This window comes from Eimeria tenella, genomic scaffold (genome assembly GCF_000499545.2).
Source record: "Eimeria tenella Houghton genomic scaffold, Eth_scaff19, whole genome shotgun sequence".
NCBI lineage: Eukaryota > Apicomplexa > Conoidasida > Eucoccidiorida > Eimeriidae > Eimeria > Eimeria tenella.
In genome coordinates, this window is record NW_013541739.1 from 117,380 (window position 1) to 183,524 (window position 66,145).

Sequence of the window (66,145 nt, forward strand, 5' to 3'; positions counted from 1 at the left end):
TCACTGTCCCATTTATATCATTTTTTGAAGCCTCAAATGCAGATCTTTGCTGACTGCTGCCGAGTTTTTCTTTTCTTTTCAACTTCGACTTTCCGGAAGCGATGGCTCAAATGACGTCCAAAGATGCGCCTGCGGACGTCTTTAGCCATTTTTTCAAGAGCTTCATTTGTTTCAAACTCTCCCTCCGTTGCATTTCCTTTTTTCTCTGTCTTTCCCCCCTCAAAGAGGCTTAAGCGGGCGGTCTTTCGCCTCGCTCTTCACCAGCTGGCTCAGAGCCGGGAAGCGTGCACAGCAAGCAGCGCCGCTGGCTGTTTCCCGCTGGTGCGCAGACACCACCGACAGCAAAAGTTTGCTGGTTCTGAGCTGCAGCAGCGCTGCAGCTCAGCAGCAGCAAGCGTTTGCTTTGATTCTGCTGCAGCAGACACAAAAGCGGCGCTGCTGAAGCTCATAGAAAAGAGTCAACATGAGGAGACAGCTGAGAAGTGGAAGCCCTGGAATGCAAGCATCCGTGCTGCACTTGCTGCTGTGATTTCGGCCAACACTGCAGCAGCAGCAGCAGCAACGGCGGCAGCAGCAGCGGACGCAACTAGCGTGCCTTCGCGCCACCCGGCAGCAAAGCTGAACGGGCAAACTTGTGAAAAGCAGCAGCAGCAGCAGCAGCCAATTCAACTTCTTGAGCAGCTTGTTGCAGCAGCTTGGGGACTCAGCTCAGCTCGAGTGCCATTTCTGCTGCTGGACAGGCAGCAGTGGCGCTTACGCGCAGCGCATCTGCAGCAGCAGCAGCAGCAGCAGGGATCGCCTATTCTGCTTCCCCTTGTGGTTTCTCCGGAGACATTTGTTTCTGCTCTGCAGTCCACAACGTTGTCTGCTGCTGCTGCTGCTGCTGCTGCCCCTGCTTCTTTTGTTTCACTGCTGCTGCTGAGCTGTCGAGACACCCCGGATACCCCACAGGTGCTGCTGCGGCTGCAGACGGGAACGCCGCGCCAGCTGCTGTTCTTTGTGCAGCGGCTGCAGCAGCAGCAGCAGCAGCAGCAAGGAGATAGCAGCAAAGAAAACGAAGCGCGCATTGCGGTGGCCCTGCTGCACTCAATCGCTGCCGCTGACCTTGCTGCTGCGTCTGCTGGTGCTGCTGCTGCAGCAACTGCTGCTGGTGCTGCTGCTTCTGCTGCAGCAGAGGGAAGCACTGCATCTACAGATACGGCAGAATGCAATGATTTGAGAGATTTGCTGCTGCTGCTGCTGCAGCACTCTGTGGGGCGGCTTGTCGATGCAGCGCAGCAGCTGCCCCCCGAGCTGCTGCTGCATGCAATTGGGGCTTCGATACACCTGAGCAGCAGAAGGCCCCGCATGCTGCTGCAGCATTTTAGTGTGGAGCCGCTGCTGCTGCAGCTGCTGCAGGCAGCAAGCCCAGTGCTGCTGCAGCACCAACGCAACCTAGACGAGCTCTTCGCAGACGACACCAATGACAACAGCACCAGCAGCAGCAGCAGCAGCAGCAGCAGCAGCATGGAGGGCGTAAGGGCCGCAAGGACTGCGGAGTTTCCCTTGAGAGCTGCTGCATTTGTGCTGCCGCTGCTGGGCTGGCTGCAGCGCAGGGGCTCTGCTGCTTTGCATAACTATATTTCTGAAGTTCTTGCTGCTGTTGCAGATTGCGTTGGTGAGGCAGTCCTGGTGCTGAGGTGTACGTACACCCCAGCTGAGCTGCCGCCGCGCTGCTGCTCTCCTTTTGCGCGCTTTCTTGCCACTTCATTTTTAAGTTGTTTATTCTCTTCACTATTTTGTTTTATTTTTATTATTTTGAGTCTATCTTTTTGTTTTTTTCTTTTTTTAGGAGAAAGAATTCAAGAATTAGATGCAGTGGAAGCAGCAAACTTGATTTTTGCTGCTGCTGCTGCTCAGCAGCCTCTTGCGGGTAGGGTTTAAAATTGATTAAAATTGATTTTTGAATTCAAAATAAATATGTTTCTTTTTCTCTTTTTTTGAACATTAAATGGGTGCTTAGGGGGCCGTTTGTTGGCTTTCTTTCCATGTAATTTCTTTTTTATTTTATTCTTTTTCTTTTTCTTCAAAGCTCCTTTTCCCTTTTTCGGTCTTGTGCTGATTTCTGCAAAACTGGCGAGTGAAGTTGCATGCGGGAAGTTTTGAGCAATCTGTTCCTTCATTTCCTCATTTGTTTATTTCTCTTTATATATATACAAATACAAATTCAAATATAAGTATATTTATTTTATTATTATTTTTAAATGTAAATAACTTATTTATCTTTGCTTTGCTGCGCAAGCCTGGCAAGAATATCTGCTGTTCATGGCTGCCCGGCACATCCTGCGGGTGCCGCTGGAGGCGGAGCTGGGGGCTCGCGTTCTGTGTGCGCTTTCTGACGTTGGTTTGGAGGTAATTAATTTAAATTTAGTTTTTAAAATTCATTTTAATTCAATTTAATGAATTAAACAACTCAAGAGCTACAAATTGAGCTATTGTTGCACTATTTCGCTGCACAATCAGTGCTCAGGAGCAGCTGAAACCCACTTTATACGCGTTTTGCATTGCTGTAAATATGTACACTTGTTTAATTATTTATTTAATTATTTATTCATTAATTTATTTATTTATTTATTTGTTATATAATATCCCTGCGTTGCGAAACACGTCAAATGAAGCACACCTCAGCGAAAGACAAATTGAAAAGCAAAATCACAAAAAAAGGAAACAAAAAGAATAAATTAAAAACAAACTTTGCGGGATCTTTTGAGCCTTTAGGATCATTCGTTTTACTTTTCTCTTCTCGAGAAACTGAGACCTGAAATTAATAACTTGCCGCTTGATGTTCTTTGCGCTGTCCTCCGCGCCTGTGCAAAAGTGAGCCATTCAGAGCCTCTTATTATTATCATTATTATTATTATTCATTAATAATAATAATAATAATAATAATAATAATCATAATCATAATGATAGTAGTAATAATAACAATGGCAACAACAACAACAATAATAATAATAATAATAGTAATAATAATTTCGCGCATTTACAAGCTTTGCGTACAAAGGAGGAGTTCAGAAAACCATGAGCGAGCCAAATGAATGAAATGGAAAATCTGAACTTTGCAGTGCGGCATTTCGCGTTCAAACGCAGCTCCATTGTTTTGACAAGTATATAATCTGATTTAATATTTAAATTAACTAAATTTCCTTTTTATTTATTTATTTGATGCCGATTTACAGGTTAGGATCCGAGATATTCAGTTTCTTTCCGGGGCTCTCCACCGCCTGGAAAGCTCAAGGCAGAGCCTGCGGCCAACTTTGGCGGCTCAGGCGCTGGAAGCTGCAGGTGCAGCTTTAGCCACAAATATGCAATTAAGGACTTTAAAATAAGTAATTATGAGTTCACACTGTGAAGAGCAATAAAAAGCAATAAGTTTTCCATCGAAAGACGCCAATTCGGTGTGCAAATAGATGCATGCGCGTGGCCACGAAGGTATTGCAACAAACAGTCGAAGAGTAGAAAGCAGCAGATAAAAGAAATGCAATTGCTGACTTGTGGCTGCTGCAGGCGATCTGGACATGAAGGGAGAGGCCTACGAGGGCCTGTGGCGTTGCTGCTGCAGCGCGCTGCAGCAGCAGCAGCTGCTGCACGCCTCCTTGCTGCCCGCTGCGCTGCTGCTGCTGCAGAGTCCTGCGTTCATTCAACGCCTGCTTTCGGCGTGGACTAGGGCCTTTGTCTCTAAAAGTGGAAAGATAAACAAATATGTTAAATCGCACATCATCAAGTACGAGCAACAGCTGCTACAATGGCTCGGATTCCCTCCCGAAAGAATTAAAAAGCTGAAATTTAAATTCGAAAGTTCTGAAGCAAATTAGTTCGCCCAAAGGGAGGAGGTGCTGGCTGTTTGTCTTTGTTTTGTGTATGGGGAGTCTCGGAGCTACCAAAATTAAACTTGAAATGGTTCTTTTTAAGTCTGTCACATTGGCCACTGTAGGTGCTGGCAGTTGCACTGGACTTGGAGTGAAAATGCGGAAAAATGAATAAAAAGAAAGAAACAAATGAAACAACACGCGAGCAGCAAATACAAATAAACATTTTTCGTGAAGTTGTGCTGCAGGAAACATAGACTAATGCTCACTGCAGACCTCGCGGGTCTCGTGAGCCTCCCCTTGCGTCTTTGCCAAGCCATATATGAATGGGAAGACAATGTGAGCAATTAAGAAAGCAGAAGTGGTTCTAAGCTGTTGATTAAAGGAGTACTTGCTCAAGCATCTGATTAATCTTGCAAACGGTGAAAATGTCAGCTGTTCCGACTGCTTGAATTGCTGCAATTGCATTTATTTGCAGGCCGGAAACAAAGCAAAACCCTCCAGCCCCTCTAGCAGCAGTTTTCATTTGGAGGTGGCGGCGGCCTTGCCAGAACTTGAATTTCAGAAAGAAGCCCGCGCAGGCCCCTTCCTAGTTGACCTTTTGATAGAGATGAATGCGGAAAATGGACAGACAAAAGAAAATATGAATGAAATAAACAAAGAACAAGCATTTCACAACGAAATAAATCACAACAGAAGCGCCAGAAACGCCAATCAGGCGGCAGATGCTAGCAGACCCCCTGGTGTGCCTCAGAAAGATGCACCGAGTGCTTACGACGCAGAACACCCACTACACAATTTTGATTGTGAAGTAAAACGAAAAAAGTCCAGAAAAACAGAAACTGTGCCGCCGCTGCACCAAACGGGCCATGTTCCCAAGCAGCCGTGGGTCTCATCAAGGAGAGCAGAAAGGGAAATTCGCTTTTCTGTAGACTGAGACCTTCAAGTCTCTTAATTCATTCTCTTTTCTCTTGTTCTATTTCCCTCCGCACTCTAGACCTGCTGTGAATACGGGAGACGAGAAAGCTCCAGCGGTTCAAGTTGCATTCGCCAACTTGGCGAACAAAATATGAACAGAATAAATACAGAAAAACACAACGCCCAGACCCACTAAGGCTTGAAGGTGCTTCTATTTCCTAAACAGACGGTCACTCGCCGCCCTGCCAAAAGAACTAGAGGAACCCTTAAGGACTTCTTCGCAGTTCAAATTCTTAAGCTAGTACTGAAAACTTCGGCTACTGCTGCGGCAAGTTCGCTGGCATTTCAACGCCACATCCGCTTTTATCGATTAAACTTGTCATTTGTCCGCATTCACGGCTCCAACAAAGTATTAAAATACGAGACGTCACTAGATAAATGGCAAGGACCGTCCCGCTTTCTGCGCTGCAGTCGGCAGAAGCGAAGGCGCGCTTCCAATGAATTAAATGGGGGCGTCTGTGGCCTCACGGCTACGACTGCAGCCAAATAAACTCAACTAAGGTGTAAATTAATGGAAAGGTAGGCAAACAATCTGCACAGAATGTTCAGAGCTTGTCCTAAGCAGGAAAACTGGCGCCAGCGCAACAAAACCATATTGCTATTCTGCCTGTCTTTTTATCGCTGCTGTTTTGAGTTCATGCTTAGATTTATCTGATATTCTGTACTTTGCAAGTGCTTCCGTTTGCATTGGTTTGCTTCTCCCGCGATTCAGGCGGGACGCCAAACCTGTGCGAGCTAAAATGCGTGGGCTTTCACGAAGTGCACGATTCGTCTCGAGAGCTACTTTAATAAGGGCAAACTATCTTAAAGGGACGATAGCAATGCAGCAATTTAATCAATCCTTAAATTTCTTTCTATTTCCGATTACAAAAGAGGCAACTAGAGCTCTTTGCTGCTTCCCGTTGCTTCTTTTATGCTGATTTCTTGCAATGCGAAAGGTCGCGAGGCTTCTCCCATGCATATTTCTCAGGGCAGCGGCCGAAGTGGCCGTAAGCCGCCAACTCTTTGAAGAGCGGCTCCTGTAAAGACAAGGAACAAAAGGAAAACGACAAAGCTCTTGTGGAAAGTAGCTTACAAAGCAAAATAAAAGACAAATAACAGCACAGCAACATTGTTTCAAGCAGAACGAAGAAAACCCCAGCTTTCAAAATAGAAGCGAGGAAAGATGGGACCTTCTTGAACAGAAACAAGCTAAGAAAGAGATATTCACATTTACTATTCTCTCTACGTAAAGTAATGAGTTGAACTCGGTCAAATATTTCATAAAATGTTTGAAGCTCGGCGAGACTATTCACCTTCAGACGCAGATCGCGCTGGATAACTCCTGGTCTGAAGTCGAAGTTCTCAGCGACAATTCGCAAGAGGCAATCGTCCGTGTAGCCCTCGGCACAAGTGCCATAAGAGTCCACAAAAAGAGAAAGAGGGGCGGCAACGCCAATGGAGTACGAGACCTGAAACATGAACAGGAAGACAAGACGCAACAGTAAGAACTAGACACAGCAACAAGCATGAACAAAAAGCCAAACAATACGGACAGGACACAACAAATTCATGAACACTAAGTGACAGATACCACAGAACAGCGAGGCCAAGCTAATTGTTCGAAGCAAGTGGTCTAGCCGTCATTTGGCACTTTGAAGTTAAAATCGAGAACAGAGCAAAATGTTCAAAGCGACTCAATCATTCTCCATTTAGCGCCTCAAGCCAAATTGAAACAGCGAAGACAGCAAATGGTTAAAAGCAAGTGGAATCTCCTTAATTTGGCACTTCAAGACACTAAACAAAAGGAAACTGGCTCCACGCGCACCTGCACAAGGCACCGTTTGCAGAGCCCGTTGGCCACCAACGACTTCGCAGCCCAGCGCGCCGCATAAGCGGCACTCCTGTCAACTTTAGTGGAATCTTTTCCGCTGAAAGCGCCGCCGCCGTGGGCCCCCCAACCCCCATAAGTGTCTATGATGATCTTGCGGCCAGTGAGGCCCGCGTCGCCGTGGGGGCCCCCAATCACGAAGCGCCCAGAGGGATTCAAGTGGTAAATGGTGTTGTCGTCCAAATACTTTGCTGGCACAACGGGCTTTATCACGTGTTCCATTATATCCCGTCGCAACTGCTCATTCGCCACCTCCGGCGCGTGCTGAGTTGAAATCACTATCGTGTGCACTCGCACAGGCACCGGCACTCCCGAGGTGTTGTCGTATTCAACAGTCACCTGAACAAAAAGAGAGGAATACGCAAAACTAACCTTTTATAATGGAAATAAAACAAAATTTTGGAGAACTCGAAGCTTCTGCGCGTATAACTAGCTTATTATGGTTGAGATAGCGCACAAGTTCGGAAACTTCGGAGCTTCTGCACGCAGAACTAGCTAATTATGACCGAAATGAAACAAAACTTTCGAAAATCTGAAGCTCATTGAAATACAGCACTGGCCACTGGACAGCAAGGCGAAGCAGCCGTGGGCATTTACAAAGAGATGGGACTTAAGATCGAGATTAAGTGCTTTTGAAAGATTCAATTACCTGTGTCTTCCCGTCTGGACGGATGTAAGGCAAGACTCCCGACTTGCGGACATCAGTGAGGCGTTTGCCCAAATTTGTTGCAAGAGAATGACTGAGAGGCATTAGCTCTGGAGTTTCATCACAAGCATAGCCGAACATGTGGCCCTGCAGAACAAAAAGCCAGAAATAAGAGAATCATATGCAAATCTGGCTGCATTGCTCCAATTATCTACACGCCACGCAGCAGTATTAATGCATTTGCACAATATAAAGCACAATAAGCTTCACCAATTGCTGAAATATTCATTATTTTGTTCTGTAATGTGCAGCAGCCCACTTGGTCCCCTGCTCCAATTTCCTCTATGTTTTTGTTCACATATACAGCCTGCGCGATCTCTGGGCTTTGGTCTTCAATTGCAACCACAACTTTCATTGTTTTGTAGTCCAGCCCTTTGGATTCATCATCGTATCCGATGTCCTGCAGCAGCAGCACAAAAGCGGCCACCAGTTGCAGCTAAAAGCGCTGCTTGCTGTTCTTGAATAGTGGGCTGTTCTTGAACCACTGATGCAGCAGAGGCTAGCTAGCGCCGCCCCTGAGACTCTCTTGAGCTGCATTTAATATGAATGAGGGCAGAGTCTTCAGCGTGCACTTACCCTACAGGTTTCCCTGATGATCTTCTCGTAGTCGACATTCGCATTGGTGGTGATTTCGCCGAAGATCATCACCATGCCAGTCTTAGTGCATGTCTCGCATGCCACCTGAGGCGAGGCCGCATTAAAAACCAAATAAATGAGAACTAGAACACGAAGAAGCTCCGAATGGGGGAAAAGGCAGCTCGATCTGCTGCTGCTGAGGCAAGCTTCGTGACCACCCTGCGTGTGTGTCTGTGACCACTGGACACTTCGGGTTTGCCAGCACCGCATTTTTATGCATCTAAGAACTCACTTTGCTGTTTGGGTCCTCTGCAAGGCAAGCATCTAGAATTGCGTCTGAAACTTGATCGCACAGCTTGTCTGGGTGGCCTTCGTTGACACTCTCCGAGGTGAAGAGGAAACGGCCGGGTGTGGTGACGATGGCGGGGTGCGTCATTTTAAATGGATTTGAAAAATAAAGACAAAGTAGTAAATATGCAACAATAATCCACCAAAATTAATCAAGTCCTGAATGAAAGAATGGGCAGAAACACCAACAGGACAACCAGCTGACCGCCACACTCACCGCCAGCGAGCAGCGCAACGCACAGTGAGCCACCGAAACTGCTGCTGTCACGCCAGAACTCAGCGAGCGCTAGCGAAGTAAATTTCCACTTAAATTGATGCATTAGTAAAGATGTGTCGGCCAAATTTAATGTTTGAGGCCAGACAGTACAAATTGGAAGGTATTATTCCCCACGGCACTTGTCCCATACTTCCACTGTCGCCACTTCCACATCAGCCGCTCATTAGCCATCTAGCTGCACTGGAAGTCATGCCCTTTCACGCCTTAATCAGTTTCGATTACATTCGAAACATAAAAACAAGAAGCAATAGGACTTATTGCCGTTGCCGGCCCCAACCGTGCTGCGGGGTTTTCGCACGAGCAGCAGTTGTGTACAAGGCGCAGCACTGGAAACATCAAGCGGACGCCACAATGCAGAATACAGAAACTCGAAACCACAGACTTAACCAAAGAGAAATTCCTCGCAAATGGAAATTATTTCTGCACGGTGTTTTTACCTGAGCCGACTGCGAGCTGAGGGGGAAAGATTCCACGGAAAGCCAAGCAGCCACGTCAACAACTAGAGCAAGTTGAACTTCTGCATCAAGACAGCCTACAAACTGCAGAAGATAAACTCAACGGCTGTGTCGAAGGGTTCAAAGCTTAGCTTTTAAGGTTTCGGAGCGATTGCCCGCGTGGGGCTGACGGCGTGCGGGGCTTGGGGGTCAGTGTGGGTCGCGGGCATTCCTGTGTGCCGCCCTTTGAATAGACAATTATCTTCAGCCATTTTACTTGGTGTTTTCAGTTTGTTAGAGCAAAACTAGATCTGATTTTTTTAAGCGGAAACGGACGGGGGGACGGGAACGCAGGAACTTTCTTATCCCACCCCGCAGTTGCGCTGTTCCTTCGACGTGTCTACAGCGTGGCTTCGTTTCTCTGTGATGGTGTAATGAAGGAAAACCACTTAATTTCTCCTTTCTTTTTTTCAAATGCATCAGTAGTTGGGTGCGACGCTTGTCCGCCCCCTCTTCGGTTGGTAAATGGGAACTTTCACTCTTCGGAGCTTTCCCGAGGCTTCATGGGTCACCTAGTCCTTGCTAGCAACTAGCACGGAACGTCTGTAGCACTACAGGTTTTGGAGCTGCTGAGTTTGTACTGTGTTTGGCAAGTAGAAGATCTTGAAATGTAGAGCTGAGCACCACCAAAATGCCAACCAGCAACAGAAAAACACTGACTAAAAGGAGCCATCAAAAGCATCATCCCAGCAAGGACCCCCCAAATCTACACTAACAAGGAGAAGGTCCAGGCTACACCATTGGCTAAACTGTGGGGATTTGCAAGATTTGCCAAACAGCACCTTAAGCTCGCTTTAGAGCCACGTAGAGGCTCTTTCATTTCAAGTCTGGCTGTGCTGCCGTGCAGAGTCACCAGACCCCCAAAGGATCTTTTCAAAGTTTCTACCGGCCTCAGAAGCTGCCTGGCCAATCAAATGTGCATCATAGATAGAAATTTCACTCTTGCTGCAGATATTAGCTCTTGTATACTGAGTATTATTCGTACTTTCATGGCTTCTGAGCTGGTGGCAGATAAAGCCACATTCTGAAACGTTTGTAACACCGGGCTTGTGTTCAAAAGCCTTTGTAAGATCGTCATGAGTGAGGATGCCTCAGGTTGCATGCTGTGAATGTAGTTAGAAGCTGCATTCTGCAATGCACGCTCGGCAAGTGTAGCCGCGCAGAACATCACCCCTCACCTGTCAACTTACGCAACACCCTAGAAGCCTCCAGCGCTTCTTTTCTGTTTCAACAGTGGCTAAAACATCTCCAAGGCAACAAGTTAGCCACTACAACCCCAGCGTCTTAAGCTTGTGGCTTACACTCTTCCCACTTGCTTCTTTCTGGAGGAGCGCTAATACAACCCTCTTTGGTTTGTAACTTTATAAGGTGCAGTAATTGGCAGTGTCCACAAAAAGTGGATTTAAAAGCCCATTCTGCTGTCATGTTTCTTAGGGGGAACTGTTTGCTTTTAAGTTTCCCTTTGAGGTCTTGACCCCCAGAAGTGCATTTTCCGGAAAAATTAAACTGAAGAAGCGTAAGACACTTCCAGGATGCAAATCTGAATGCAAATGGAGATCTGAATCTAAATACAAATCTAAACTTGGCTTTTTGGCAAGCTAGCTTTCAGACAGGAGGGGCGCCTTTTCCTTGAAACCTTTCACTGCTAGGAGAATGCCAGCAACTGAGGGCAGCAGCGGACAAAATAGTGCTGCAGTTTAGCTTTTAAAACAAAAATAATTTACCATGCAGCATCATTTCTCCTTAAAAGTGTTGAGAAGTTCCTGACGGAGGCAATTTGCTTCCGAAACCACGCATTCACCGTGACAAAGTTCACGACTAGCGGGAAGTTTCAATAAAGAGAAAAGTGAAAAAGAACTCAAGAATGTCAGCTATTAAAGTCAGACAGTAGACGCGGAAAATAAATAAGAGAAGCCACGACCACACTACAGCAACTTCAATTGCACTCAAATCTTGAGCAGCAGAAGGTGCAGCAGCAGCAATTGCTTCCTGTGGGCACCCTAGGGCCCTCTGAGGAGTTAGCCTTGGCAAATACAACTGCCTTTTTCTCCAAAAAGCATTTCCTTGCCTTAAAACTATATTATGCTCTTCCCGAAGTCACCAGTGGCTGGACCTGTGCTGCGTAGCGCTACTAGCTACGAATTCCTCGAGACAGAAACAAAATAAAAACGAAAATTAACTGGTCTAAAGTCGAATTTTAGAGGGTGTCACTGAGAATATAACTAGCCCCCATAGACAGCAGTCCACATAAAGTGCGAATTAGTTCAGATTCAGAATTCTCGCAAGGAAAGAGAAACAGCTCAATGCATATCTTGCCGAAGACAAAATCCACTGAGGATTCATTCGACTCGCAAGCAGGACACCAACGCAGGGTTGGGGTCACTAGGGGGCACCTCCTCTTTCTTTATAACTCGAATTTTGTTTCACTTTCTTCCTCTTTTCTGTTCTCGTCTCTTATCTGATTCTTTTGTTTAATAAATCAAAGCTTTGAGTGCAGCAGCGGCTAGAAATAGTATCAGGACACCAAAGCTTTTAATCTAGCCACACAAATTGCTGCCAAAAGAGCTGCAGGTGAATCGGCAAAAGCCGCAGCACCTCACGGGAGAGGCTTTAAGAGGCCTCAACAGCACAGGATTTTTGAAAACTAATAAAAAAAGAGAAAGCTAAAAACGTGGCAAGTGCAGAAGGACGCGTTGAATTTAAGAAGTGTAGATATCAACTCGGCGAGCTGAGACTGTCACGGCCGCTCGAGCTGCGTTTTCCGCCGCTTTTTACTCACAAAAGAGGTACTAAATAATGTAATAATGCCTCAATTACAAAAAGTGGAGGGATTAAATGCGAAAACAGCCAACTAAAAAGGAAAGGAGGCCAGACAAGTTCGTTCAGCGTAGAGTGCTTGTTAGCATGCACGAGCTGCTGCAGAAACAAAAAAATATTTACAGTCTGGAGCAACTACATTAGCCCATGCGTTTGCAAAGTCCGAAGAGGGGGACTCAAGTGCTTTTGTAGTCCATTTTTGAGCCTTTTCTGCCTCTAAGGAGATGGCTATGCGACGCTGACCCTTTCCAGAGAGCAGGGAAACGCCAGTCAGCCCCCCAAAAATTCAGTGCTTCTATTAAAAAAAGTAAAATAAAACAACGAGTGTTTTCAATCTAGTTGCTCATTAAAATTTGCACATTTCAGTCCTGTTCAGCCTCCCAGTAGTGAGTGCCTCTGTAATCCCGTGCACCATTTCCGGTGGGGCAATGCGTAACGATCCAGCTCTCCCGTTTTTTCCAGCTCAGTGTGAATAAAATGAGGTTAATTTAATTAGAAATTAGACTTTTTTATTTTTATTTTAATGGCAAATTGGCTGCTCATGAGGCTGCTGAGCACAGACTGACACCATTCGGGTCTTCGGAAGGATACCACTCACAGCCGCACCTTACCAGTGGTCTTTTTGATTTGTCTTTGGCAACGTGGATACGGCTTAAGAAACACAGTTTTCTTTGTCTTTTGTTGTGTTTATGTGTCCTGGCTGTGTCACAAATTTACTTTTTTCCCAAGAGGCTCTCCTTTTTCCCTTTTTTTGCTACAGGGGAGCGCAGCCGAGGGAATGGACCGCAGCTGATGCACGAGCGTGCAGGTGGTGTTGAAACACTGCGTGAATTTTCTGCTCCTTAGATCTTCAGTGTTTCTAGTTTTGTGAATTGTTTTTTCGCCTTTCCTCCGCCTCAAAAATAATCCTCAGCACCTATGGTGATGGACTGAGCAAGGCGTTGTCGTTGGCGCGGTGTTTCCTCGTGATTGTTTGCGTCATTCTTGTTGACTTTTGGCATTGAAACAGATTTGTTTATTAATGGGCAATCTTTTTCTGCCCTCTTAGAGGGATTTTAGCCCTCTCGAGCAGCCGCCGTCCCGCCGCACAGTTCAACTTTATTTTCTGACGCACGTAGCAGCCTCTCAACAGGCCCTCTGCCCCTTTACCTTCTCGCAGTTTGCCAATGAGCAGCTCTGGGCAGGCCCGTTCAGGGCTTTCTGGGGCTGCTGGAGTCCGGGGTGCGCAGCAGCAGGCGCAGGAGCAGCAGCAGCGGAAGCCGGAGAAGGAGCAGCAGCAGCAGAAAGCTCAAGAGCAGCAGCAGCAGCTGGCGACGCGCGCAAAGGACTTCGCAGACCCCAAAGATGACTGCAAAGGAGACGCGTCGTGGATGGCTCCCCTTTTTGGGTCCCCAAGTTCGCTGCGTTTGGCGCTGCACGTTTTTGCCGAAAGGTCAGGGGGGGGCCACTCTGTGATGGACTGCCGCCTCTTTGGCCGCAACAAAGTCGAAACTTGCAAGTGGAACGGCTGGGGCTACTGCGACACTTACGTGTCCATGTCGAGCGCCTCAATGATTCGCCTTCACGGCTCCAGGTCAGCAGCGCCACACTGCAGCAGCAGCAGCGGCAGCAGCAGCAGCGGCAGCAGCAGCAAGTGCTGCTGCTGCTGCTGCTGCTCCAGAGCGAACAAAGTGGCGTTTTTGCAGCCATTGTTGCTGCTTCAATGTGCTGCTGCCTCTGCAGATACTCCCTCTGCGGCGTGGACATGGGCCACTGGCACGAATTCATGGAGTCCATTCCAGGCATAGAGTTTGCCTTCAGTTCGCCAGCTCAGGACACCCTCGTGATACCCCCGCAGCGGGTTAACAACGAAGCCTTTATTAAGGAGCTGCAGCAGCTGGTACTTTCCAGAGAGGCTCAGGGATAGAGCAGAAGTGCACTGGCTAGGAGAAGCTCAAGCCGCAGCAGCAACTCCTCCACTTCAGCCTTTTTCACCCTTTACACGTTTAATTTGGAAGGCAATGTTAAAATAATGAGAAGTATTTTGTACAATTTGGAGTAAATGTTCAATTGAAGATAGCTTTGTAGGACTCAGTTGCTACCACTTGCTGCCATTCCGATCCGTCTCCAGACATGAGTTTTCTGTGGACAGATATGCCCGCCGTAGCTGCTAAATAGCCTTTTTGCTGCTTCATTAGATAAGCTTCAGTGATAGTGGCAGCAACAAGTGGCAGCAGCAAGCGGCAGCACAAAGAGGCCGCAGCAAGTGGCAGCAGCAGCGCGTGTACCCGAAAGCTGCTGCTGCAGGCCCCTGAAATTGAAGTGGCGAACTCTGAAAAGGAGCGGCTTTTCCATGGCCACGGACACACCTGCAATGAGATCTTCGAGTTGAGATACGGGACTGTGGCGAGGCTGCCCGACGTGGTGTTGTATCCTAAGGAACACAAGGTGACTTCACTTCTGCTGCTGCTGCTGCTGCTGCTTCTTTGCTTCGGTTTCCCCGAAGCTGCTGCTCTTCTTTGCGCCTCCCTCAGTTCTGCTGCTGCCTCTGCCTTTGTGCCTGCGTCTATTTTTTGCTACTTGTGTCTTCTCTGGACTTTTGTCTCTGTTTCTGCTGCTATTTCCCTTCCTTTCTATGAGCCTTTGTTCCCCTGTGAGTGCCCCCTTTGCCCGTATACTCTTGCTTCTGCTTGTGCTGCATGCGCTGCATGCGCTCCATGCCTTGCATGCATTATTATGGGGCTTTGGACTGCGCAGGACGTGGAGGCCATTGTGGAGTGCGCTTCGCGGCACAATGTTTGCTTGATTCCGTTTGGGGGTGGGACTTCGGTGACTTTGGGGGTGGCAGTGCCTGTGTCTGAAAGCCGCATGGTGGCGACGGTGTCTTTAGCTTTTATGCAACGAATTCTTTTTCTTGACAAAGACGCTTTGCTCATGTGGGTAGAGGCCGGGGCCGTGGGCGCTTCCCTCGAAGAAAGGCTCCGCAGGCACGGGGTCACTCTGGGCCACGAGCCCGACAGCATGGAGTTCAGCACTGTGGGCGGGTGGGTGGCCACCAGGGCCTCAGGTGAGAACCACACAGCTAGCTAGCTAGCTGGCTAGCTAGCCTGCTCCCTGAACAGCTAGCTAGAAGGCTGCTAGCTGTTCTCCCCTACGTATCTGGCGCGTTCAGGAGCCTGGTGACCACAGAAACTCCAACACTCGGTGGAGAATTATGTAGGGATTTGAGTGCACTGAGAAAACATCTCTTGCAACTTTTTTAATTATTTGTTTTTGCTTTAAGGTATGAAGAAGAACCGCTATGGCAACATAGAGGACATGGTGGTGGACGTGGTGGTGGTCACCTCGAAGGGCAGTTTAAACCAGCAGCAATCCGCGCCTCGGGTTTCCTCGGGCCCTTCTCTGCAGCAGCTGATGCTGGGTAGTGAAGGGACTTTAGGCATTATCACGCAGGTGCTGCTGAAGGTCAAGTTGCTGCCCGAGGTGAGAAGAAACAGACCACTGGTCCAAAATGAGCGTTGTCTGGGCTGCTGCGCTGCCTTCTGCTGAACTGGGGGATAGTCCTTGCTGCCGTGCTGAAGAGTTAGGCAGCAACAGAAATAAATAATGGAAATTAGTCACAATGGCCGAAGCGCCTGTATTACGCAGGCGACAGATAGCTTTGTTTGCATTTGAAGGCTCACACACCCATTTCGTTCTTGTACCTATAGTAGGATCCCAGGCCCTTATTTCCAGTCCGTGTGACCAGTGGACCTATCTGCAATAAGTGGAATGTCTTGATTGATTAGTTCATGTTAGTTTGGTGTCGTGTGTTTGTTTTCTCTGGGGGCTGCACAGTGCAAGGCCTACGGGTGTCTCGCCTTCCCTACCTTTACTGCTGGCGTTCATTTTTTACGACATGTCGCTTTGGACAATTTACAGCCAGCCAGTATTCGTCTGATGGACAAGACGCAGACGCAGTGCGGCTCCCTTTTCAGGGTGTCACCCCCAGGTATATTTCGACTAGTTCGTTGTCTCGAAGTGTGTAATGGGCATGATTTGGTGCGTGGTTGCTGCTGCACACACTTAAAGTATTTAGTCACAAACATATTTTCTGCTTCTTTTGATGTAGTTCATGCACAACTTGTTCGTTCTTGCCCTCAACTCTCGAAGATTTGCGTCTCGTTGGGGTCCAGTGTGTTCCTTTGCGTGTAAAACCCAATTAAACACCACACATTTCCCTTTATTCTTGCCTCCGTCATGGCTTTCAACAAAACTGTGTTCTGTTCTCTCAGGGGGCCCCCCGTTGAAGGAGCTGTTGGCCGACCGCCTCAAGAAATTTTACCTGAACAAAATCAAGGGGTGGAAGGAAGAAGACCTGTGCGGCTGCACTCTTGTTTTCGAAGGCACCACAGAGGAAGTAAATACACAACGAAACAACATATATAAAGCTGCTAAACTCTACGGAGCCCTTCCGGCCGGGAGCAGCAACGGGGAGAGAGGATACCAAATGACTTTCTTAATTGCATATTTGAGGTAATCCCACTCCCCTGTCACTTCTAATTAGGACACTCTTCAAAACAGAAGAAAACAACAACTTATGATAATAATCTTACGCCAAATCACATGCCTTTACAGGGTTGCACGGACAACCTCAAAGACAAATGCAGTAATGCTTGCGGGCATATGCGTGGATACATCATCTTTGTTGATTTTGAATGCACAAAGAAAACCTTTTTCTGTCTCAGGGACTTCATCATGGAACATCACTGGATTTTTGAATCTTTCGAGGCCTCCATGGCGTGGCCGGTGGTGTTGGTTTGTTACCAGAGGGTTAAGGACAGAATAAAAAGTGACTGTTCCCGCCTCGGCATTAAATACCCGCCTTTGGTTATGGTGCGACTCACACAAGTTTACGACGGAGGCGCCGTTTTGTATTTTTATTTTGGCTTCAACTGGGCAGGGCTAAGGGAGCCCATAAAGGTGAGAGGGTGCATTCTTTCAAATTGATGTTTTAGAAGCAGATGCGACAATGCATTTGAATGAAGCTAACTAGCTAAACATTAGCTTTTATAATTTGTCAATTTTGTGTTGATTTGTCCTGCACGCGATACGAATGGTCCGTTTGTTGCTGCTGCTGCTGCTGCTTGCCGCTCCTCCTGCAGGTCTTCAGTGAAGTCGAACACAATGCGCGCCAAGTCATTCTAGACTGCAAAGGATCGATTTCTCACCACCATGGTGTCGGGAAGCTCAGGAAAGAGTTCATGGCCAAAGCAGTCGGCAAAACCGGTAAAGACGAAGCTCGAGAGCTGCACTTTGAACAATACAAAAACCTTACAACAGGAACCTTACAACGCGGCCGTATTTGCCGCCTTGCCGCTGCATTGTCCTTGTGTTTTCTGTCTTAATCCGTCTATTTGTTTTATTTTCCGTTTTGTGTCCACTTCTGGCGCTTCTGCAGGGATGGAACTCCTGCGCGCCACCAAGGACGCCGTCGACCCGCAGAACATTTTCGGCAACGGCAATATGATCTAAGGACTTTAGAACCCGAGAAGTTGACTTTTTACTAACGCATAATGCCAAAGCAGATGGATCATTTCAACTTGCAAGTTTAAATGAGGGCCTAAAGGGAGGGCTACTTACTGCTTGCTGACGCAGTTGAGCAGCAGCGGGAAAGGAGCAAAAAGCAGCAGAAAGTCCGCCAAACGACACTGTATTTGAACAAGTGATGCTTCTGCTTTTTCTTTTTTTGTTTGAGCTTTTTTTTGAGGTTAACTCGGAGCCAATTTATGGCGCGTGAGGGCGTTGATATACTTTGCTTCTGAGAGGCCTTGGTGCACGGAACGAGCGGCGTGTGCAATTTCACCACAATGAGCTAGCAATGGAACACTAGAAAGATTAGAACTAACTTGCACATTGGCACGCAAACATCTAACAAAAGTAAATAGAAGTAGACAGATTTAAGCGGAGCTTTAGGCAGCCGATTCTTCCTGAAATCTCCTTGTGCTCGCCCGGGAGTCCACAACGGGCGTGGCTGAACTTCATTTATATCTAGCCTCAAGTTTTCTCCGTTTGTTCCTTCGGCTACAAATGGAAAAGTTAGTCTAAGACATAAAGAGGCACTTTATTATTGCCGCTGCAAAAACTTGCAACATTGCATAGTTTGCCCACGGCGCCCAGAGCGGTCGGCAGCAACGACAAAACCTGGATCCTATGGAGGGAATCGACAAGAGGGTGTAAAAGTGGAGATTTGCAGATAAGCTTTAATAATAAAACAGACAGCGTCACAATATTTTACTTCGCAAAGGGAATATTGCATGCATTCACTGCGCTAGAGGGGCCCCAGTGACAACAGCGGGCTGGAGAACTCTCTGGGCGTAATTCTGCAATGCGGCGACCTGCGCTGCGGGTTTCAACGCTGAGGACAATACAATACGGTGATTGATGCATTTTATTTTCGAACCAAGAGTGTTAATTATCGAGCGGAGCTCAGGTTAGGGCTGTAGTGAAAAATATTGCAAGTTCGCCGGCGCCGAGTGTTGGGCGTGCAGCCGAAACAGCGCGAATTCGCGTTTACCTGTGTGATCCTCTCAGCTTTGAAAGTATGGCGCAGCACTTGGCCCTCTCCAGCGCTGCTGCAGTCCTCGGCTGCGGCATGTACGGCTACCTGCGGGCAGGTTCAGCAGCTTCTCTTGCAGGAGGAGCTGCTCTTTGCTGCGCGTTTGCCGTCTCGGGCCTCGCCATTCAGAAAACTGATCACATTGGCTTTGCCAGCATCGCCGCTGCAGCTTCGGGCGCCGCCTGCACCGCCATAGGCGCGAGGAGGTGGTGTCGGGTGCGCATGCAGCAGCAGCAAGGCGTCAATATTTCCTGGAATCTCTGCAAACAAACTTCCTCACGAAATAAAACAGACAATTGCTCAATTTTGTGCATGTCTTAATGCCCCGAATGTCGTTTTTTCACAAAAAACGAATACAGCTTTGCTTCTGCTGCTGGTGCTTTTTGCAGGCGTCCAGGAAAGTGGCTCCTCTACTTCTGCTGACTATTGGAGTCACGAATGTTGCATATTACTCAATGAAGGCCTGGGAGTTCCGGGAGAATCTTTAAACTTGGAGAATTTATTTGATCTCGCTGCTCTGCAGATCTTTTCCCGCAGCCCTTGCTGCATTCCTGATCTTTTTGAAAATCCTTTTTCTTTGGTTGGCGGCTTAACCGTGTCTATTCTGAAATGTGCATTTCTGAAATGATTCAAAGCAATGGTGAATGCACAGCTCAGTGCCGCCTGCCCATTCACGGGGGCCACTGGACCAATTTTATTTTGATTCAACAGTTCAGTGACACCCTTTGCTTCATTTAATTCAAGTTGTTGCACTTCACTTCGATTTTGCAGAGGAATTTCTATTTTGCTTCGTTGTTGCTACCAAGTTCCCACCCAAACAATCCCCTGCCTTCCACCGGGCCGTCTCGCGAGCCTCTTGCGACCCGTTCCATTTCAGCTCTTCTTTAACCTCTCTGCCGATTTCAAGTTACTTCTAAATGTCATTAGTTGCTGTACAAAAGAATTTTTCGGCTTCTCCCCGACCAGCAAAAGTTTCCAACTCAGATTCAAGAATGCAACTATGAGCAGCGCAGTTCCCAGCCGCAAGGCTTACTGCACAAACAGTAAATAAGAGTATCTAGATTTTGTTTTTGCTTAAAAATGTAAAACACTTCCTAAATTTTGCTTATTTTTGCAAAAAATTGAACTGAGGGATTCTTTCTACATCATCAAACTAAGAAAGCGCAGGTCCGCCGCAAGATGCACTTTTGAATTAGTTTGCAAAAAACTCAGCCCTGAAGAAAACTTGATCCGAAGGCTTCTTGCCTAATGAGAGGGCATTGCAAAAGTCGCTTTCCGTTTGTAAATTGTGTCGCTCCGTGAAAGTAAGCAAACCTGACGAAGCACCCACCGATCTGTGCTGTCTGTACAGTGCTGCTGCAGCTGCTGCTGCAGCTGCTGCTGCAGCCGCTGCTGCAGCCGCTGCTGCAGCCGCTGCTGCAGCCGCTGCTGGAACTGCTACTGCAGCGCTACTGCAGCCGCTGCTGCAGCCGCTGCTGCAACCGCTACTGCAGCGCTGCTGCAGCCGCAGCATCAGCCGCTGCTACAGCCGCTGCTGCAGCCGCTGCATCAGCAGCTGCTGCAGCTGCGGCTGCAGGAAACGCAACTTGAACTCAAATTTCAACTTCTGCTGCCCCCCGCCCCCGGCGGCCGCGGCTGCTGCTGCTGCCTCAGCCAGCCCCCCGCAGCGTGGCTTTCTTTGCACGCAACCAGCTGGTGAAGCTGCCAGCTGTGGGGCCATTAATGTTAAGTGGCAAGTGGGGCCTCTTTGGCTAGAAAGCCGCAGCAGGGCCGCACGGGCGCCGCCGCAGCAGCAGCAGCAGCAGCAGCAGCGCAGCCCGCGCAGCTCTGTAGGTCCCCAGCTGTCCGCAGCGGGAGAAGCAAAAAGCCAACAAGAGGCAGCAGCGCCGGGAGCTTCCTGAAACTAAACAAGAGACTTCAGCTCAAGTTCTTTTGCAACTGGAGAAGAAGGAACTGTGCAAGCCCGAGTGGGCCCCTCAGGAGCAGCATTTGCTGCGCCTTGTTGAGAAAGCGGCGGCAGAGCAGGCGCCACATACGGCTCTGCAAACGAGGCAGCAGCAGCAGCAACAGCAACAGCAGCAGCTGCAGCACAGGCTCTGGGCAGCAGCAGCAGCAGCAGCTACAGCACAGGCTCCGGGCAGCAGCAGCAGCTGCAGCACAGGCCCCGGGTAGCAGCCGCTGCAGCACGGGCTCCGTGCAGCAGCAGCAGCAGCAGCAGCACTCGGGGAGTCTCACCTGGGGGCTCGTCGTACAGCGGGGGCCCCTGGGGCCTCCCCAAAACCTGCACAGTGCGGGAGTCCAGCTCGACAGGGGCAGCGCGGCCCACAGCTATGACTGTGGGGCCCGGGGGCCCCGAGGGGGGCCCCCCGGGGGCCCCCGACCCTGGATTGACGCGTTCGTATTCATCTCCAAGTCCAGAGAGCAGCGGCAGCCTCGAGACTTGCATTGTGTCGTCTGCGCAGCACAAAATGCCGCAGAAACAGCAGCAAAACAAGTGTTCCAGCAGCAGCGCAGCAGCAGGTGCAGGCCAGCAGCAGCCCAGCCGAAGACCAGCAGCAGCCCAGCAGCAGTGCAGCAGCAGCCCAGCAACAGCCCTGCAGCAGCAGCGCAGCAGCAGTGCAGCCGCCGCCCAGCAAAAGCGCAGCAGCAGCGCAGCAGGGATTCGTGAGGAAGCAGGTTGGCCTGGGTTCTCTGCAGCAAACGGGAAGCGTGGAAAGTTGAGCTGCTGCTGCTGCTGCAGCTGCAGACCTATGCGGAGGACGAAAGAGGAAATGCAACTTTTGTGTCGGAGTTTGAAAGCGATGAAGTCCGCGAGGAAGATCGCGAGAATGCCGAGGCCGACGGGACCTGAAATGTAGAAGAAGTTGTGGGTGACTTTGCGTTCAATCCAGTTCAGCGCGTAGAAAAATCTGTAAGTTCCCAAAACTAAAACGTAAGCTGTCAACAACTTGTCGCGGTTTTCGGGATCGCGGTAACAGAAAATGAACTGCGGGAGCATCGCGAAGCCCTGCGGCGCATCACGGGGTGTACGTACACCTCAACTTGCACACGCGACCTGAACGTGAATTTGCAGAAAGCTGCGGAATCTGCAGGAAACTTGAAATTAAAACGCCCAATTTTCGCTTTTTTCACTAAATACCTGCAAATAATGCGAAATAATCCACAAATACTGCAGCAAAACTTCAAAATTCGACCCCGGCTTCGGCTGGTCCAGCAGGAAGTTGAGGGTCCCCAGCAAAACGGACAACACGCACAAGACCGGCAACGAACATGAGTCTTTTCTTCTTTCCCAAGACTGCCGCAGCCAGAAAATCGAAAGCACCAAAACCAAAGAGCTCGCCATGTAGAAGAACTTCAGCGCCTGCCACCGCAGCAGCAGACACAACTCCCAGCAGCAGCCCTGCAGCAGCTGAAGGAATGGATTTTCATTCAAGTCCATTCTCTTTCTTTCAAGTCCATTCTCTCTTAAGCTTTCAAACACTCAACTCTAGCCTCCGCAGCAAACAGCAGCAAACAGCAGCAAAGCAGCAGCGCGGGAAATAAGTAACCAGAGTCTTTATTTGCTGCTCTTTGTGCAGAAAGCTGCAAAGACTTCTCTCTAAGACTTCGGGGGGCTCCATCTCGTTGACTCGCTGCGCAGCGCACGGAGCCACGCAGCAGCAGCAGCAGCAGAAAAAACGCGCAGCAGCAGCAGAAAAAACGCGCAGCAGCAGCAGCAGCAGCAGCAGCACCTTGATCCAGTGGTTGGGGTGGTCGGTGAAGAAGCTGTCGAAGTAGCGGAACCAGTAGACGAGGAGAAAGAGAATTTGGGTTTTGACGCTGAGTCCTTTGAAGCCCCTGTTGGAGATGAGCAGGTCCAGCAGCAGCACGAAGCTGGCGCAGTGGAAGAACTCCCCCAAGGCCACCCAAATGGTCACCAGGGGCTCGTAGAGCTGCTGCAGAATGAAGAGGACGGCCAGCGCAATCAGCGCGAGCCAGCGCAGCGTCACGTGCAGCATTTTGCTGCAGCACGGCCGCAGGCGTGTCTGCTGCAGCCACTCAAGCCAGCAGCTGCAGCGGAGGCCCCAGTGGTCTTGCTGCGGCTCCCTAGCTGGCCCGGCCTTCCATTGCAGCAGAAACGCGCGCAAGTGCCCTCCGAATGCTCGCTGCTGCTGCAGAAGGCCAGCGAAAAGGCCGCTGCTGCAGCAGCAGAGCTCGCCGTCCACGCGGGGCAACACAGACGCTCCAAAGAACTGCAGCAGAGACCCTCCGCTCTCCTCTTGTCTGGTTAAATCTGCAAAAGATTTACTTCAAACCTGAAAAGGAACACCCGCGGCTCCGGGCCACCGCAATCGCCCAGACGGCCAGCAGCCTGCCGGGGCTGGCTGTTGCTGCTGTCGGCAGGCGGCGCAGCTGCAGGCCCGAAAACTCCAACACATCCGCTTAAAAATTCAAAGTTTATTGTTTAAATTTGAAACGAAAGTTGAAAAAACTTGCAACTCTTTCGAAGATGCCGGAACGGCCGGTTCTGCACATCTGCACGACTCGCATACACCCCAGAGCAGCGGCAACCTGCGCGCCGATCTGCTCCCAGCAGCAAACTGTTGCTCCTCTTTTTGTTGCCTTCCAGCTTCTTTGTTATTTTGCTGCAAATCCCTGCAAAAGTGGCTCCAGAGAGCGCTCTTTAGTTCAAGAAGGAACCCGGATCCCGGGACGCTGCGTGCAGCTGCAGCGCGGTGGAGATTCACCACGCTAACATTACCACTTCACTTCCAACTCGACTGCAAAGCCACTGACACAAAACAAATTTTCCAACACAACTTCAAAAGTCACTTCCTTCGCGGCATCCCGCTAAGGGAATCTGCCACCAACCCGGAGCTACTCAGCCCGACAGAGCTGACAACAGAGGCCTAGATGTTGGGGAACAAACAGATTAATTGCAAGAGAATGGCCAAAAAAGCCAAATGGTCCTGTTTTCAGCACTAAACAATGAAACTACGTCTATTTTAGGCCATTAGGACCACTGGAGGTTGCAGTACTTTCGCCGAATTGCGTGAAATAGTGTATGCATCTCCAGTGTACATACAGCATTGAAGACGGGCATTTCCATGTAAATTGCCCTTTATTTGTCTTTTCTTTGGCTTCTTTGTTTGCCACTTCTGAAATTGAAAGACAGTTCAATATTGCAAAATGCAATAATAGTAATAGTAACAACAAAAGCCACCAAGCCACGGCGCTGTGCTGCTAGCCACTTCTAGCTGGCTAGCCACAACGCTGCGCTGGTAGCTAGCTGCCCTGGGCTGGCTAGGCACAGCAATTTGTGGCCCTCTGGCCTTTCATTCTGCATGGCAGTCATTGAATTTAAACGAATGCCCGCAAACACTTCATAATGGCAATTTCGGCCAGAGGCAGCTCATACTGAAATAAACCCTAAACCCTAAACCCTAGACCCTGAGGAGAGAAACATTGCCACCTGTACCTGCGCTGCGCAGGAAGTCCCGCCGCAGGCCACATTTGCTGCTCTGCTGCACCCTTGCTGCAGCTTTGGTGCAGCTTTGCTGCAGCCTTGCTGCAGCTTTGGTGCAGCTTTGCTGCAGCCTTGCTGCAGCTTTGGTGCAGCTTTGCTGCAGCCTTGCTGCAGCTTTGGTGCAGCTTTGCTGCAGCCTTGCTGCAGCTTTGGTGCAGCTTTGCTGCAGCCTTGCTGCAGCTTTGGTGCAGCTTTGCTGCAGCCTTGCTGCAGCTTTGGTGCAGCTTTGCTGCAGCCTTGCTGCAGCTTTGGTGCAGCTTTGCTGCAGCCTTGCTGCAGCTTTGGTGCAGCTTTGCTGCAGCCTTGCTGCAGCTTTGGTGCAGCTTTGCTGCAGCCTTGCTGCAGCTTTGCTGCAGCTTTGCTGCGGCTTCGCTGCAGTTTCGCTGCAGCTTTGCTACAGTTTTGCTACAGCTTTGCTGCAGGAGCTGCTGCGGGAAGCAGCACAGGTGACAGCGCCAATAAGTAAAAGCCCGCAGCTGCTCCACTGGCGGCATATCTTCTGTGGAGGCCACAGAAGTGTCCTTTGGTAACTTCGTCCGCCAACTCTGCTGCTTGCAGCTGCTGCCAGCTGTCAGCCACAGGTGCAGCAGCAGCAGCAGCAGCCACCTGCTGCTAGGCCAAGCCGTGGGGCGCGCTGCGAAAAGCTGCAGCTCGAGTGCTGCAGGATGCTCTGCGCAGGTCTTAACTGGCTGTCAGTACAGCTCACTAAGTTCTTAGCAGCAGCAGCACTCAGCAAAGCTGCTGCTGTTATGTTTTTGTTTTTAAAAAGCCAAATCCAGGGGTGAAGGCCTTAACGCATGCTGCCAGAAGCCTCTCTGCAGCAGCAGCAGCAGCAGCAGCATCTACGAAACGGGGGCGCTGGCCCGGCAGCAGCAAGAGGCCTCGTGCATGGTGGCCTGCAGCAGCACCTGCTGCAGCACTTGCCTCAGCAGCTGCCTTGCTGCTGCTTGCGGTGCATGCACATCGACAATGTTGCAACAGGGGTAATACCTGAGCGACGCCTTCAGCGAGGGAACGCGTACTTCTGTTGTCGCAAGGGCTGCTGCAGTTGCTGCTGCTGCTGCTGCTGCTGGCGCTGCTGCTGCTGCTTCCAGTGGGGCAGCAGCTAAGCAGCAACATGCATGCGGCGCACCCGCTGGCTCAGCAGTAGTGATGCTGACATCTGCAAAGCCCCTTTGTCGCAGCAGCATTTCCACTTCCTGCATATTAGGTTGCCCAAACAGAAGTGTGGGGCAGCAGCACTTCTGAGCAGCAGCAGCAGTAGCATCAACATGACCGCCTGGGGGAGACACAGCAGCAGCATCTCTTGCTGCAGCGGGCAGCAACGTTGCGGTGTTGCCCTTGCAATACAGCAGCGTGCCCTCAGCAACTGGTGCAACAGCAACGCGCTGTTGCTGCAGCTCTTGGCCGCAAACAGACCTAGCAGCAGCAAGAGCAGAAGCAGGCGCAGCAGCAGCAGCAGGAGCAGCAGCAGCAGCTGTTGGGGCTTCATATGCCTGCAGCGGGGGGTCGTCAACTGCCACATGCAGCAGCGAGAAGCGCTGCGACAGCAGCACAGCATCTTCAAAACAAACCCTCTTCTCCAAGCCGAGCACTGCTGTAGGGTCCATAAATTGAAACCGCTGCTGCTGCTGCTGCTGCTGTTGCTGCTGCGGTGGCTGCATGCTAAAGGGGAGCCACCAATTAAAGAAATGCGGCAGCGCCACGCAAGCGGAGGGAGCAGCCCGCAGCAGCAGCTGCAGCACATCCTCAGCAGAGAGTCGAAAGTCCAAAGGGATTGCTGCCACCTGTATTGCCATATCACCTGCTGCTGCTGCTGCAGCTGCTGCTGCTGCTGAGGCCTGCTGTTGCTGCTGTTGCTGCAGCAACGGGCCTACGAAGGACTCATCGTAGAAGAACGGCCACAGCAGCAAACCGCAAGCAGCAACTCCCAGCTGCCGGGCCCGCCCCTCCAGAATAGCAGCAAGAGAGACTGCATTTGAGTCAGTGGTGCTGCTGCTGCTGCTGCTGCCTGTGGCAGCAGCAGTAGCAGTCTCAGCTTGCCGCTGCTGATAGCGCTGCAACAGCACTTGAAGGTCCTTTGAAAGGTGGCTTTTGAGCGCTGCTTGCTGCTGCACAGAAGGGGGCCGCACGATATCACCTGCTGCAGCAAAGGTCGGATCAATCATCAGCAGCAACGTGTTGCTGCTGCGCCGCCACTGCTGCAGCAGGTTGGCAGCAGGACCCACGCGCAGTGCAGCAGAAGCAGCAAGGACTACACAGGGCCTCCTCAGCGGCGGCAGCTGCAGCAGCAACTCAGCAGCAAAGAGTCGGTGCATCTGCTGCAAATCAGCATAGCCAAAGGGTGGATCACAGCAGAGGTCAGCTGCTGCTGCTGCTGCTGCTGCTGCTGCGCCGCCACCCCGATACTGCTGCTGCTGCTGCAGCTGCTGCTGTGGAGGCTGCACCCACTCCACAGCCTCGTCAGCGCACCGCAGCAGCAGCGGCCCATTGAAGCCTACAGTGTACACGCATGCAGCAGCAACTGGCCGCTGCAGGTCCCGCAGCAGCAGCGGCAACAGCTCCAGCTGCTGCATGCCACACGGGTCTGTAGCGAGCAGCACAGTAGTGCCTTCGGCCAGTGCAGCAGAAATAACGCGCAGCAGCAGCTGCAGCCGCTGCTGAATAGGCACCTCCCCTCTTGGTTTGCTGCTGCTGCTCTCCTGCGTGCTGTTGCTGCTGCCGCTGCCGCCGCCATTGCTGCTGCTGCCTGTGCTGCTCTCCCGTTCCGGCTTGACGCTGCTGCTGCGGCTCTCGCTGCTGTTATCGTTTGCTGGAGCGGCCGTGGCTGCCGGCGGGTTCACGCCGCTGCTTGAAGCACTGTTGCTGCCCTGCTTGCTGCTGCTGCCACTGCCGCTGCTGCTGCTGCTGCTGTTGCTTGTGCTGGGGTGGACGCGCGCGCGAGGAGGAAGACACTCGAAAAAGAGGACTGCATCAGCAGTGGACAAACAGCTCCAGTCGGCCTCTAGCGGGCTGCGTTGGAAGACTATGCTGCTGCTGCTGCTGCTGCCGTTGCTGCTGCTGCTGCTGCTAGGTCCCACGATAAATATCTTCCGGTTGCAGGGAGTTTCTATCAGCCAATTCGCACCCCCCAGACAGAAGCCGCTGCTGAAGGGAGTCACTATGTATTCCTGGTCCAGGTCAGGGCCTGCTGCTGCTGCTGCTGCTGCTGCTGCTGTTGACGGCATAGTCGCAGCAGCTCTAATGATGTGGCGCTGGCCGTAGCTGCAGAGCTGCAACAAAGCCTCAAGATCCTTCAGCTCGCTAGCCCTGCTGCTGCTGCCCTGCTGCAGCAGCAGCAACAAGTCGTCGCCGTTTTCTTCCAACAGCGCTGCGCTGTCGTCGTGCTGCTGGCTGCCCGCTGCAGCAGCAGCAGTGACCCGAGCCGCTGCAGCCCTTGCTGCTGTTGCTGCTGCAGCTGGATCTGCCACAGCATCATCAGCAGGAAGCACACATCCCCCCTGCTCCGACCGCAGGAAAGAAATGCCTGTGCATCCCAGTAAGGCTACAGGCTTGGTGACAAGCACCAGTGGGAGCTGCTGCTGCTGCTGTTGCAGCTGCTGCAGCAGCAGCGGCACACCCAGCAGCCCCTGTGGGTTCGTAATGAGTATGGCGTGTAGGGGGCGGCCCCCCAGTTGCTGCAGCAGCTGCTGCGCGTGGAGCCGCAGCTGGCAGCTAAAGCGGCCCGGAGAGGCCCCCACTCCTGCTTCTGTTGCTGCTGCTGCTGCTGCTGCTGCTGCTGGCGGCTCTCCTGCTGCAGCGGCGGCAGCAGCAGCAGCCGCTGCTGCTGCTGTAAGGGTCTGATACCCCATGGGCGCTGACTGCAGCAGAGATCTCAGCAGCAGCGGGCAGTCCACCAACACGTTTAGGGGCCCCACCTGCAGCAGCAAGCAGCTAGAAAGGTGCGTATCTGCTGTTGCTGCTGTCCTCACTTTGCCGCTGCTGCTGCTGCTGTCTAGGGGCCCGAATAAAGTTGCTTCCACCGCTGCGCAGCTGCGTCTCATCGTCATCGGCGCTCCTTCCATCTTCCCACAGAGCAGCAGCAGCAGCAGCAGCAGCTGCTGCTGCTGCCAGCAGCTGCTGCTGCTCTTTCTGCTATTTTTGCAAGCTGCAGCCTGCTGCTGGTGGTACTGCGCTGGCTTCGCAGCGGAAGCTTCTGCTGGTGTTCGTGGTACTGCGTCTACTGCTGCTGAGGCTGCTGCTGCAGTTGGCGTTGTCGCTGTTGTTGCTGCTGGTGCAGCTGCTGCTGTTTCTGTATCTCTAAGGGGGCCATTGGCATCAACATCCTTCCCTTTCGCAGCGCTCTGGGGAGTTTCTGGTGCTGCTGCTGCTGCATCTGCTGCTGCTGGGGGCCCCCGTCGGCAACGGGGCGGGAACTCCTCACAGATTTAGTCCCTAATTCATGCTGGGTGCTGCCCCTAGGCATTAATAGCCTTTATCAAACTGAAGACATTTGTGCAGAAAGCATCAGCAACAGTAACGAGTGTAGAAGTTGTCGCTGGCCTCCGACTAGCAGCAGCAGCAGCAGCAGCAGCAGCATGCAATGTTGAAGCTACTGCGCAGCAGTAGGCTACGACGAAATCGAGTTTTTCGGGTCCGCAGGTGAAATAAAGACTCATTGAGAGAACATTTTCCCGCTGGAGCCCCACTAAGTGCAGCTGCTGCGGCAGTTGCAGCTGCGGCTGTAACTGCAGCTCCAGCTGTTGCTGCTGCAGCTGCTGCGTTGCAGACCACACCGTTGTTTAAGCCAAAGGCCAAAAGGCACAAGAGATAAATAATCAGCTGCGGAGGCAGAAACACAAGCCCTAAGGACAGCAGGAGCAGTAGAGCTGGCGCTGGTGCTGCTGCACCTGCTGCCACACAGTGGTCTGCCAGCAACAGACACAAAGCCGCCTCTGGTGGAGAGTGGATGCTGCAGCCTCTGGTGCCTGCCCCTTGCTGCACTGGCTGCACAGCCGCAGCAGCTGCTGCTGCGAGCACAGCAATAACAGCAGCAGCAGCAGCAGCAACGCTGAAACCAGTGGTCAGCGACTACTGCCGAAAGGCGCACTGCACAGAAACCGAAACAACCCATGCGGCAGCAGCAACGGCAGCCGCAGCAGCAGCAGCAACAGCAGGCACAGCGGCAAGATGGCTGGGTGTGAGTTGCTGCAGGGCCTTGCTGCAGAGGCCCTGTACTGCTGCATCAGAAATGATGACGAGGTAAGCAGGCTGTCGGTACACCCTAGCCCCCGCTGGTGCTGCAGCTGCAGCTACTGCAGCGTAAGCTGCTGCTGCGGCCATTGCTGCTTCTGCTGCTGCTGCTGCTGCGCTTTTTGTCCGTTGCTTTTTCTTCCTTCGTTGCCGCTGCTGCTGTTTCTTCTGCTTCACTTGCTGGTGGTGCTGTCACTCCTACTGCTGATTCTGCTCTTCTTTGTACTGCTGCAGCTGCCAAGGAGTGCTGCTGCTGCCCTCACGGAGTTGCTGCAGAGTGTGGGGCCGCTGCTGCTGCGTCGCATAGGAGCAGAGGCGGACCTGCTGCTGCATCGAGTCCGAACGTCTGCAGCAGGAGCTGCAGCGGGCGCGGAGGATGAGAAGCGCCTGTGGCAGCTGCTGGAGGTGCTGCTGCTGCAGCTGCAGCAGCTGCCGATCGCCCTGCAGCAGCAACTGTGTTCTTGTGTCTCGCTGCAGCTAGCCCCCTCAGGCCCTCCCCTCAGAAGAGCAGGAAGCAGCAACAGCAGCAACAGCAGCAGCATCTTCACTTCATCTGCTGTGCGCCCATCCCCCTTTGTGGGGGGAAGCGCTTTGCTGCGGCGCTCTGTGTCCTCAGCAGAGGACGTCACTGTTGCTGCTGCTGCTGCTGCGTCTTTAGCAGCAGCAGGGACTGCAGCAGCAGCAGGATCAGCAGCTCAAGCCACGATGCTCGCGGGGAGGCCAATGAGACGCTGCCTACCGTGTTTGCAGCAGCAGCCTCCCCCGCAGCAGCTGCTGTTGAATATGGCGAACAGCAGCACCGCCCATCACCGTGCTGCAGGGGAGACGCAGGAGCAGCAGCAGGAAGCAGCAGCAGCAGGCTTTGCTGCTGGCACGTCGCCCACAGCAGCAGCAGAACAGCAGCAGCAGCAACGCGCCAACTTGGCCCAGAGGTTCCAGCAGGCTGGAGACGCCCTTTCCCCTCGGCGCTTCATGAGGAGAATGAGTTCGCCGCAGCGCCTGCAGCAGCCGCTGCAGCAGCAGCAGCAGCTCTACACTGCAGCAAGTCTTCAGGAGCGCGTGACGCTGCGGCGGAAGCACTTTTTAACCATCTGGATAGACACTGCATCCGCAACAGGCGCTGCTGCTGCTGTCCTTGCCCGCGCAGCAGCAGCTCAACTTGCAACAGCACCATCAGCAACAGCACTAGCAGCTGCAGCAGAAGCAGCAGCTGCTGCAGACGTGGTGTCCCGGAGAGAGCGCTGCATGCAGCAGCAGCAGTTCCTGCTGCTCACGTGGCTGCGGCAGCTTTCTAGCGCCCTGAAGGCAACAGTTATGTCTTCTACAGCCACAAAGCGGCAGCAGCAAGACTGCAGCACAGTTAATGGGCTGCTGCAGCTGCAGCGCATGCAGCTGTTGCCAGTGTGCACGCTGCTTGGCGTTGCTGCGGCTGCAGTGGGGTGCCTGCGGAGCGGCTTCCTTGCTGCGTCTGTTGCAGCAGAGCGACAGCAGCAGCAGCGGGGGCAGCAGCTGCTGCTGCAGGTGCTGCAGGAGCTGCAAGAGCTTGCAGAAGTGCTTGGGGGAGAAGGACGGCCTCGAGCAATCTCCAGCGGCCTCTTATCCCAGCAGCTGCTGCAGCGGCAGCTGCAGCAGCGCGTGCAGCCGCTGCTGCTGCTGCTGCTGTGTGAGCTAAGAGACACGTCGCTCCTGGCTCTAGCAGAGGCAGCAGCAGCAGCAAAGGCTGCGCCGCGTCTTGCTGCTGGCAGCAACCTATCCGTCCCACCCACGCCATGCGAATCGCAGCAGCAGCAGCAGCAGCCGCAGCAGCTGACAGCAGCTGATGTGCTGCTGGGTGCGCGGCAGCAGAAGCTGCAGCAGCTGTTGTTTGCTGTTGCCCTTGAAGAAATGCGTCTTTGCACAGCAGACAGCCGCAGCGACGAGCTCTCAAGCCCTTCTTTGCTGCAGCCGGTTGCAGCAGCAGATGCTGCAGGTGCGTGCATGGAAGCAGCAGCAGCGCCGGCATCAGCAGCAGCAGCAGCTGCTGCTGCTGCAACTGCTGCGGCCCGCTGCAGCGCCGACACCTGGTGGAGCTGCCGCGTTATTTCTCGCTGGCTGCTGCTGCTGCACTTGAGCACTTGGGGAGCAGCACCAGTATCAACCGCAGCAGATGCAGCAGGTGCAGCAGCAGCAGCTGCAGCAGGCTCGCCCAGGCAAATGCTTGAGCTGTTCCGCTGGAGCATGCAGCAGCTGCAGCAGGGGTTGCTGCCGTTGCGGCGGGCTTTGCCACGCCTTCCCCAGCTGCAGCAGCAACTGCTGCATTTGTCGCAGCCAAGGCAGCAGCAGCGGCTCGTGGTGCAGCTGTCGCAGCAGCTGCAAGAGCAGCAGCAGCTGCTGCTGCAGAGCATGAGCTCGCTGCTGCGCCACCGCATCCGCAGGCTTGAGGCAGCAACAGTTTGTTTCTTTGCTGCAACCCAGCAGAGTCAGCAGCAGGGAAAACAGCAGCAGCAGCAGCAGCGGCAAAAGCAGCAGCTGCTGCGGCAGCGCACCCAAGACTCATCTTCACAGGGTGACTCCCTACTGCTGCTGCAGGCCGACTCCGCGTTGCAGGAATTTGCTGCTGAGTGCAGCAGCAGCAGCATGCGATACAAGTCGGACGTGACTGCAGCACAGCTTGGGGATATTTGTGCGCTTTTTATGCGGCAGCAAGAAGCCCGCTGTTTGTCCCTCATGCTGCAGCTGCTGCATTCTCGCCAGCAGCAGCAGCAGCAGCTGCAGCTGCTGCTGCAAGTGCTGCAGCAGCCGCAACACCGGGATCCGGAAGGCGGATGGAAGGCTCCAAGTGCCAGTGCTGCACCTGTTGACGTAGGCGCATGATCGACTTACGCGTAGCCAGCTACAGCAGCAGCAGCAGCAGCAGCAGCAGCAGCAGCTACAGCCGTCAGCAAAAGCTCGTAGTCTAGGCCTTACCCACACAACAGCTCATTACCTGATGCTGGGAATGCTGCCATTGCTGCTGCTGCTGCTTTGGTTTTTTTTTTTGCTGTTCATTTTGCTGCTGCTGCAGTAAGTAAACTTCCCTTGGGCCTTATTGTGAGTGTGCATGCGCTTCAGCTGCTTCTGCTGCAGCTCCTGCCGCAGCCGTCGCTGCTGCTGCTGCTGGGGACAGTGCAGCAGCAGCTGGTGTCAGCTTTTGCGGCTCCAGCCACAGTACCAGCGGGGCCCAGACATAAGCGCGCTCCAGATGAAGTTTCTTTTGCTGTTGCTGCTGCAGCAGCTGACCTGGCTTCTCAACAGCAAAGACATGCGCAGCAGCAGGCGGCGTTGCATGCAGCCGCCGCCGCAGCAGCAGCAACTGCAAGAGCCCTCAAGGGTTGTTCTTGCTCTTGTTGCAGCTGCAGCAGCAAAGCAGCAACCTTTATGATATCCCTCACTGCGGATTCTCTGCGAGTCGCAGCAGAAGAAGCAGCAGCGTCTCTCTTGAACACAGGAGCAGCAGCAGCAGCAACAGCAGCAGCAACAACAACACCGACGCCCTGCCTTTGGGAGGCCGCTGGCTCAACTCTCGCAAGAGGCATTGGCGCGTGCTTCCTGCTGCAGCTACTGCAGCAGGAGCCGCACACGACTGCCGAAGGCAGCAGCAACAGCAGCCACAAACTGCAGCAGCTTGTGTCGCGCAGGCAGCAGCAGCAGCAGCGGACAGACACCGCGTATGGCGAAGCTAGGTCCTCTATATTAGGAGATATTGCTGCTGCTGCTACAGGCGCATTCGTCACTGCAGCAGAAAAACGTGCTGCAGCAGCCGCAGCAGCTGCAGCGAGCGCTGCCATTTGTTGCCACTGCCTTACGCTGCTAGCTGAAGCAGCAGTAGCAGCAGCCGCTGCAGGACGCGTTTTGTGTTTATCTTTCCGATCCACTCTCACACAGTACGCTACTGCAGCTTTTGCGGATGCTGTCGTTGCATCTGTTGCACCTGCTGCTGCTGCCATTGCTGGTCCTGCTGCTGGTACATCTGTTGCTGCTGCAGCTGCTGCATCTTTGCATGCACTGATGTTTTCACCGCCTACTACTGAGTTTGCTTTCAGCACCGATTGATTCGGTTAATTGAGCCAACTTGTTAAATATATAGCGCTGCTGCTGCTGCACTTGCTGCTGCTGCCGATGCTGTGGCTGCTTCAGGCTGTTTTTTCTAGGGCTGGATGTATCCCTGAGAATTCATTGGAGTCTCAAAGGCCACTCCAAGACTCACCCAGCATGTCAGATTACACAGCTGCTGCTGCTGCTGCTGGAGCTTCTGCTCCTTTCGGTGCTGCTGCTGCTGCTGCTGTGGCTGTTGCTACTCTGGCACTGCTGCGGATGCTAGTTGCTTCTGCGAGCTATTTGTGCTGTTGCGTCTGCTGTATCATTAACCCAGGCACTGCTCTTGGCCTGCTGCTGCTGCTGCTGCTGCTGGTGATGCCGTCCTCTGCTGCTCCTGCTGTTTTGCCTCTCCTGATTGGGACTGCTGCCCTTGTCAGCTACTTCGTTGATTTTGCTGCTGCTGCATGCATTCGCGGTGGACCCCTGTTTTGCTGCAGCACCTGCTGCGCTGCGACTTCGACACGAGCTGCTGCATTTGGGCCGCGCCCTTGTCATCTGCGGACAGCAGCAGCAGCAGCAGCAGCAGAAGCAGCAGCAGAAGCAGCGGCAGTACCAAGCTTGTTGTTCCGTTCACGCTCCGTACTATGCACCGTCAGCTGCAGCAGCTGCTGCAGACGTAAGCTAGCACCGTTACTACCCCTGCAGGAGCAGCACTGTGGAAGCATTGCCAGCAGCAGCAGCAGCAGCACTTTTTTTGCCCTTGTGTGGCTTTGTCTGCAGCTGTGGCTCAATGTTGCACTGCATGCGGACATTGAATGTAATTCAACTGGGGAGAGGAGGCAGCAGCAGCAGCAGCAGCAAAAGCAGCACAAGCAGCCGCAGAAGCATTCTCATCTGCAGCAGCAGCAGCAGCAGCAGCACAGGGAGGTCCTGCGCGCGCTGCTACACACCGCAAGCCTATTAACGGGCCCCGTAGTTGAAAGCCATTTCTTTATGTTGCGCAGCAGCAGCTTTGTAAGTGGTGACGCTGCTCATGTGAGTTTCGCTGCATGCAATGCTGCTGCCCTTTGCGTTGCTCCACCTGCTGCAGCTGCTGTCTTTGCTGCTGTAGCTCACCCTGCAACTATCAGCTCGCTGAGCCGGACGACCACTGCAGCCGCTGTTGCTGCTGCTGGTCCTGCTGCTGCTGGCGGCACTGCTGTGTTTGCTGCAGACTCACCTGCCAGCGGATGCTGCTGCTAGCTCGTTGCCCCGTCCCCTGTTACAGCTGCTTCAGCAGCAGCAGCAGCAGCAAGAGCAGCCGAAGCAGCAGGAGGACCTTTCCCAAAGTCACGCCGAGCGAAGGCTGCATCAGGCTGCAGATACATGCGCTTTGGCAGCAACGTTTGCTGCTGCTTGTCACAGAGCAGCGGTACATACCGCATCACTGCGGCTGCTGCTGCTGCTGATGCTGCTGCTGCTGCTGGTTTTCTGCTTTGTCTGGTACTGGCGGCTTTATTTTTCAGCCGTTTGCACTTGTTTATTGAAGCTTATCTGTATCTGCTGCTGCTAAATTTTCTGCTGCTCTTTTTACTTCTGATGCTGCTGCGATGCAGAGCGGCGGCAGCGCCTGTGAGGCGTTGCGCTGCCTCCATGCAGTTACGGACTGCAGCAGCAGCAGCAGCAGCAGCAGCAGCGGCACAAGTAACGGCATATCTAGCCCTGCTCAAGAGGCCAAGAGGGTTCTCAGATGTGCGTAAACATTAAAGGATGCTGCGGCTGGTGTGCTGCTGCTGCAGTTTCTGCTGCGCTGCAGATGAACCCAATGTCAGCGCTTCGAGCTGCAGCAGGAGACTTCAGCTGTCTGCTGCTGCTGCTTCAACTGCTGCTTGTGCTGCTGTTGGTGCCACAGGGAAGGCTTTAATGCTAGCGGTTGAGCGGTGGGCTCAAGCGCTTGTCGCTGGGCGCAGCAGCAGCAACGGTTCGGCCAGCAGCAGCAGCAGGAGTTGCTTTGCTGCCTTGTGCAGCAGCTGCAGCAGGCGGAGCGGCAGTAGTTCCTACTGCGCATGCACTCCAGAGGCAGCAGCTGTGGCAGAGGTACAGCAGCGGCCGCTGTGGTTTCTGCTGCTCCTGCTGGATTTGCTGCTATTGCTGCTCATTTAGCTGCGCGGGGCTACCGCGCCGCCGTCAGCTGTCTGCCGCTGCTGCTCATGCTGCTGCTGCTAATTCTGCTGCTGGCGCCAAAGGAAGTTCAAAAGCCTTACTGTTTTGCTGCTCTAGCTCCTGCATGCGCTGCTGTCTGCTGTAGGGGGCTGTGGCTCTTCTGCTGCTGCTGCCTGCTGCTGTGAGGTGCAGCCCGAAGGCGCCACAGCAGCAACGGTGGAATTTCGGGTGCATGCAGCCGCAGCAGCAGCAGCAACAGCAGCAGCAGGAGCCCTTCCCTATTGCCCCGGCAGCAATCGCATCTCTGCTGCAGCAGCTGCTTGACGCTGTTCCGGCTGCAGCGCAGAGCAGCAGTTTCGTGGGGGCTCTGCTGCAGGTGGGCCTTTGCTGCTGCTGCTGCTGCTGGTTCTCAGCCTGCTGCTGCTGCTGCGGAAGCTGCTGGTGTTGCTGATGGCCTGATATTGGCTTGTGTCATTGGCTGCATTTAGTGCCATTCTCCGAAGCAGCGAATTTGCCCTTTTGTTTACTTTTTGCAGGTTTTTGTGTTGCTGTTCTCCAAAGAAGAGAAGCAGCAAAAGCAGCAGCAGCAGTTCTTGCGACAGCAGCAGCAGCAGCTGCTGCAAGGCCACAAAAGGCAGGATGAGCAGAACGGACAAGTCCAGGAGCAACAGCAAGATACGCTTCCGAATACCTCCGCGCTGCTGCAGCTGCTGCTGCAGCAGTTGCTGCACTCATGGGCTGCGAAGGGAGTTGCTGGATTGGCGCTTTGTCTTTTCGGTGCCCTTCTACTAGTTGATGTGGACCAGCAGCAGCAGCAGGAACTGCAGCAACAGAAGCTGCAGCAGCAACAACAGAAGCAGCTGGTAGAAACCGAAGAAAACTATATAGTAGAGACCCCGCTGCTCCAGCAGCGAGTACATTTGCTGTCTCTGGAGCTGCTTCTGCTAATTTTAGAAGGAGCAGCAGCAGCACGCCGACGCTCTCTGGTGGCCGGAGAGGACGCAGCAGCAGCAACAGCAGCAGCAGCGACTAGCGAGTGGCGGCAGCTGCAACCAGATGTGGCAGCTCAGCTGCAGCAACTGCAGCAACTGCAGCATCAGCAGCTTAAGTCGCTGCAACCGAAGCTCCCGACACAGCAGCAGCAAGCCCTTAATGCCGCTTTTCTTGCTGCACGGTCAACACAGCAGCAGCTTCTGCAGCGCTGCTGGTTGATGCTGCTGCGAGAGTCTTTCAGCAGGTTGGGGAAGTGTTCCGAAGCAGCAGCAGCTGCTGCTGCACCTTTGCTACTGCAGATAAAAGTGCCTCGGATTTTCCAGTCTGCTGCTACTGTACAGAGCGCAACACTGGAGTTGACGAGGCTCCAGCTGCTGCTGCAGCAGCAGTCGCAAGCATTCGTGCCTCTGTTCAGCTGCAGCAGCAACAGTCGCCCCCAGCGAGCTGTTGCTGCTCCTTCTCCGGATTTGCTGTTGCGCATTGCTGGCCAAACAAGTTGTGCTGCCGCTGCAGCTTACGGGCCGCTGCTGCACATGCAGCAGTGGCGAGATGAGCTGCTGCAGAACATGTCGCGGCAGCTAGATCTACCCGGACTGCTGCTGCAGCAGCAGCGGCTGCTGTTGCAGCCGCAAGACAAAGTCGTGCAGCAGGGCCATCTCGCTTGCGGGGGCAAGAGGGAAGCCTTTGCTGCGCAGCTTCAGCTGCTGCACCAGCAGCAGCTGCTGCTGCAGGAGCAGCACGCGAGCACAAGGCGCAGCACGCTTCGCTACAGCTTAGAAACCCTAGCTACTCAAATGTGGGGCCGCGCAGCAGGTCCATCAGCAGCAGCAGCTGCTGGTGGCGCTCGTGCTGCTGCTGGGGAATCAGACTTGCCTGAGCTGCTCGACGCCTCCGCAGACGACTGCAGCAGTGGCAGCGGGCCCTGCTGCTGCAGCAGAGGCAGCAGCTGCGCCAGCAATACGGCTTCAGCAGCAGCAGAAGCGACAGTGTCCCTCCCTCTGGCTTACTTGCTGCTTTCAAAGTTTGCTGCGCGCAGCGGAGCCACGGCAACTCTGCAGCTGGGGTTGGAGCAGCTGCAGCGCAGCAGCATTCTTGGGGGTCCTGTTTCTGCGGGGCGGCTGGACAGCGCCTTGCTGCTCTTCACGGTCCTTCGCTGCTGCCTTTCTGCAGCTACTTGCTGCTGCTGCTGCTGCTGCCCACAGCAGCAGCAGCAGCGCGGCACTGCCTGCTGCTTGGCCCTTCAGGATGGAGCCTCCATTCAGCACTTGCTGCTGCAGTGCAACAGCACATTTGCTGCTGAGCAGCAGGCGCTGCTGCGTGGCAAAGGTGCAGTGTCTGGCGCGCACATGCAACGGCTGCTGCTGCTGCGGTGTACGTACACTGCAGTTTGCTGCTTCCTTCAGCGCCCACCAAAGGAAGGCTGGCTGCGCCCGTGTGAATGCGCTGATGTCAGAGCAGCGGCAGGAGCTGCTGCAGCTGCTGCAGCTGCTGCTCTCCCTGCAGGTGCGTTTTGGCCAGCACCAACTAGAAGCCCTAGCAGCGGCAGCAGCAGCAGCAGCAGCAGCCGCGCGTGCTTTTGCTCCCCCAAGCAGCGACTCGCGACCCTCGCGGAATCAATGGCCTTCATTGCAGACATACTAGAGCCGACCAAGCTCGACAGCAGCAGCAAAAGGAACAGCTGCTGCAGGAACTGCTGCAGCTGCCGCATGAGCAAGTGCTGCAGCACTCTCTGCAGCGAGTCAACCAAGGGTTGCTTTGATTGCTGCAGCAGCACCAAACGTGTATCACGCCGACATCAACTACCCACTGCTGGTGTTCCTGGCTGCAGCAGCAGCAGCTCTTGCTGCAGCAGCAGCAGCTCATGCGTCATTAAACAAAGGGCCCCTCCTGTTGCTGCGCTTCTACGGCTACTGCTGCTAGAGGAAATAGAGCGCCTCGCAGCAGCCTTCTGCTATGTCGTGCCCCAAATTGCTGCTGATGCAGCAGCAGCAGCAGAAGCAACTGCAGCGGCCGCTGGAGCAGCATCTGTTGCGATGGAAGCGAGAGCCGCAGCAGCAGCTCAGACTGCCAGCAGCGGCAGCAGCAGCACCAGTACATCCGTAGAGAGTGTCACACCTCATAGGCTTTATATACTGGAGCTTGCAATGCGTGCAGCAGCAGATGCTGCAGCCTGTGCTGCTTCAGCAGTTCAGTGGCCCGCTGTTGCAGTTGCTCCACACAGGGACTTGTGGCTGCTTCGACGCCTTCTGCAGCAGCAACCATCGACAGCAGCAGCAGCAGCAGTCAGGCGCAGCAGCAGCAGCAGAGGTGCCTCAGCTGACAAACAGCCGCAGGGGCCGAAAAGGAAGCAGAAGAAACGCAGAGAGCTGAGCACAGACTCTGCAGCAACAGCGGGTGGAGCGACAGCAGCAGCAGCAGCAGCAGCAAATATGCTGTTGGATGCCCCAGTGTCTCTTGTTGCTGCAGCGGCTCAACGGCTGCAAGCCTTTCCCTTCTTCGTTGCTGCTGCGTAAGCTACCAAGACTTTTTGAGCTGCTGCTCGTGCTGCAGCAGCTACCGCTGTCGCTTCTGAGTCGCCGCAGCAGCAATTATAGAACCGCAGCAACCTCAAGGTGCTGCAGCAACCGCAGCACGACGCAGCGATGTAGCAGCTGATTTGTTGCGTGTGATCTGATGCAGCGAGACATGTGCTGCTGCTGTTGCAGCGGCAGATGACCCCACGCTGGCAGTGAGAGAATTGCTGCTGCAGCAGCAGCAAACGCCTGCCGGCGGTGCTGCTGTTCTGTGGCGCCTGCTGCTGCTGCTGCTGCAGCAACAGGTGGTGGACTGCATACGGCCTTCACTCGTAGCAGGAAACAGCCATATTTACGGGGCTGCTGCAGAGACACCGCAGCCCTCCCAGAAGGAGCGGCAGCGCCACAAGCAGCAGCAGCAACAGCAAATGCAGCACGCGCAGCAGGTGCGGCCTCTGCCGGCACTGGGTCTGGTCATACGTTCTCTCCTTTACTGCTCCAACTCTTTGCCTGTTCATGGTTTGCTGCTGCTACTGCAGCAAAGCACGGCAACAGCCCTTGCAGCGGCCTGCTGCATTAGCAGCAGCAACAGCAGCAGCAGAAACAACAGCAGGCGCCACAGCATAGACAAATCAGCTGCTGTCAGTGAGGTTGCGGCTGTTGGACCTATTCAGATTCTGCGTGCTGCAGCCTGTCAGGTGCTCATGCTCAGCAGCATCAGCAGCAGCAGCAGCCATAGCAGCAGCAGCAAAGTACAGGTGACGCAGCAGCAGCATCTATTCTCTTTCCTGCAGCCCCAGCTGCTGCAGGCCCTTCGCGTAGACCCGGGGAGAGCTCTGGAGGTTGCCCTTATTGCCGACTTCTGCAGCCAGCAGCAGCACCACCCGTTGCAGCAGCAGCAGCAGCAGCAGCAAGGCAGTGGACTTAAAGACAGAGACAAATGCACCTACAGGCAGCTGTCGCTGGCCATGCAGATTGACTCTGCTGCGAATGTAAAAAGGCTCATGCAATTCTGCTGCTGCTTCATATTAGTCAATAAATGTTTCTTTCTAAGTTATTTTTTAAATATGGTATTATGTACATTCAAGGAAAAAAGGGTCCTTTTGCTTTTAGCTGCTAAGACCCCGCCTTGCTGCTGCTACTGCTGCAGTCCAATGTGCTGCTGCTTCTCTGCTCGCTGTGAGAGCTTTTCCCTCCGCCTGCTGCAGCTGCCAGCCTCTTTTTGCATGCAACATTTGCTGCTTCTCTGTTTGGTCTTTTTAACTGCTTCGGGGCCTCTTGATTTGCTGCTGCTGCACTCTCTTCGGCTTTGTCGCTGCTGCTGCGCTGCTGCAGCTGGAGGGCAGCGACCCCCTCGCCGCGAAAGCCAAGCAGCTGCGAGTAAGGCAACAGCGGAGCTTTGCAGCTGAGGGTTTAGGGTCTAGAGTTTAGGGTTTGGGGTCTAGCGTTGGGGTCCGAGGGATTGGAGTTAAGAAATTAGGGCCTAAAGTTTAGAACCAAGAAATCCACTGCAGCAAATCTTGGCCTCAGGGCTTCATTGGCTTTTGCTGCTTCCCACAGCCAGTGAGGGGTGCTGGGCTGCCCCTGTTGCAGCAGCTGCCGCTGCTGCCGTTGCTCCGCTGCATTGGCAGCTGCTGCTGCTGCTGCTGCTGCAGTGGGAGCTGCTCCGTTTGATGGGCGCTGGAGCTCGCGATTACTTGGAGCGCCAGCTGCATTATTGGAAGACTATTATAGGGCTGAGGTGAGCAGCAGAAAAACTTTGCTGCTGCCAGATGGGGCATTATTTGCTGCTGTTTGCATGCGCTGCTGCTCTTTGCCTCTGACCGCTACAACCTAAACCCTGTCACCCTTCCTAAACCCTAAACCATAAACCCTAGACCCTGTCTGCGTCTCTTGCTTTCCTCTGTGTCTTTTTTCTACTTGCCACTGCCTCCGTCTTTTTGGCGTTTTTTTCTGTACTTGTCCCACTGCCGGGATTTCTGTGTGTCTCCTCCTCACAGCATCAGGGCTTAGGGCTTAGGGTTTAGGGTTTAGGGTTTGGTACTGCGTGCCGTTTTGCGTCTGTCAGTGGGCAAGCAGTGAGCCTTCCCCCCTCTGCGCGGAAGGCCTTTTTTGTGCAGCAAATTAGAGAGCTGCAGGTAAACCCCAAACCCAAAAAACTTCTCAATTCTGAATTTGCTGCAGCACCTCAGCCCCATGCTTGTATTCTGGGTTGCTTTGGCAATGTGTTGCTGCTATTGCTACTGCTGCTGCTACTGCTGCAGGTGATACTGCTGCTGATGCTGCTGCTGCTGCAGCTGTTTCCGCTACTGCTGCAGGTGATACTGCTTCTGCTGCTGACGCTGCTGCTGCTGCTGCTGCTGCTGTGGTTGTGTACGCAGAAGACGATGCCGTGCGAGGGCTTTTGGCTGCTGACAGAAGAAGTCAAAATTGCGCGGCCTTTGCCTGAGTCGGCAGAGGCGATGCAATCAGCAGTGAAGGTGCCTGCTGCTGCTGCTGCTGCTGCTGCTGCTGCTACTTGCCAGCGGTTTCTTGTGTCTGCCTGCTTCATTCTCTCTTCTTTTCTTGCCTTTTATTTTTGTCTTTTGTTTTGAATTGCATCTGTGTCTTCTTGTCTGAATATATCTGTCAGTCTGCCTCTCGGGCCTCTTGAGGCTCCTCTCTCAGCCATTTTTTTCTCTTCTGTCTTTTCTTGTTCTTCCACTCTTGCTTCTCCTTGTCTTTCTGTGCCTGTTTGCTTTTTTATATTTCATTGTTGCTGCTCGCCCAGTTTGCTGCGTCTCTGCTTGCGGCGGCTGCCCTTTTGCTGGTGCACCCGCTGCTGCTGCAAGAATTGCTGCTGTTGCCGCAAGCACTACTGCTGCTGCTGTTGCTGCAAGCATTGCTGCCTCTGCTGCTCCTGCAAGCGCTGTGCTCCTCGAGACACAAGGCGAAGCGCGGGCACAGGACAACGCAGAGCCTCTGAGAACAGACAGGAGAGCAGAAGCAGCAGCAGCTCAGCAGCAGCTGCAACAAAGCAAACATGAATTGTCTGCTGCTCTTCTTTAGGCTCCTTTCCTCTTGTCTTTTGAAACTGCTGGAGGCGCAGATAAGCGCTCATGCATCTTCAAGCTGCTTGACGACCTGCAGCAAGACGCTCTCGCCGTACAGGCAACTAGGGTTCGTCTTGACAGCTGCTGCTGCTGCTGCTGCTGCTGCTACCTTTGCTGTGTACTCTGCTGCTGCTGCTGCTGCGTTCGGCGCTGTTGTTGCCTCAAGGCCTTTGTTTGTGCTGCTGCTCTTCGGCCTATGCTGTGTCGTTTTTTGCTGCTGCGGACGGCTCCGTGAGTCCTGAACCCATTGCCGCTGCTATTGGCTTTGCTGCTGGGGGTCTTGCTGCAGCTGCGGCTGCATCTTCTGGTGCAGTGTTGCAGCCACCTTGTCTAAATCTGGGACGAGGCAGCTACCGCTGTTGCTGTGGCTGTCTTGCCTTTGCTGCTGGCTTTGCAATGAACTCCAGGAGCAACAATGCAGTTGCTGCTGCTGCTACTTCTGCAACTGCTGCTGCTGCTATTTCTGCTACTGCTGCTGCTACTACCTCTGCCACTGCTGCTGCTGCTGCAGATGTGCCTGTCCACGCTGAGTCTAGCTGGGGAATCTTCTTGGCTGCGGCCTTACGGTGTCACTGCTGTCATTCAAAAGGCAGATACAGCAGGGCAGCAGCAGCAGAAGCAGCAGCAACGATGCAGGAGCAGCAGCAGCAACTGTGACATGGCTCACGGCTTTCCTAGTTCTTCCGCAACAGATGCGGCAGAGTCTGTAGCAGCAGCCGCTCCTGCTGACAGCAGCAGCAGCAAAAGCAGCAGCCTGCCTGTAGTGCCTGACGGGCTCTCATCTGATTCGCCTGCTGCTGCTAAAGGCGCAGCAGGCTCTGTGGCAGCAGCAGACTTTCCATTCGCAGCAGCAGTGGCAGCCTCATCGTCTGCTGCAGTAGCGTCACAATCGTCAGCAACAGCAACTTCAGCAGCAGCAAGAGGGCGAGGCGCAGGCTCCCAGTTTGGGGGGGCCGTTTCTGTTGTCGATAATGCCTACAGCCGCCACCAGATTGGAAAGACTTTTGGTTGTTCTTTGGTTGAGTTTTTTGCACTGGCCTTTCCTAAGGGCAGCAGAGTCGGCAGCAGCAGCAGCAGCAGACGCAGCAGTCTCAAGCGCAGCGCCACAGCGACATTGGCGGCCGACGGAGATCCGCAAAATGCAGCAGCAGCAGCTGCTGCTGCTGCTGCTGCGGCAGCCGCGGCAGCAGCTGCAGGCAGGGGCTCTCCAGTAGGACTGGCCGATAGCAGACAGTTTTTAGGAGGCACCGAGGAAAGTGATATTGACGAGCTGCAGCAGCTGCAGCAGCAGCAACAGCATCAACTGCAGCCAGCGCTGCAACAACCTGTGGGAAGCCCGCAGCAACAGCAGCAGCAGGAAGAGCTGCTCTTGAGCCAAAGACCTAGCCGCATACCTTTGGAAGTTGCAACACAGAACTTCGCCGACTCCTTAGCTGCGTATGCTGTTTTCAGCTACCTGCTGCAGGTTCGTGCTGCTGCTGCTGCTGCTGCCTCTGCTGCTGTCCGTTCTACGGTTCTGAGCCTGCGCTGCATCGTATTTGCCTCGTTCCTTTTGTTAATCTTATCCTCTTTTCCTCGCTTCCTTTCTGCCGCTGCTGCTTGTTGCTGCTGCTTGCTGCTGCTGCTGCTGCTGCTGCTGCGCTGCGGTGGGGGCCAGGTGAAAGACCGGCACAACGGGAACGTGCTGCTGTCGGTGCGTTCTGGGCGTTTGCTGCACATCGACTTTGGCTTTATGCTGGCGATGTCCCCTGGGGGAGATATGGCCTTCGAAAGAGCTCCTTTCAAACTCACTGCGGAAATGGCCAATCTCCTGGGCAAGGAACACGGCGTGCTCTTCAGGGACTTCTCCACCAAATGCATCCGCGGGTGAGCTCCTGCTGCGGCTGCTCCCTCTGCTGCTGCTGCTGCTGCTGCTGCTGCTGCTTTGGCTGTTGCTGCAGCAGCTGCGGCTGCGGCTCCGCTGCGCTGGGCGCCAGGTCGATGAACACCACAGCGGCAACGTGCTGCTGCTCGTGCGTTTCTGCCTTTTGCTGCTATATTTTTTGACTTTTGTTGATTTTCATTTGTCGGTGGCTGTGCTGCTTCCGCTGCCCTTTTCTTTTTTATTTTCATTTTTTTTTCATTTTCGACTTGTAGGGGATTCTACTCTGCCGAAGTGGGCATTTTATAATCTGCGGCTCTTTCTGCTGCTGCTGCTGCTTCTGCTTCTGCTGCTTAGGTTCCTGGTGCTCCGGGAGCAAGCGGACGACTTCATTGCCCTCTTTGATGCAATGCAGCTTTCTCGAATGGCCTGCTTTAAACCCTCTGCCGTAGAAAACCTCAGGTGCCTATTACAGCCTATTGCTTTTAGGGTTTGGGTCTCAGATTTTAGGGTTTAGGGTTTACACGTGAGGCCTGTGGTGCGCCAGTTTGGGCGCATCTTCACGCTTTCGAGTAGATCTGGAGCCAAAAGGGTTAGGGTTTAGGGTTTCTGTACAGGTCCCGTTTTCAACTGCACCTGTCTCCGCTGCAAGCCGCTGCCTTCATGGAGACAAAAATAAGAGAAGCTCTCCAATCATTCACGACGAGGGCTTACGACCTGGTGCAGCAGCTGCAGCAGGGCATTCAACACTGAGTGGTACCGCACCAGCTCGTGCTGCAGCAGCTCGTGCTGCAGCAGCTCGGGCTGCGATATTGCTCAGTGCTGCACGATGCAGTAGCGGTTATCATCGTCAACAGCATATTTTTAAAAGTTTCGTGAATACAGCCAACAAGGGCATGCGCAGCGATACGCCTGTTAGCAGTTGCTGCTGCTGTGGTATTGATTGGAGTTGCTGCCGCTGGTGCTGCTGCAGCTTCTGCTGCTGATTCTGTGCGAATGCAGACTATATGTAAAATGCCTTTTATAGCATTCGTCTTTTGCGCCTAACCTATGAGTTGGTACTTCTGAATCTCGGCTCTGGCATACAGAAAGCATAGCTGGCTGCTGCTGCTGGAGCTGCCGTTTCCAGGCATCACCCGCAGCTTTGCTGCCGCCAGTTGCTGTTGCTTTAGAACTAATCCAAAGTTAGAAAAACCCTTAAGAGTCTAACTAATTCCGTAGCTTTAAGGCTTTAAGCCCAAGCCTGAAGCCCAAGAAATGCAATATAAAGCCATGAACAGGGCTGACTCCGCAGCAACAGAGAAAGGGAGAAACTACAGGATCATGTTTACAAGCTTCAGTATCCCACAGGAAAAAGAAAACGATGAGGTGTTTGTTGCTGCTAGGTGCAGCCTCTGGCTCTGCAAAGAGCTGCTGCCGCTGCTTCCGCCGCGCTTGCCGTAGGCATGCAGTGCGGCTGCTGGCGTGGCCGTATTCTTAAAGAGCTGCCTGTGAAGGCAAGCAGCAGCAGCAGCGAAAGTAAAAGCAGCAAGACGACGTGCAGAGTGCGCCAGGAAGCTGGGAAAGTTCCGATTTCGGACCCAGGAGAACACAGAGTTCACTTCTTAACCCTGGAGAGCTGCCTGCTCTGATTTGTTCGGGCCCCACATGCCACCAGTTTTGTCTGAGACAGCTAGAGAGAATTCGGTGCCGCGGGTGCTGCAGCACAGCTGCAGCAGATGCCGCTGCAGCATATGCGCCGCGTTTGCTGCAGCTGTGCTGCAGCAAATGCGCCACGAGAGCGCCGCTGAAGAGAAGTTACGAATAATCTTCACTGGCAGCAGAAGGCGCTGGAAGGATCAGACGACATATCTGCCCCCTCCCAGCACTTTCGTGGTTTCTTCGAGTTGAAGTCTTTTTCTTTTCTCGAGGCCTTGGAACGCTGGCGTCTGCTCTTTGGGCTCCATATGCAGCTTCTTCGCCGCAGCTTCGACTTTTTCTTTGGTCAAAACATAATTCGGGTTTGTTCGCACTCCCCGAGGAGGATCCATGTGAACGTTTGCCGGGGCGGTGGTTCCAAAAGCCCAGCCATCAGAAAGCTCCTCATCAACTTCCTGCTCAGCAAACACAACTCAAGCTCATACGTTCCGTACACAGCTGCTGCTGCTGCTGCTGCTGCTATGTCTTGCTGCCGATCATTCTGCTGGAGACGGTGGGGTTGGTGCTAACGGCGCAGCGGCCACACCACCTCAACGGTCACAGCTGCATATGCTGAACAGCAACAAAGCTGCAGCAAAGCAGCACGAGAAAGTGCGCTACGTCACCTGCTGCAGCAGCCTGCAAGATGTTATGTCGTTAATGTAGGCCCCGAATTCCCGTAGTCGATCGAACGGTACGATCTTGTCTTTTGGGTGTTTCCGTCGGCTGAACAACCGCAGCAACAACAGCGAAAGCGGCTTCACAAAAGTCAACAAAAACTGGAACGAGGCTACCGCTAGCAGCAACAGCAGTAGCAGAAGCAAGGGCCCAGTCTCATTAAACTCGCCGCGCTTCCCACTACCCAATCAGCATCACAAGCAGCACCAGCAGCAGCAACAGCAATTTACTTGGGCCTGCTTCTTCCAGAGAAAAGCGCAGGTAGGTCTCCCTCTGCTGCTTCGTACAAAAGAATCAATTCAGTATCCATAGCGGCTGCATGTAAGAAAGAAAGGCAAAACGCAAGCCTTGATGGGAAACTGCGTCGCTGTCTGCTGCGAGCTTCTCGCCAGTTCATCTAAAGCATTCTGAACCTCCTTCGGCTCAGCAGCAGCAGCGCAATTTTGCGTTTTAAGCCTAATGCCCCAGGTAAGAAGTTAAGGGTTTCCTGCTTGGAGCAAAGAGCCTCACCTTGGAGTTCTGCATGCATTTCTTGTTGCACGAACAGAGGTGTGGGTGCCTTTGTCTTTGGAGTTTCCACAAAGGGTTTCGGTTGCACAACAAGGTCTTGTTCATATTCGAAGTGGTAACACCAGGGCAGCTTTGACCTGTACTCTCTTTCGCTGTCTTGCTGTGCGTCTTGGCCTTCTTCTTTGTCTACATCCATAGCCGTGTCTATATTTCCACGACTTAATAGGGCTTGCATAACACCACATTTAACTTCCCCTTCTAGAGGCTTTGCCGGGGCCCCCCGCAATAAGCTCCGCCGCTGAAAATCTTTAAAATCCCCTTGTGGGGCCCAGTGTGGGGCAGTTTCTCTTGCATATTCCAAAGCCCATTGAGAGGGCCTCTGGGGTATCTTTTGGGGGGCCTCCTGTGGGTTCAACTGGGGAGTTGGTCCTACCAGCTCTTGGGACATTCTCGTTTCCTTGGAAGCCTGAGTCGGGGGTCCCGCAATGGGGTAAGCTGCCAGGCCCGGTGGACCACTGGACCAGTATCCCGGTGGGAAGCTGGAAAAGGGGCCTCCAGCAGGGGCATTTCCATGCCCTGGGGGCACAAAATAGCCCACCGGGGGCCCCGTTAAAGCTTGTACCTGGGGCCAACCTGGGAAACTCTTTTCTTGAGCCCATTCCACCGAAGATGGCAGACTTTGGGAGGCACTGGGGGGCCCCTCACCGCTGGGCCGGGGGGCCCCCCAGCGCCTGTGGCGGCTTCTTACGTATTTCTCGTAGTCTTCATTGAACTGCCTTTTCAGGATGTCTTTTCTGAAAACAACCTAAAGCAGCAAACACCAAACAGCACATTGTTGCAGCTAGACCTGCGGCTGTTAACAGCAATCTGTAAACCCTCGGCTTTAAAGTCTGAGCCTTTTGAGTTCCGATTCAGTCGACAGTATTATTAAGATGGAGATTTTGAGAGCCCAAAGTTTGAAATAAAGAAAGGCTAAGTGTTTGGCATCTTATCTGAGACTCAAGGCTCACCTGTTCGGTCTTGATGAGATACCTCAGCATCCGAGATCGTCTCCATCTTTCTCTTTCCCAGACGCCCCATTGCTTCCTGCTGTTGAGGCTTGGGCCTTCTTCATAGTCCAGGCCAAAACGCAGCAAGTGCTCTCGGGCTTCTTCAGTCAAAGGGGGCCCCCCGGGACCCCCCAGAAACTTGTCCTGGCTAAGTGCAGGCAGCAACTCCAGAGGCGGGGAGTCGGGCTTCCTGTGGGGCCTCGCGTCCCCGCAGAAGGCCCCACTGCTGCTCTCTGTCTCAGATGCGGACAGCAGCAAAGTTTCAACTTCAGAAAGGGCCCCCTTGTGCACTGCGGAGTGCTTTAGAGAAAGCAAAATACTCTCAAGGGGCCCCCAGTCGCCTCGCGGGACTGCGGGGGGCCGTCGACGCTGCTGCTGCTGCTGCCTAGTCTCGGCGTTTTCCTCACAAGCAGCAAACCACTGCTGCTCGGCAGTAAGCTCCACAAATTCCTGAGACCCCACAGACACAATGCACTTCATCTAGAAATCTCAAAACCTCAAAAGCTCCCCCATCACTCAGCAGCTAAATGCTGCACTGATGCATAAACCCTAAGCTCCAGGCAAATGAAAAGCAGCAGCAGAGTGCAGCAAAACTACGCATTTTGCTGCTCGTGCCTCCGTCCTTCTTGCTCCTGTTCAAGTTTGGCTATCTGGGGACTCCCACAGCCCCTTTTTGTTTTCTCTTGTTCAATTGTCCCTCCATCTCTCTAGTATCTGAGTCTTTCCCTAGCCTCTCCTTTCTCTCCGTATTATTCTTTATTTCCATTCATGTTTAAAGTCTGCTTTGTTTTGTTAAATTGGCTGTCTAAGTAACTGCATAAGGCACTGCCTCTTCTTCTCTGTATTCCTACTTTTGAATAATAACTCTATTTGCACTCGCGCGCCACCGCAGCACGCAAGCCACTCTTCCGGTCTCACCTCCGAGCTTTCAACGCTGCTGCTGCTGCTGCTGCTGCTTCTGCTGCTGCTGCTGTTGCTAGCTATGCTGCTGCTGTCTCGCCTCTCCCCGCTCTCCCCAAGGCCCCCGACTAGGCCCAACCTGGGTGTGTGTCCCCAGTAATTCTGTGGGGCTGCCCACGGCTCTGCTGCAGCTGGCTTAAAGGCAGAGGGGCCCTCTCTAATGGGCTTGGGGGCCCTAGGCGGAAAGGGGTACTCCAGCCCGTTGACCTTTCTTGTGTGGGTCACAACACCGAACCTGCGGAGGTCTGTACGGTTAGATCTCCTCAGCCACTTCAATGTAGGCGCTTCTGTATCATCTGAGGGCTCTTCTTGCTGCGGCAGGACCCTCAGCGAGGACCCTGAGGGAGGGCAGCATCGAGGGCCAGAGGCCCCATCCCGGGGCCCAGCGTGGTGGCGAGGCATGCGGGCTTCGTCTTGGAATTTAACTCATTAAATGTTATTTGGAAGAAAAATCAAGAATTGGGTGTTTTCTACACAAAGGGAAACTCAGCACACCTTTTGCCAGCCACATGACCAGTGGTCTACCAGCTCACCACAGCCGCCACTGAGTTGCAGCACGACTTGCTGTGGCAGCTACGATCTATGCCAAGTTCTACCACAGTGAAAGGTTAACTAATCAGCATTAAGTGGTTTCTTCTTATTAAGTAATAAATGAGTATGTTTTCATCCTTGCAATGCCCATACGTTTACCACCACCTGCGAACACAATGTGTATGCATCGAAGTCTATGCGTCGAAGTCAACTTGATGTGAATGACTCCACATATACACGAATGCACATATATATACACACATACATGCAGATGTAAAGAAGAGAATTAGAAACATTAAAATGCATGGAAATATTAAATTGCAGACGCTTATGGATACATTCTACGCACACATTGTCCAACAGTGCTCTAGCATGTACGGAGGTATGCACAGTCAAGAAGCGGGCACCGTCTTAGCCTGTTTTTGTTTTCATTTTAATTTCTTATTTCTTATGTCCCTGAAAATTTGACAAAAATTTGCCGTGTCTCATTTCTGCGTTGTCTGTGCTCGTTGGGGAAGCCACCACATTACAGAGATATACCTCTGTATTCCCCTAGATTCGTATTATTCACTTTTGACCCTGAATTTGCATTTCATTTTCAGCGTGCAGGCCAGGGCTAATGGAGTCACAGTTGTCTCTATGGTGCGCCTTATTTTGTCTACCCTGCAGTCAATGTTTTTTCGAAATTTCATTTTATTCCTTCGGTAGTTCCTCATGCATGTATACACCTGAATCAACGCGCATAAACACATACAGTGCAGGATTTAAGCTTCTCTTATCAAAGTAAAGTCCCGTCCATTTGTTTGTTTTGACTCAAATTAAACTTGCCTGTCAGAAACACCTTTACCTCATATTTGGCTCTGCTGTGCATAGCAGTTACGTGCATCACTTCAGCATTTATCACAAATAAATTTATGCTACCAACATGAACATGTGGACAAATGAATCTGTGATTTCGTACTACTTTTTGCAATGGCTACACTCATTTCGTACCCTTATCCGCAATAACGTCTATCTGCGCATCACCCCAAAGGTGAATTTGTCGAAATTAATTAGTAATGTGATTTGATTTAGCAACATTTTATGGCACTATTGTACTGTGTGTAATGGCCTCACAAAGTGTTCACTAAGAAATATTGCAGGCAGCTTTTCACATAGTGGAGCGTTGGGCTCAAGTACTCTTAACTTCGGGAGCCTACAGATCTCGGGGCCTGTAGACACAAAAGTTACTCAGAGTGTGGCTTCCCTGTCTGAATCTACTGGGATGAACCATGTCTGCAAGTACACAATAAATATACGCAATACAAATTTGCTTTCTTAAAAGTTATTTGAAGCAGCCTGTGCTGCGCTAAGTCATTTGCAGCGCAGGTGTTCTACAGTTAGCCATATCTGGAGAAACTCCCACAGATAGTAACCCCGCACTCTGTCATCCAAAGAAGCTGCGAAAGCCCCAGCTAGCCTCTTCGCATCGTATCAGTTCTAAATTCTCTTACCTCAAGCCCTGCACTTTCTTACAAATTGCCAGGAACTCGTTACTAACCGCGACATCAAGATTGTATGCTCAGTATGCTTTCTCTGTTTCTTTAATGGTTGCAGCAGCCAAAGCACCAAATGCGTCACTTGTCGGAAGCAGCCACTGTTCCACTGGTGGCGCCTTTTGCAAGGCGGGCCATTCAAAAGGACATTCCACACAGGATCTTTTGAAGTGGAACTTGGGGAATCGAGAAAAAATAGTGAGTTGAGATACTCTCCGTCCCAGGAATCCTCAGTATTTGCGGGAAAGAGACGCATTACATCATATTTCATCTCGATTAGCTGAGCCTTTTTGCATGTAAGCAATCTTTGAGAAAGAGTAAGACGAGCCTAACAACTTCCAAACGCTACACAGACCCTTTAAGTTCTCATCCATTCAAAATCTATGAGCTTCGCTGACTTTTCAGGCCGCAGCAAAGCTACCTCTCCTCACACAGCAACTCAGCTTTTCTTTATTCTCTGAAATATACAGAGAGCTCGTAGAAGTGAGGAGAAAGATCCTTCTGCGCTGGCCAGTGGCTTCCCAGGGGATCCCCACTTGTGCGGAAAACTCTTCATCCTAAGATTAAAGTTCAATATGATCAGAAAACAATCAAAATCAGGAGAAAGTCCGAGGTGGATTGCTTTTAATGGGTCACCACTGGTGCTGACTAACACCCAATTCCGGATCACTTCGTCAATTGTGCTACAGATGGCGCTACAGTCACCGCCAGATTCGAAACTGGTAAAAAAGTTTTGGGAACTTGCCGAACACCTCAGACGCTAGTGCTTACGGCATCAGTGCCCCTTTGAAATAAGTGGTGAAGGTCAAAGCCACAGAATGGCGGCATTAAACGGCTATAACGAGCCTACGAGAGTCGAAAATAGCCGCGCTAGATCTTTTTTTCAGTGTTCCAGTTACTGTTGTTGCAAGCTTTGAACATACTCTGATCTGTCTGTTCCGTTACACAGGATAAGCACAAGCAGCCATAACGACTTCAATCCCTTCTTACGGGAAATGCCCCCAGATTTTCTAAGCTGGAAGCAACTGGCTCAAAAGCATGCACAGACATCTGTGAAGCTCTTGTACATCACCTACCACTAAGCCAGACCATCTTTGAATTTTTCAATTCTCATTTTCATCGTTGCAGCCCATGTCAACCTTGCATTCACCTGGCAGTGATGTAATACGCAGCACTTCAGTGGCATTTGAATGAATGTAATTCGGAAATCAAGATTGGTGTAATAGCTAAAGTTGCTACCGTGCAAAATGGCATTTTGGGCAATCAGGCATTATGCGCCGCGCAGTTGAGCCCAGTAACTCAAAACGCACCGCTTTGGCTGTGTGAATTTCTAAAAAGCAGATAAGCCTTGCAACTACATGCACACACTGATAAAAAAAATTGTATTGAAGGTCTTTCAATGTATTGTTTATACTGAGGGTTTTTGCAAACATTTCAACAGTCTCTCTGCTGGTGCTATACTTACAGTTAAATGTTTAACTAAAACTGCTTAGAGCCTTCCCGCCGAGCCTTAGGGTCTCTCATATTCAAAGTTTTGTTCTGGGGTGAGGAACTGAAGCTGCAGTAGCACTTAAGGAAACAGAAACATTGGAAGCAGATGCATTTGTTTATAGACTCCGGGACTAGAGCGGGGAAATTTCAGTCCCTCCAATTAACAGACTTTCTCTCGAGTGAATAGTACTGGGTATACAGCTTTGTAGCCAAAACGCGAGGAAGACGTAGGAGCCAAGCTGCTGCAAACTATTACGCACGCGCGAAGTAGGGGCTTATCTAATAGTTTCAATGTTGCTTAGACACCTTCATATAGCTTTCTGCTAGTTTTTTTGCGAACTTTATTAGAGGGAATGCCCTAAATAATAGCCAGACCCCTCGGCCCTAGGGTGAAAATGTCGATACACTAGGCGTGCAGTGCTAGACGCGGCTGCACAAGGCCTTAAATGAATTGAAACTACTCAAGACATTGCATAAAAAATAGTTCTCTCCTGGAACAACGTGGGAAAGGCCTTGGCAATCGCACCTGCTGCTGAATCCTTTCGTGAAGCACAGTATGTCCTAGTACACAGCTGAAGCTTTGCGGGCTGGGGTTTGCAGTAAAGACTGAAGCGCTGGCATTCACCCGTTATTTCTGCATGCAGGCTAAAGAAAGTTGAAAACAAAGTCGAACTGAAAGCTGTGTGAGCTGCTTCAGCGGGCATTTGTACAGTTGAAGGCGAGGGTGCGTGTGTGGACGCCCACCGCTCCTTTAGGTTGTAGGTGTCAGGGGCCAATTTGAGGAGGCTCTATGTGCAAGTTTCCCATTAGACAGCTATTTTAAATGTAAAACAGCACGACAGGTGTGTTTTGGTGGGGTTGTCCTCCAGTCAAGCGCTGTGCAGACGCGGAAACGCCCCCACGGCGGCTAAGACCGGTGCACTTCCGGGGACGGCGGGCGGCACTTGATCTTCCTTGAACGAGGGGAAACGTTATTATTTTGAAAAGGTAATTCATGACTAAAGTGTTTAGTATGTGAAGCAGTTTGTTTGGTTATTTTATTGCTTAAAACGCCAACACCACCCGCATATGCCTATTGTGCGCAGCTGCGGTGTTGCTCTGCTGCTGCTGCCAGCAGTTGGCAGGGGGGCACATGAGAAGAGAGCACGTGTCATGGCGCGTCTTCTTCTACGATTTTTGCATTAGGACGGTTTTTATTTGTTTGTAAAGAGGGTTTTCCACAATTTTTTCATTTTTCTTTCGGCTCGTGGGGCCACTGAGACTGTGTGACTCGCCCCGCTGCTGCTGCTCGCTGCGGGCGTCTGCGCGTAGCTGCGGCTGCCGCTGCCGCTGCCGCCCTTGTCTTAGTAGCATAAGTTTGTTCTTCTGCCTCTGTACGGCTGAGCCCCACAGCTGTGCGCGTTGAATTCGGTTGTAGCGTTTTCGCGCTGTGTCTTCGCGGTGCCCCACTGGGTGGCCTGGCGTGGCCGTTGCTGGCGCTCGCGTTGGCGTTGCTGTTGCTGCTGCTTCTGCTGCAGCTGCTGCGGCCCCGAGAAGCCAGTGCATGCGCAGCAGGAGCTGCTGCTTCTCGCTGCAGAGGCGGCACCGCGCGGGCTGAGGCCGCAGCCGGAGGGAGTCAGGTGGGCGCAGCGCCGCGCCGCCGCGTGAGCCGCGGGGGGCGCCTCGGGAGCAGCAGGAGCAGCAGCAGCAGGAGGAGCAGCAGCAGGAGAAGCAGCAGCAGTTAGGGCTGGCTGCGGAGCGGAGCGGGCGATCTGAGCGCGTTGCGGCGGGGCGGAGTGCGTGGAGCAGGTCGAGCGGCCGGGGGAGCGGCGAGGAAGGCGGACACTGGGCGCTGCTGCTGTTGCTGCTGCTGCTGCTGCGGGTGGGAAGATGACGGCGGCGGGGAAGAGCGGGGGAGCGTCGGGGTCGAGCGCGCTGACTGCAGCAGCAGCAGCAGCAGCAGTTGCTGCGGTGGTGTGCGCAGTGAGCTACCGGCCGCTGTGCAGGCTGCTGGGCCTGCTGTTTCCCGAAGAGCTGTGGGGCCCCGGCGCGGGCCGCGCCTGGGCCGCGCGGCTGAAGCCCCACATCATCCTGACTTGCCTGCTGTACCTGCCAGCAGTTTATTTGCTGCGGAGGTTCATGGCGGGGCGGCCGCCGCTGCTGCTGCGGCGCTTCGCCTTCTTTTGGAATTTGTGTTTGTCAGTTCTTTCTTTTGTGGGGTTTCTGACGGTGGTGGTGCAGCAGCCCGCGCTGCTCGCGGTGTCTGTACACCCCGAGCGCCTCTTCAAGCCGCCCGTCCGCGTCGTCGTCGCGCTCTTCACTTTAACTAAAGCTGTCGAGTTCGGCGACACTTTCATTTTGGTCTTCAAGAAAAAACCGCTTTCTTTTTTGCACCTTTACCACCACCTCAGCGTCACTCTCTACTGCTGGTCTGCGCAGCAGACCAACGTCGGCTTCGCCCACGGCTTCGTCGTCATGAACTTGGCCGTCCACGCCCTCATGTACCTCTACTACTGCATGACTTGCTGCCTCCCCAGCAGAAGCAGCAGCAGCAGCAGCAGCAGCGGCGGCAGCAGGCAGGCGCAGCCGGCGGGCAAGCTCGCCGCCGCCGCCGGCAGCGGCAAGGGCGGCGCCGTCGCCCCCGCCACCCCCAGCAGCAGCGGCACCCCCAGCAGCAGCAGCAGCAGCAGCGGGAAGTCGGTGCTGCAGCAGGTGCTGCGGCAGGCGCGGCCCGCAATAACTCTGATGCAAATTGCCCAAATGCTCGTGGGGATGTACCTTGCAGCAAACGGGGCTCTGCGTCTTTCAGATCCGGAGCAGATTTTGAATGCGCAGATAGCTTTGGCGATGTACACTTCTTACGCAGTGCTGTTCCTGCGGCTGTACTGCAGCAGCTACTTGCCGCACCTCAGCAGCAACAGGGTGCTGCTGCTGCTGCTGCTGCACTTCCTCGCTGCAGCGGGCCTCTACCAGCTCGCCTGCAGCCCCGCCAAGGCGACCCTCGTTGCGCACGTTGCTGCTGCTGCTGCGCTCTCCCTGCTGCTCGCTTCCCTCTGCTCCAGCAGCAAGCACGGCAAAAGCAGCAGCAAAGATACCAACAGCAGCAGCAGCAGTCGCTGGCTGCCGCTGCTGCTCGCCTTCAGCTTCCCCTGCGGGTTGGCGATGGCTGTCAAGAAGCAGCAGGACGAGGCGGCCGCCTCCGACGCAGCAGCAGCAGCAACAGCTGCAGCAACTCCCGCTGCAGCACAGTCCCCCGAACGCTCCGCGTCTGCTGCAGCTGACGCGGCAACTGTAGCCTCGAGCAGCAGCAGCTCAGACGGCGCACTGTCGAGCAGCAGCTGCTCTGCTGCAGCAGCAGCAGCAGGAAAACCAGCAGCAGCGGCGCAGGGGCCGCAAGGTAAAGGTTTGATACGTCAGCTGACACACAAAAAAGCAACTATAAGCCTCACTTGGCTGCAGCTTGCTGCTGCTGCTGCAGGAGCTGCTGCTCCTGCGGTGTATGGACACCTCGTCTTCGGCCATTGGGGAGTGGGACTCTGTGTCTTTGGGGGCCTCAGATGGGCACTGGAGCTACACCTCAGCCAGCATGCACGCTTCATGTGAAGCAGCAGCAGTTTAGCAGTTCAAGCGGCAGCAGCAGCAGCGACAGCAGCAGCGGCAGCTCCACCAGCAGCAGCAGCAGCTTCAGCAGCAGCAGTAGCGTCAACGATAGATGTGTGCTTGCTTTTTTGGACCCGCAGTATCGACGTGAAACGCAGCATCAGCAATAGCAGCAGCAGCAGCGACAGCAGCAGCAGCAGCAGCAGCAGTTTGCAGGCAGGGCCCACCAACCAGCTTCTCCGCGCAGCAGCAGCAGCAGCGGCACGAGGTGCTGCGTCCGCTGCTTGTTAAGAACAGCAGCGGCAGCAGCAGCTGCTGCTGCCCAAAACCGCACAGCGAGGTGGGGCAAATTTTGTTTGGTTGCTTCGTTGCAGCAGCAGCAGCAGCAGCAATTGCTGTTTCAAAGACTTGCAGTGGCAGCAGTACGGTATGTGCTGCAGCAACACTGGCTACTGCAACAGCAGCTGCAGCAAGAGTTGCTGCAGCTGCTGCAGCACCAAAGCCGTCCGCGTTGTTTGTCCAGTGTCCTGGGCAACAGCAGGGGCAGCAGCTTTTGCTGCTGCTGAGCAGCCGCCGATGCTGCCCGAGTAACCCGAGCAGCAGCAGCAGCAGCGGCAGGCGGTGCTGCTCTCGTTTTAGGTAGTGATGCAAAAGACCAGTCGGGAGGTCTGAACTCAATGATGAACCCATTTGTAAAGTCCAGTGAAGAGCACGAATAGTGCAAGCAGCAGCAGCAGCTGCGGATGGTCCCGTTGCTGCTGCTGCTTTGCTGCTGCTGCTGCTTAGTCACCATTGCTGAGACCCCTTTGGGTGACTGCAGCTAAATTCCAGCCGTAGTGGAGGGTGCAGCGGCAGCAGCACTAGCAGCGGAAATTATCCCTAGCTGCAGCTGCAGCAGCGTTAGCTGCTGCAGGACCAGGCCGCAACAGCTGCAGGATTAGCACTAGCAGCAGCAGCAGCAGCAGCAGTTCTGTGGGCGCCCGGCGTGCTCTGGTGCTTCTTGTTTTTGTCTTTGGTTGTCGATTTGGATTTCGGCCGCGCGCTGCTGCCTTTTGTGCTGCTTCGTTAGCTTTAGGAAATTCGTGGCACCAGCTGCTGCTGCTGCTGCTGCTGCTGGGCTTGCTGCTGCTTGGGGAGCAGCAGCAACGCCTGCAGCAGCAGAGCAGCAAAAGCCTGCAGCTAGCTGCTCTTCGAAAGGCTCGTGCTCCTGCTGCTGGCTTTGCGGTGTCTAGACAGCTCAGCCTGCGGCGGAGGGGGCTCAAGCGCCAGCAGCTAAAGCGCAGCACTTTAATTAATTCATTTATAAATACGAAAACAAATATTAAAGCAAATTAAACAAATATTTCAGCAAATTATGTTTCAGCTTCTCTAAACTGAGCTGGTACTCAGCATTCCGTCGCTACCTGCACTTTCGCCTGGTGAAGGCGCTGCGCAGCTGCTGCTGCTGCTACTGCTTTTGCTGCTGCAGCAGCAGTTGCTGCTGCTGCTGGTGTTTCTGGGGGACGTGCTTCTCTGCGCCAGCTGTGAGGCAGCAAACTACGACAGCAGCAAAAGGAGTGCTGCTGGATTTGCAGCAAGAAATAAAATGTTTATTAGGGAATATCAGCAACAGCAAGGAGCCCAATGCAGCAGCAGCAAATGCAGCAAAGCCTGACAGGCGCAGCTTTAGAAAATGAGAAGCGCAGAAACACCAGAAATATAATTCTCCACCAAAATGTCAAAAGCAAAGAGACAAAAGTAGCAGCAAGTCAAGGCAGCAGGAGAGAGGCAGAGCTGCTGCGCCCTGTGTCGCTGCGCCGCAGGCTGCCACTGTGCTGTTGCTGCCGCTGCAGCAGCAGCAGCAGCAGCAGCGGCTTCTCGGCCTGCCTCTGTATCTACCTACGCCTTTCTCTGTGTGCGCGGAGCTTTCGGTCGAGTCGCGACACCTTCCGACGCTCCTAACCCTAAAACCCTAAACCCTAAACCCTAGTCCGGCAAGGGAAAGGTAGAGGTCCAGCAGTTGCAGCTCATCGGCCTTCAGGTTCGCGTTGTGGCCTACAGCTGCGGGCAGCAGACTGCCGCACAGCAGGCTGCACCACAAACCCTAAACCCTAAACCCTAAACCCTCAGACCCCAAAGGTAGATTCTGAGCAGTTGGTGACAAACCACGCAGCAGGCTGCACCACAAACCCTGATCCCTAAACCCTAAACCCTGAGCCAGCAGACTGCCACACAGCAGGCTCCGCCATAAACCCTGACTGCTAAACCCTAAACCCTAAACCCTAAACCCTTAGCCCTAAAAGCTAGCTTCTGAACCCTTGATGACAAACCACGACGGACCAAAAGGGCCAAACATGCGCCAGTGGGCGGCGATCAAATATAGGTGATAGCTTGGGGTTTAGGGCTTAGGGTTTAGGGTTTAGGGTTTAGGGTTTGAAGCGTACTCCTCAGAAGGTGTGCTGCTGATGCTTGATGACTCGGGTGGTTTAGAGCTTGGGGCTTCGACGCAAAAGTACATGCTGAAGGCACACAAAACCCTAAACCCTAAACCCTAAACCCTAAACCGTATACCCTAAACCTTATACCGTAAACCCCAAACCTTTAGCCTCCAGCCAGAGACGGCAAGTAGGAGTAAAACCCTAAACCCTAAACCCTAAGCATTAAACCCCAACGCTAACATTCCTACTCTCAACGACAACCCGAAACCCTAAACCCTAAACCGTAAACCCTAAGGCCCCTGTCCCAGCCCTCGACATCAACGCCAAACCCTAAACCCTAAACCCTAAACCCTCACCCGGCAAGCACTTGGGCGAAACCCTTCAGGCAGTTGAGGTGCTGCACCAACTCGGCCAACACAAATTTGTGACAAAGATTTAAACCCTCGCATGCAGCACCAAGCCCCAAAGGAAGCCCCACGTACTCCGCAGTGGCTGCTGACGAGACCTGAGAAGCACCAAAACATTTGCTGCTGCTGCTGCTGCTGCTGTTGCTGGTGGTAGGGGTAGTGGTAGTAGCGCTTCTGTTGTAGGTTTTAATGCTTCTGCTGGCGGCTGCACGTACCTGCTGCTTCTGCATAATCGCCTCAGCCTTTGCTACTGCTGCTGCTGCTGCTGCAGCAACGCGGTGCTGCAACAGCAGCGACAACAGACACCCCAAAAGCCTGCACGCCGGTACCACACAGTGCGGGCAGCAGTTTCCCTGCTGCTGCTGCTGCTGCTGCTGCTGTTGCTGCAGCTGCTGCAGCGGCTGCTGCTTTTGCTTTTCGTGCTGCGGCTCCTGGTGCTGCAGCTGCCGTCCTCACGTACCTCATCCAGCAGCGAACGTACACTCCCAGAGAGATCTGCTGCTGCTGCTGCTGCTGCTGCTGCTGAAGCATCTCTGGCGTGGTGGAGCCAAATTCAGCGCAAAACACTTCTACGAGATTTGCTTCGTTTCTTGAGGCGCGCTGGCGCCTCCTGCTGCTGCTGCTGCTGCTGCTTTGGTGGGACTTCGGCACAGCGCCTTGCAGCAGCAGCAGCAGCTTCTGCTGCTCAGAGATGAGCTGCAGCAGCTGCTGCGCCGCTGCTGCTGCTGCGGGGGCACCAGATGTGGGAGGCAACTGCTGCGCAGCTTCGGCAGTCTTCACAGCCGCAGCAAACAGTTGCGACACCCGCTGCTGCTGTTGTTGCTGCTGCTGCGGCTGAATTTGCTGCTGCAGCAGCTTGGCCTTGAATAGAGACAGCAGCAGCAAATCCCTAAGGATATCTCCTCGCAAGAAGGGGAGCAGCTGTAGCCATACTGAGGGCTTCAGCAGTTGCTGCTGCAGTTGCTCCGCTTCCAGCGGTTCCTGCGGCAGTTGTTGCTGCTGCTGCAGCAGCTGCTGCACCATTTCTGCTGCTGCTGCTGCTGTTATAGAGGCCGCAGCTCCGAGCAAGTGAGTTGTTGGAACGCAACCCCACAGGTAAAGGCTGCAGAAGAAGTCCTTTAGGTGTGCTGCAGCTGCTGCTCCGCCTCCTGTGGCCGGAATCGCTGCTGCTGCTGCTGCTGCTGCTGCTGCTGCCCGCTGCAGCGAAGACCCCAGCAAACACCCCGCGGCATTCAGCAGCCCCCCCAGTGTCCCTGCCACATCCGCAAGATCATTCTGTAGAGGTGACAGCCAGAACAGCAGCACTTGCTGCACTTCCGCTGCTGTTGCTGCTGCTACGTTGCTGCTGCTGCTGCGGCGGCAGCGGTGGCCTATTGAGCCCGCAGCAGCAAGTAGCTGCCGCGGCAAAGACGGAGCAAAAACGCCAGCGGGTGCGCGGCCAGCAGCAACTTCAAATCCTCTGCTGCTGCTGCTGCTGCTGCTACTACTACTACTTAAAACAAGCTCTACTTGGGAATCCTCCGCAAGAGAAAGCACTTCCCTTTCCTCTGGAGGCGGCGATGCCTTAATGAGACGATAGGCTCCCTTTAAAGTTTTGCTGAAGACCCCGCAGAGCTGCTGCTGCAGCTGCTGCAGCCGCTGCTGCAGCTGCCGCTGCTGCTCCTGGCAGGGGTCGAGGGGGGAACCATCAGCTTCTGCTGCTGCTTCTGCTGCCGCTGCTTCTGCGCCTGCTTGGAACGCCTAAAAGCGCAGACACAGCCACAAGCACTCGCCTATGGCAGCCACAGCAACAGGCACAAGCAGCAGCAGCAGCAGCAGCAGCAGCAGCAGCAGCGTACCGCATGCAGCATGGAATAGTGGTGCGGCGCTTCAAGGCCCGAAGCGCTGTCCTCAGCAGCAGCAGCAAGAAGAAGAGATTGGCCCAGGAAGGTCCAAGCAGCAGCGACGCAGCCGAAGTAGTGCTGCGGTGTACAGACACAATCCCGAAGAAACAAACTCTTTAAGAAGCAAACAGGAAATGAAATAAATGGAAATCACTTAATTAAACAAACAATAAACAAATAAACAAAATGCATGCAAACAGCACCTACTGTTTCCTCTGCTTCAGCAGAAGACACCCTGCTGCTGCTTCCTGCTGCTGCGCCTGGCTGCAGCTCCAGCTGCTGCTGCTGCTGCTGCAGGGGAGTTTCCCTTTGACTCTGCGCGCACCACAACTGCCGCAAAAGAAGGAATAAAGAATAAAACTGAAGAAGCAAAGAATCGAAAGTGCAGCAAAAAGCAAAAAGTGGAAAAGACAAAAAGGAAAAGAAAAAGAGGGCGGGGCTTTGCGTACGGCAGCTTTGGCAGCTGCATGCAGCGGCTGTGCAGCAGCAGCAGCAGTGGAAACCGCGTAGGCGCTACCGCTGCTGCTTCTGCTGCTGCTGCGCTGCAGCAGCAGCTCGTGCAGGGACTGCAGCACGCGGGGCAGCAGCTGCCTCGCCACTGCAGTCTTCAGAGAAGCAGCATCGCTTATTATTTCGTCTTGAGGTGTATAGATCAGCACTTTGGCAAATCTCACAGCCCTGAAGGCTGAGGCTGAGCAGGCCCCTGCTGCGCACTCTGCTGCTGCTGCTGCTGCTGCTGCTGCGGAGGCTGCTGCCGCTGCTGCTGAGGCTTCTGGAGCTCCCGCCGCTGCTGCAGCCGCAGAGAAGCTGGAAGGAACGAGAATACTGCTGCTGCGGCTGCTGCTGCTGCTGCTACTGCTGCTGCTGCTCTCACCTGCCTCCAGCATCAGCAGCTCCCCCGATCGTGTGCAACACGTGTGCTGCTCTGGGGGGTCGCCTGCTTCGCTGCAGCTGGTGGTGCTGCTGCAGCTGCAGTTGCTGATGCAGCTGCTGCTGCTGCACCAAGTCGGTGCTGCTAGTGCAGTGGCAGCAGCCGTTGCTCGGACTGCTGCTGCTGCCCACCAGCCGAAAAGAGAAGCTGCTGCTGCTTCTAGAGATGCAAAGCTCCTGTCAATGCACAGCAGGCTCACAGGTGCAAGCTTACTGCTGCTATTGCTGCTGCTGATGCTGCTGCTGCTGCTGCATTCGCTGCTGCTGCGGATGACGCTACAAGCTGCGGTGCTGGCGGTGCTGTTGCCGCTGATCTCCCGCGAAAACAAAGAGCTGTAGCAGCAGCTTGGGGTGGCGGCTGCGGCAGCAACCGCAAATTGCTGCTGCTGGGGCTGCAGCAGAAACTGCTGCTGCCGCTGCTGCTGCTGCTGCTGCTGCCCGTGCAGCGTTTGTGACAGACACGCAGTATAGGCCGCTGGAAGCCCCCCAATAGACCGGCCGTGAAGAGCCGCTCTTCGAGCGCCTGCAAAACAGAGAGCCCGACAGTAACGTATTGGGTTAGCTGCTGCTGCAGCTGCTGCAACTGGTGCAGCTGCTGCAGCTGCTGCTGCTGCTGCAGCAACTGCTGCTGCTGCTGCAGGTGCTGGGAGCACACCAGCAGCGTAGACACAGAGACTCAAGATGACTGCAAAGAGACAACAAAGAGCAGACTGAAAAGGCAAATAAAAATGTAAACTAATGGAGAGGCGGCTGAGATGCAAGAGAGGAAAGAACTTAAAGAAATGAGGTTCAGGTGTACGTACACCTATTGCAGCAGCAGTAGTGCATTAGTTAGTTCGCAGTATAGAGAAGCAGCAGCAAAGTGGAAACGGAGAAACGCAGCAGAAGTAGAAGAAAAGAAACAAAATAAAGGCAAAAGAAGCAAAAAGATGAAGAGGCCGCGGACAAACAGAGGCGAAAATGAAGAAAGGGAAAGGCAGCAAAAAGCAGCAGCAGCAGCAGCAGCAGCAGCAAAAGAAACTCGCAAGGCTCTGCCCGCTCACCCGCAAGAGAGCCAAGGAACTTGTAAAGAGAAAAACCATCAGCGAGAACATTAAAGAGAGAAATGCTGCCGCCCGAAGACGAGCAGCCGCGGTAGTTGAAGCATAAAACGCTGAGACCCCTGCGAATAATTAGGACAAATGAACAGAAAAGTGGAAATATATTCAAAATTCATTGATATTTCCTTTTTTTCCCTTTTATTAAACGCAAATTCGCAAAAATGTGCAACGAAAAGAAGACTTCGGGAAGAAACGAACATTTGCACTGGCGACAAGCTGTACTTACACCTGCGCTAAACTCCCTGCGCTCTGCATGCAAACGGATTCAAAGCAATTCAAATAATTCAAAAGTATTAAATTAATTAATATTAATATTAATATTTATATTTATTTTCATGTTCCAGTTCAAGCATGGAGTGGATTAAATAGAAACGCATGCACGCCAGCTGCAAATGCCAGCAGCAGCGCCACACAGATTGAAGACAAAGAAGTTAAAATGAATAAACAATTCAGAAAAAGAATCAAAAGAAAAAAATAAATTAAAGAGAAAAGATAAATTGTTCAAGCAGAAAATGAATCAAAAGAAGCAAATTAATTAAAGACAAACTGAGCAAAACAGAAATCTCAGGAAGAATAAACTCATTAGTTAAGGGCGCAGCGAGAAAATGACACAACAAAATAACTGCTAGGTCAAGAACCGGTGCTGGTTACTGCAGCTGCTGCGGCTGCTGCAGATTGCTGCAGCTGCTGCAGAGTGCTGCTGCTGCTGCAGATTGCTGCTGCTGCTGCACCTGTTCAAGTAACACTCTACTTCAGGGTCTCTGCCAGCAACCATCATCTCGAGGGCCCCCGCGTTAGGGTTGAACATCAGCACCACGTCCCCCCCTATAGAGATCCCGCCTGCTGCCGCTGTTGCTGTTGCTGCTGCTGCTGCTGCTGCTCCCGCTGCTGCTGGTGTGCTGCCTCCAGCCAGCTGGCCTGGGCCGCGGCAGCCGCACACGAAACGCAGAGAGGGCGAAGGCACCCCCTTGGTGTTCTCTGCAGCAAGTAGAGTCTCATGCGTACACTTTTGTCTGCTGCTGCTGCTGCTGCTGTGCTGCTGCAGCAGCAGCTCATGCTCCTGCTGCTGCGAGTCGAAACAGCGCGTGTAAAGGCAGGTCACGGATTGCACGGCTCTCTGCTTCGCTGCTTCTGCTGCGGCTGTTGCTGCAGCCAAACTGAAGTTCATGAGAGCAGCAGCCGCAAGTTGAGGCTGTGCTCGCTGCTGCTGCTGCTTCTGCTGCTGCAGCTGCTGCTGGTGCGCACTGTCGTCGACAACCTGAAGCCGGCGCGCGAAGCCTCCCATTCTGCTTTCAGGCCTCAAAGGTGCTGCTGCTGCAGCAGCAGCAGCAGCAGCAAGATACTGCTTCGCTAAACACAGCAGCAGGGAAAATGCTGCTGCTTGCAGCTGAGATGCTTCAGCAGCAAGGCGGCACAAGAATCCCTCGGCCAGCGCAGCGCGCACTGCAGCACAGCGGCTGCCATTTGCTGCCAGCAGCTGCTCTGCCTCTTGCTGCTGCGCTTCCTGCTGCTGCTGCTGCTGCTGCGTTGCATCTGCAGGGGCGCCGGCTGGAGGGCAGTGGCGGCAGCGGCTCGGAGGGAAGCAGAAGTCGTAAGGCAGCATCTCAGCAGCAGCAGCTGCTGCTGCTGCGCTGCAGCAGCAGCTAGCTGGCAGCAGCCAGTGAGTCCCCGGGGCCGGGATGAAGAGACACTGTACATACACCTGCTTCGGGGGAGGGGGCTTCAGCAGCCGCGAGACTGGCAGCAGCAGACGTTTTGCTGCTGCTGCTGCTGCTGCACCTTTCGCAGCGCAGCTAGCAGCAGCACGAGGCAAGGGAGCAGCAGCAGCAGCCCTGGGCTGCAGGGTCAGAGAGTCGTCGGCCGGGTGCTGCAGCAAAGCCGAGTGCTGCTGCTGGAGGTTGAAGACCCTGCTGCTGCTGCTGCTGCTGCAGCGGCCCCAGCAGCGCACCACGAGCCGTTTTGCTGCAGCACAAGACCGAGCCGCAGCAGCAGCAAAGTGGGCTCGCCGGCTGTGCTGCAGCACCGGCAGCCAAACCTCAACTCCTGCTGCATCTCCCTGCAGGCCCCACACACCTGCTGCTTGCTGCTGCAGCAGCGGCAGCGAAGCCAGCGGGGGGGGCACGAGGCAGCGCAGCAGCAGCAGCACGAGCCGGGAGAGAGGTGACCATTGCTGCTGCAGCTGCAGCGCTTCTTGCCGCCGGTGCTGCTGACTGGACCTCTGGAATGGCAGCAGCAGCAGCACCAATGCATGCAGCTGCTGCAGTGCAGCAGCGCATGCACGCACGTCCTCTGCAGCGGCAAGCTGCAGAGCAGCAAGAGGCAGCGTTACCTCCTGGCTGCTCTCGCCCCACAAGCTGCTGCTGCTGCTGCTGCTTGCTGCTGGCGCTGCTGCTGCTGCTTTGCTTTCTGCTGCAGCTGAAGGGTGCGGCAAGCCCAGCACATGCACCAGGCGGTAGCTCTGCTGCTCCGCTGCTCCTCTTTTAGCAGCAGCTGCTGCAGAGGAAGCAGCTGCAGCGCGTCGGGAAGATGCTGCTGCTGCTGCTGCTGCTCCCGCTGCTGCTGCAGTGACGCAAATGTCGAAGAGCTGCGCAAGGAGAGAAGCAATAGAAAAGGCAGTGGCCTCCTGCAGCCAGGATAAGCTGCATCTGTCTAGCTGCTGCTGCATCCATCCCGGCAGCTGCTCCCCGGCCGCTTCTGCTGCTGCTGCGTCTGCGTCTGCTGCTGCTGCTCCTGCAGCACGCTGCTGCAGCAGCCCGTCGGCCTTGAGGTGAAGAGACTGAAAGGCGAGAAGATGAGAAGACAATAAGAAGCAGCAATCTGAAAGACTTTCTTTCACATCTCCTTCTTCAGCTGCAAACAAGCTGCTGCTCTGCACAGCGTCAGCTGAGCTCAACAGGGAGAGGAGCCCGCTGCTGCTGCTGCTGCTGCTGCTGCTCGTGTCACTGTCGCTGCTGCTGCTGCTGCTGCTGGGGAGCGAGCGGGAAAGACAGGAGGGAGCAGCAGAGCTGATGGCAGCAGCTTTTGCTTCTTCAGAAAGGCCGGGAACGGGAGCAGCAAGGAGGTGCAGCAGCAGCAGCTCGAGGGGCCGCAGGCGCAGCAGCAAATCATCAGCTGCTTCTGCTGCGAGCTGCTGCTGCATGTACCATTGAAAGATACTGTTGCTGCCGGGGAAAGCCAGCGCGAGAGTGAGGGAGTAAACAGCAGCAGCAAAGAAGCAAAGACATGCTGCGCTGCTGAGCAAGAAGGAGCCCACGAGAGACTTGATAGCAGCAAAGAAACCCCACAGTGCTGCTGCAGCAGCAAAAACAAAACAGCACTTCAGACACAGCTGCCTGCAGCGCTGCGGAGGCTCGAAGTGAAACCAAGAGAGAGACACGCGGGCGGGGAAGCGCGGCGGCGAGGCGCCCCTCATGCCGGCAGCAGCTGCAGCAACTGCTGCTGCAGCGCAGCAAGAGTCCGTGGGGAGGCAGCAGCACTTGCTGCAGCAGAAAAAGAAGGGCTAGGGGCCTCGA

The 66,145-nt window shown here is 53.6% G+C and overlaps 11 protein-coding genes across 11 annotated transcripts; 5 read left to right on the forward strand and 6 right to left on the reverse strand.

Moving 5' to 3' along the window:
* Positions 1–123: 123 nt before the first annotated feature.
* On the forward strand, positions 124–4,785 carry ETH_00007775 (uncharacterized protein; the record flags this gene model as incomplete). Its single annotated transcript, XM_013374038.1, has 8 exons — positions 124–1,657; positions 1,832–1,912; positions 2,282–2,391; positions 2,758–2,856; positions 3,219–3,324; positions 3,547–3,763; positions 4,097–4,187; positions 4,327–4,785. The coding sequence occupies 8 exons, from the start codon at positions 124–126 to the stop codon at positions 4,783–4,785; spliced, it is 2,697 nt and encodes an 898-aa protein (XP_013229492.1).
* A 952-nt stretch (positions 4,786–5,737) lies between these two features.
* On the reverse strand, positions 5,738–8,414 carry ETH_00007780 (S-adenosylmethionine synthetase, putative; the record flags this gene model as incomplete). Its single annotated transcript, XM_013374039.1, has 7 exons — positions 5,738–5,845; positions 6,122–6,277; positions 6,634–7,035; positions 7,346–7,489; positions 7,662–7,802; positions 7,979–8,083; positions 8,271–8,414. The coding sequence occupies 7 exons, from the start codon at positions 8,412–8,414 to the stop codon at positions 5,738–5,740; spliced, it is 1,200 nt and encodes a 399-aa protein (XP_013229493.1).
* Positions 8,415–13,080: 4,666 nt separating this feature from the next.
* ETH_00007785 (uncharacterized protein) lies at positions 13,081–17,407 on the forward strand (the record flags this gene model as incomplete). The annotated part of the gene is made up of 10 exons (XM_013374040.1): positions 13,081–13,487; positions 13,637–13,793; positions 14,201–14,341; positions 14,651–14,960; positions 15,177–15,376; positions 15,731–15,884; positions 16,168–16,408; positions 16,621–16,855; positions 17,038–17,161; positions 17,334–17,407. The coding sequence occupies 10 exons, from the start codon at positions 13,081–13,083 to the stop codon at positions 17,405–17,407; spliced, it is 2,043 nt and encodes a 680-aa protein (XP_013229494.1).
* Positions 17,408–18,476: 1,069 nt separating this feature from the next.
* Positions 18,477–18,979, forward strand: ETH_00007790 (uncharacterized protein; the record flags this gene model as incomplete). The annotated part of the gene is made up of 2 exons (XM_013374041.1): positions 18,477–18,731; positions 18,881–18,979. The coding sequence occupies 2 exons, from the start codon at positions 18,477–18,479 to the stop codon at positions 18,977–18,979; spliced, it is 354 nt and encodes a 117-aa protein (XP_013229495.1).
* Positions 18,980–20,394: 1,415 nt separating this feature from the next.
* ETH_00007795 (ER lumen protein retaining receptor, related) lies at positions 20,395–22,489 on the reverse strand (the record flags this gene model as incomplete). Its single annotated transcript, XM_013374042.1, has 5 exons — positions 20,395–20,531; positions 20,727–20,945; positions 21,240–21,498; positions 21,631–21,852; positions 22,223–22,489. 5 exons carry the CDS (start codon positions 22,487–22,489, stop codon positions 20,395–20,397), a joined length of 1,104 nt encoding a protein of 367 aa, XP_013229496.1.
* Positions 22,490–24,839: 2,350 nt separating this feature from the next.
* On the reverse strand, positions 24,840–28,061 carry ETH_00007800 (uncharacterized protein; the record flags this gene model as incomplete). Its single annotated transcript, XM_013374043.1, has 1 exon — positions 24,840–28,061. One exon carries the CDS (start codon positions 28,059–28,061, stop codon positions 24,840–24,842), a length of 3,222 nt encoding a protein of 1,073 aa, XP_013229497.1.
* A 1,105-nt stretch (positions 28,062–29,166) lies between these two features.
* ETH_00007805 (phosphatidylinositol 3-and 4-kinase domain-containing protein, putative) lies at positions 29,167–44,639 on the forward strand (the record flags this gene model as incomplete). Its single annotated transcript, XM_013374044.1, has 21 exons — positions 29,167–29,238; positions 29,464–32,070; positions 32,320–33,131; positions 33,385–33,461; positions 33,783–33,961; positions 34,066–34,320; positions 34,499–34,696; positions 34,881–35,016; positions 35,177–35,361; positions 35,573–35,803; positions 35,964–38,929; positions 39,100–39,925; positions 40,269–40,313; positions 40,589–40,674; positions 41,002–41,071; positions 41,315–41,413; positions 41,982–42,092; positions 42,537–43,490; positions 43,683–43,891; positions 44,244–44,348; positions 44,504–44,639. The coding sequence occupies 21 exons, from the start codon at positions 29,167–29,169 to the stop codon at positions 44,637–44,639; spliced, it is 10,359 nt and encodes a 3,452-aa protein (XP_013229498.1).
* A 1,085-nt stretch (positions 44,640–45,724) lies between these two features.
* ETH_00007810 (uncharacterized protein) lies at positions 45,725–48,280 on the reverse strand (the record flags this gene model as incomplete). The annotated part of the gene is made up of 5 exons (XM_013374045.1): positions 45,725–45,979; positions 46,190–46,289; positions 46,472–46,556; positions 46,752–47,556; positions 47,762–48,280. The coding sequence occupies 5 exons, from the start codon at positions 48,278–48,280 to the stop codon at positions 45,725–45,727; spliced, it is 1,764 nt and encodes a 587-aa protein (XP_013229499.1).
* A 312-nt stretch (positions 48,281–48,592) lies between these two features.
* On the reverse strand, positions 48,593–49,162 carry ETH_00007815 (uncharacterized protein; the record flags this gene model as incomplete). The annotated part of the gene is made up of 1 exon (XM_013374046.1): positions 48,593–49,162. One exon carries the CDS (start codon positions 49,160–49,162, stop codon positions 48,593–48,595), a length of 570 nt encoding a protein of 189 aa, XP_013229500.1.
* A 5,024-nt stretch (positions 49,163–54,186) lies between these two features.
* On the forward strand, positions 54,187–55,899 carry ETH_00007820 (GNS1/SUR4 family domain-containing protein, putative; the record flags this gene model as incomplete). Its single annotated transcript, XM_013374047.1, has 1 exon — positions 54,187–55,899. The coding sequence occupies one exon, from the start codon at positions 54,187–54,189 to the stop codon at positions 55,897–55,899; it is 1,713 nt and encodes a 570-aa protein (XP_013229501.1).
* A 1,068-nt stretch (positions 55,900–56,967) lies between these two features.
* On the reverse strand, positions 56,968–66,045 carry ETH_00007825 (uncharacterized protein; the record flags this gene model as incomplete). The annotated part of the gene is made up of 12 exons (XM_013374048.1): positions 56,968–57,045; positions 57,300–57,417; positions 57,861–57,965; positions 58,320–58,394; positions 58,670–58,818; positions 58,936–59,035; positions 59,181–60,460; positions 60,559–60,681; positions 60,811–60,918; positions 61,053–62,218; positions 62,577–62,695; positions 63,365–66,045. The coding sequence occupies 12 exons, from the start codon at positions 66,043–66,045 to the stop codon at positions 56,968–56,970; spliced, it is 6,102 nt and encodes a 2,033-aa protein (XP_013229502.1).
* Positions 66,046–66,145: the final 100 nt, after the last annotated feature.